At 44.6% G+C, this 60,241-nt stretch overlaps 5 protein-coding genes and 1 non-coding gene across 6 annotated transcripts; 3 read left to right on the top strand and 3 right to left on the bottom strand.

Moving 5' to 3' along the window:
- Window positions 1–4,148: 4,148 nt before the first annotated feature.
- On the bottom strand, window positions 4,149–20,118 carry LOC128708021 (venom dipeptidyl peptidase 4). The gene is made up of 5 exons (XM_053802977.1): window positions 19,882–20,118; window positions 6,279–6,767; window positions 5,180–6,206; window positions 4,337–5,100; window positions 4,149–4,244 (listed from the first exon to the last, which is right to left on the bottom strand). The coding sequence occupies exons 1-5, from the start codon at window positions 20,116–20,118 to the stop codon at window positions 4,149–4,151; spliced, it is 2,613 nt and encodes an 870-aa protein (XP_053658952.1).
- A 2,662-nt stretch (window positions 20,119–22,780) lies between these two features.
- On the bottom strand, window positions 22,781–22,853 carry Trnar-acg (transfer RNA arginine (anticodon ACG)). Its single transcript has one exon. It is a non-coding gene; the product is annotated as a tRNA-Arg (tRNA).
- Window positions 22,854–23,820: 967 nt separating this feature from the next.
- LOC128707171 (tyrosine-protein phosphatase non-receptor type 23) lies at window positions 23,821–29,966 on the bottom strand. Its single transcript, XM_053802119.1, has 8 exons — window positions 29,883–29,966; window positions 25,477–29,760; window positions 25,244–25,387; window positions 24,991–25,011; window positions 24,653–24,781; window positions 24,205–24,577; window positions 24,014–24,133; window positions 23,821–23,936 (listed from the first exon to the last, which is right to left on the bottom strand). Exons 1-8 carry the CDS (start codon window positions 29,964–29,966, stop codon window positions 23,821–23,823), a joined length of 5,271 nt encoding a protein of 1,756 aa, XP_053658094.1.
- Window positions 29,967–32,249: 2,283 nt separating this feature from the next.
- On the top strand, window positions 32,250–35,220 carry LOC128707006 (kelch-like protein diablo). The gene is made up of 4 exons (XM_053801950.1): window positions 32,250–32,293; window positions 32,383–33,895; window positions 33,962–34,149; window positions 35,196–35,220. The coding sequence occupies exons 1-4, from the start codon at window positions 32,250–32,252 to the stop codon at window positions 35,218–35,220; spliced, it is 1,770 nt and encodes a 589-aa protein (XP_053657925.1).
- Window positions 35,221–38,080: 2,860 nt separating this feature from the next.
- LOC128718779 (uncharacterized) lies at window positions 38,081–40,260 on the top strand. The gene is made up of 2 exons (XM_053812396.1): window positions 38,081–38,695; window positions 40,042–40,260. The coding sequence occupies exons 1-2, from the start codon at window positions 38,081–38,083 to the stop codon at window positions 40,258–40,260; spliced, it is 834 nt and encodes a 277-aa protein (XP_053668371.1).
- Window positions 40,261–41,551: 1,291 nt separating this feature from the next.
- Window positions 41,552–41,996, top strand: LOC128709049 (uncharacterized). Its single transcript, XM_053804034.1, has 2 exons — window positions 41,552–41,761; window positions 41,847–41,996. Exons 1-2 carry the CDS (start codon window positions 41,552–41,554, stop codon window positions 41,994–41,996), a joined length of 360 nt encoding a protein of 119 aa, XP_053660009.1.
- The last annotated feature ends 18,245 nt before the right edge of the window (window positions 41,997–60,241 follow it).

Genomic DNA, 60,241 nt, shown 5'->3' with positions numbered 1-60,241 from the left:
ACAGTCCAGAAGGGTTTGTGTTCTTACATTTCAAATTTTTTTTTTTTACTTTGTTTTACCCGTAGCAGAATCTGTAGCCGTATGTGCCAGCGAATGGTTCGGATGTTTGTCTTACTTCCGACACAATTTGAATTATAAATTCTTAGAGATTGTGGAATTGCACTGGATCCTTTTACATATTGATAGCACACAAACGTGTCAGGATAAGATGAATGGGGACTCTCTTCTTCTTTATCGTCAGAACAACCTTAAGGGGTCTAGGCATGTCATTACTGGCTTTCTTTGACTTTATTTACCCCGTAGTTGGATAATAGTCAGTCCTGTGTACGGGGGATCAGTCCGGATGGGATTGTGGACCGGCGCTGCTACCAATACACCACCGAGTCTCGAAACAGTTTCACTTACTTTTAATTTCAGTTGTTGGTAGAAGAACTGGCACTCGTGTTTCAATCAGTGCCATTTTTCTTATGCTTTTATTTCTCACCTTGTGCGGTTCGTTGGTGGTCGATGATGCTTAAAACATTTATTTAAAGCTTTTTTTTTATCCCATACCTACCACCGTTCTGGTAGGTGTGGCACGGGTTTCAAATAATTGCATGTGTTCTCGTTAAATGAAATGTTACACAGTGAGTTTAACACGTTCCGAATTTGAGTGATGTCAATGGTTAAAAATGGGTAATGTGCTACACACAAAGCCAAATAAGATACAACAGCGGCCCCAAGGCAACTATTGCGATTTCTGACACGGGGTTGAAACGTGTTAAATGGATTCTATTCTACCCCGAACAATATTCAAACATCGAGCATGATATGGTGCGAACAATATATACTTCAGAAGGCAAAACAAACCATACACTACCCCCCCCACTTCACATCGGGAAGAGGAGCTGTGCGCGCGAAAGGCGATTTAATTTATTATTCACTTCCCGATCGATTTGTTTCATCCGACATATACGGCAGTAGTATGCTGTACGCGCAGCCAAGTCTTCACAATATTTGCCGTGAAAGATCGTTTAAACAAATGTAAAACAAAATAATTAAATCTCGACGAGCCAGCAGCTACATGGTGTAGTGCAAAGAATCACACATTGAAAACGAAGCGCGCGGATGATTTGGAATGGAAATAAATGGTACTTTAAAGTTTGTCGTAATGTAATGTAAACCACAGACACACAAACATAAGAAAACACTAAACGAATAGTAGCTATTATATATGTTTGGTGTCATTTTATCGCGTTTAATGCAAAAAACAAACAAAAAACATACATACTAATACTGTGTAGGCTACATAAAACTTCTTCCTTCAAGAAAATCCCCGCTGTCCCGCCCCATAAAAAAAGAAAAACAGTAGAAGGTGAAGAGACTAACCATGTGAGCATAAAACAAAGTAATGTGTGAGTGAAACGAGTGTGTTTTGTCCAAAATTTTACAATTAGATGAAGAAAATGGCAACAAAAAATATACAAAAGAGTACAACATTAGCGAATAGTGAAACCCAATGATGATGACGGTGTGTGCCCCAGGAGCAGTGTAGTAAGCGACAACGATCGAAACATGGTCCCCTCTAACTCCACCATACAATATCCTTCCCTGTCCACGTGTACCACAACCCACCCACTTCGGGGCACGAAGTTATGTTGATGGGAAAGCGAAAGGAACTCATTTTCCCACATCATACCTTAAGATTTTACGCAAAACAACCTTCCAGCCAACCGTTCTATGCCCCTATTACCTACCCAATGATGAGCGCCGCCAAATATGCATGAAGCGTGACGCGGGAGTTCGCGATCACACATTGTTGTACTAATAGAACGTCTTTAAAGCAAACTTATTAAAATGGTACTCTAATAACAGTGAGAAGATGCACACAACAGCAACCCAACATATAGTGCAGTGTTTTACAGATCAAAATTAAGTGCTAACTAACAAACGCTAAGAGTAAATCTGGAGGTTTAAAGCGCGTTTGGTACAGATGTTTAATTTTGATCTGCAAAAAATACTGTACCGACAAAACCACACACATTTAGCACTTGTACTTTCTTGTAATGCATTATTGTAAGTCATAACAGAAGACATAGCTGTATAAAACAAAAACGTAAATAGCAAAGCATTATAACGATAAATGACTTTTTCATAAAAAAAATTCAAACACACTCACAAAATTTTAAACGAAACAATGCGTAACCGTATGTGTGTGCGTTGAAGTGAAAAGGGAAGACAAAACAGATAAGAAATAAGAACATCCACCCGGTAAAAGGTCGAATCAAATTTTTACAAAAAGACCCCAAAAAAAAAGCTAAATTATATGTCGATTGTTTGTTTGCTTTCTGTTGACCGCACACGACACATTGGCAAATTGTATGCTGTAAAATATTATACCCCAATTCAAAAGCACACACAAGAATGCGCAAGCGAAACGCTGGATAGAAAAGGACAAACTTGCTCTCAAACTTATTCGATTTAATAAGAAAGTTTCCTTTTTTTATATATAAATATAAACAACACAAAAAATAATTGTAAAGCATAGAAAAGCGAACAATTCCTAGTGAAAATTTCAACCAAAATTAAAAAGAATCACACTAAATTGCGGGTATTGGCAAACGAGGGGAGAAGTACAAGGCAAACAAAAAACACGAAACGAGTGTTCGGAAGGTAGCCGGAAAGGTGTAAACCAACTGAAAAGGGTAGATAAATTTCACACTTTTACTCCTCTTTCATAGTAAAATACGGAAGGAAAACGGAAGAGAGAGCGAGAGAGAGATGCTACAAACGATACGTGGGATGTGGGCAAAATAATATGAACGAAATACATCTATAAAACTACAAAACAACTATAAATAAATAATGTGACGCAAATGCAAGTGAAAAGAGATGAAAAAATGCGCAAATATCAACGCTACTAACGAGAATCAGAATCCTAAATTATGAACAATTTATTAAGTAAGCTAAATTGAAAACTATCGTTAGATGAAGAAGGCAGTAAACCAAGCAACAACCACAACAACAAGAGCAAATCGCAAATACACGAACACGATAAAGAACGCGAGAAGATGAGGGGTTAAATCGTGTGTTTGTCGTGCTGCGCAAACAACGAGCATGAATGATGGTAAACCAATATAGATGTGTGTGTAAATAAAGAGAATAATGAAGAATAAACCATGTGAAGTCCCTCGCGATGACGAAACCCGAAAGGCCATCCGTTGGCGGTAGAGTAATAAGACCCCAGAGACCGACGGAATAGTAGCCGAACTCTGTTACAACGTGGAGATGCAGCACTAGTAAACGGCGGAAAACCTCGGGATAAAGATTAACGAGACAAAAAACCAAACCCGACGAAACGTTCTTCGTCGCATTTGATAGGAGGATGCTTAGCAGGTTATTCGCCAGGATGGACAAAGGAGGAGCCGCTATATTGAGGAACTCTTCGAAATGTACGATGAAAGCGGTTGTAGCAGTCTACGTGAGACCGCGAATACAATTTTCTCAATGCGTTCCTCATTCCCTTTTGGACATTGGAATTGATACAATACCCAGCACGTGTCGAGTAAAACAAAACATTTATATTCTATTTCTTTAATACCCCCATTTTATCGTTCTAATAAATGTTCACTGCTTCGTAGAGGAGGAGTGTGTGGAATATCGTATTTCCTTTCCCCGTAGACACTTTACGTGATGCGGTGTGACGTACGTGTGAAATGTACGTTCTTTGACTAGTGTTTTACAAACACGTTGTACTTGCTACTGCACCGGCCTGCTCTGCTCTGTGTGTGTGTGTGTTTATGTTGAATTTGCCTTTCCTAACACTGCACATGTCCGCCATCCTTAACGTCATACATCCTCTCTATATATGTACACAGTTTTGAAACTTGTTTCCACAATCATCCAGCAACGCAAATGCTTCCCCTGGCGGGACCGACGACCACTAACAACTTTCTGTTTTGTTTTGCTAGCCTTAACTATTATGTACAGGCATACGTTTTTTTTTCTATGCATGTAGCATCCCCATTAGAAACACTATAAAAATAAAATCACTGCAAAGGAAGCGATTATCCACGCGTGTGTGGAACGGAACCGTCGAGACGAAAAGTTAAGACTGCACCCGGAGCAGGTTGTGGAATGCGTACGCAAATACTGTCTCTTCTTCCTCATTAGTCTAACTTTAAGCACTCGCTGAAGAATTTACCAAGCGTGTGGTAAAGATGGGGCCGGACACCCGCCAGACTGTGATCTTCGTCGGGGTAACTCTGCAAAATGGAAGAATTGGAATTCGGTTTAATGAGAGAGTCCGTCACGTTTTCCAAGGGGTCTACCCGCAAACCACACACACACTACTTACCACTTGTTTGAACATGATGTCGTGCGTTTCGAGTGCGCGGGAAAGTTGCATTGCTTGCTGGAAGTGTACGTTGTCATCGTACGTACCGTGCACCAGCAGGTACGTCCGATTTCGGAATCTTTCGTGCAGTGCGGTCAGTCGGGATGTTTCGTAACCGTTCCGGTTGTCCGTTGCCGCCGGCAGTCCCATGTAACGCTCCGTGTAGATGGAATCGTAAAACAGCCAATCGGTAACGGGTGCCACCGAGACGGCACACTGGAACACGTGGTTGGTGTCCTGCGCGAGTGCCATTGCCGATGCGTAACCACCGTAGCTCCAGCCCCAGATGGCAACCCGGCCCGGATCGATGAAGGGAAGCCGTTCCGCAAGCTTCCGAGCACCGGCAATCTGATCCTGTACCTCCACCGTACCAAGCTTGCGGTAGATCTGGTACATCAGCCGATCACCACGCAGTCCACTGCCGCGACCATCAATCTTAGCGTACACGACCGAACGGTTCGAGGCCAGATGGGTACCCCAACCGATCGACCAACTGCCGACGACGTTGGCCGAGTTCGGTCCACCGTACACATCCACCAGCATCGGATGTTTGACCGCTGCGCTGGAAGTGTTCGTGCCGGGTGGAATCAGTAGCATTGCCTTCGCCGTGAATCCATTGTCGAGATCGATCTCGTGTATTTCCACACGCGGAATCGCTTTCCCCTTGAGCGCACGATTAAGGAAATCGTTCGCTTCCCACACCTTAATCTGCTTCAGCTGCACGGCTGTAGGTGAGCACAAAAAAAAAAGAATAAAATACAAAACTGCAGACCAATTCCTCAAACGGAACACGCTGGAACTTACCATTGTCGACCACACTCCAGTGGAATACATGCGTCCAGGGTACATTGGGACCGCGCGCTTCCAGCACCATATAGTTGCCATCGTTCGGACCCATCTGCGCGTTAAAGAAGCTCTGCTTGGCGCCCACCTCCACGTCACACGTCAGACACTGAGCAGCCGGTGCATCCTGTCGACCTTGCAGCGCGTACACATGCAACACGTGCGACTCGGTTTCGGTGTTGGCCGTGTAGAAGATCATGTTACTCTTCGCATCCCATCGGAGAATTTCCTGCACAACGAACGTGCCCTTGGTCAGCGGTACGGCCGAACGTTGCGTGGTGGAGATCATGGTGACGTGCTTAAACCCACCGGCCGTACCCTGCATCGAGGAGGAAATGACGAGGAAGTGTGTTCCGTCACCGTTAAATACGGGTGCGCTGAACAGATCCAACCAACCGGCCGATTCGTTTATCTCATGCACCGTCATACACTGGGGCGTACCGGGCACTAGTACGGGTGTGCATGACCGTATAATCGCATGGTTCTGGACCCGGTTCATCCAGATCGTGACGAGCCGTTCGCGTGTCCAGCCAACGCTCGTAATGATGTGATCACGGTTCTGATTAACCAACTCGGCCGGTGGCTCAATCTCCTGCAGTGTTCGAGCGCCCAGATCGTACTGGAACAGATGCACTTCGGGGTTTTTGGTGCCAACTTTCGGGTAGTGTAGCGTAAGCTCGCGAGGATACTGATAGTCCGGATTGCCCGGTGGTCCATAGATTGGAATCTTCATCAGCGGTGTTTCCGTGTCGTTGAAGCGAATGAACGCGATACGGTTCCCGTCCGGCGAGAACCAGGTGGCAATGTTGGTGGAGAACACCTCCTCCTCGTACACCCAGTCGGGGATGCCGTTGTAAACGCTGGGGCTACCATCGGTTGTGATCTGCACCTCCACCGAGTTCGGAGTTTCCCGGTAGTACAGATTGTTCTGATACACGAACACAAACGAGTGGTTCACAGGGCTCCACTCGACGAGATTTAGAGCACGCTAAAACGGATAACAACAACGATATTTAGCACCGGGAAAACGACACCCTGAAATCCCAAAACAACACCTTACCCGTTGTCCACCGACATTCACCGGAATGATTTGCTTGGTCGCCATGTCCACAATGTCATAGATCGCAAGGTAACTGTGCCGGAAGATCTTACTGTAACCGCGCGCGACCAGCAGATACTTTCCATCCGGCGAGAGATCAAACTTGAAGCCCTGCAGCTGCTCCTCGTTCGCGACTCCGAGCAGCGTCTTGGTGTCGTTCTGTTCCGGATCGTACACCATAACCGTGCCGAAGTCATCGCGGAAGATGATCTTTCCATTCGAGGTCCAGGTACCGGTAAACCCACTGGCGGACAGACGACCCTGCAGAATGTCTTCCAGTGTGATCGGTTCGCCCTCCCGTACGATGGGTGCGGTTTCTGGACCATTTTCATCGTCGTTGCTGGCAGTGAGGATGACGACGAGTGCGACGGCCACTACGGTAAGTATTACAGCGACCGTACCCAACAGCAGGTACCGCCGGAGGTTTCGTTTACCAGAAAAGACGAGTTCCTGCAGAGGAAGAAAAGAAAGCAAAGCAGCGTATTTTAGTTTCACACGGAGTCTGAGTTATGTGACAGGTGCGATAAAGGAACAGAGAAACATATGGCAGAAACCTGCTCGAAAGGATTACTACGGTAGTTCCGCTTAACCTCCTGGACGAGTAGGTTGTAGACCGATCTTTGAGTTGCTATTCCACAGGCTAGTAGAGATAGCTGCCAAGGCTTCCAGTACTATTGTCCTTTTGCACGGAGAATTTCTATCTGACAATCAACTATAAAACTTCGAATATCTCAATGCCTGATGCATGCAATGCTAACTAGATCATTGTAACTTCTGAGCACAAACTCTCTGGGCTCTTTGCTATCACCAAGGGTTTGCTTGTCTACTCTTCAACCTAGCGCCCCAGAGGGGGTCATCAGCGACTCGGAGGTGTAAACTTCGGGGACCATCTTCTATAAGTCAATCCAAATCCTGACAAACGCCGCTGAGACATGGACTTTGTCCAAAACGGACGAAACCCTCTCTTGAGGAAGATGCTCAGAAGAAATTCGTTAAGAACACTAAGAATATTCTTTAAGCGACTCAAAAGCGGTTACCACCAATTCTACCACCTTTCAGTACGACCCACATAATGCCGTTCCGTCCATTAGGGAACTCATGATGAGTAGCACAAATAAAGCACATATCAATCATTATCTTCCCATCAGTAGAATTGCCGTTTTGTTGCAACTTTCCGAAGTGGTTTTTTTTTGTGCCACCTTATCGGAATCCCATTGTGGGGTTATTGATCGTGTAAAGAAAGGAACATGTTTTCTTGCCCATCTTATCGACATCGATATGGGCAATTGGACAGTGTTGTTAACAATGTTATCTTCAATAGCTAATAGCACCCAAAAGGCCTGTTAGGGACTAGACGAGTGACGAGTCACTCCAAGTACGTGTACTGCTAACCAAAAACGATAATCTTTGAACGATCAAACTACCCCTTAGTTAAGGTGATTCCGATAGCGAAAAGCCGCCACCCGGTGATGATGGTCACACATTCCAGCAAGTATGTCTTGATGTAAAATTCTTCCTAAAGTAGACAAATCACTAGGAAAACACTTCCCCTTCAACGCTACTTTAAAGGAAAGGGGCCTTCTGTAATGTCGCTCGGTTTCTCTACCGGAGACGGCGTTACCCGGCGTCGAGTGTGGTAACGATACTCTGCGCGTTTGCAGACAACCGGTCACGAAAAACCTGTTCGGAGTTCGGACTTTCGTAACGGATTCCGACGGAACTTCCGACCCTGCCAGTATGGACCGACCGGGGAAGGGAAAGTGAATCCGATCCGGAAGGCGGACGGCTGACTGGTGATGAGGTTAGGTTGGCACGCAGTACCAATCGCTAATTGCCTGCCACCATCAAAGTGCGGCCCAAATTCGGTGATTTGTGTTTCATTTTCATGCCAGTCACACCGGGGCCACACAAAATGGGGCCATTCCTTCCAACCGTGGGCAGTTGTGGGTGGGGGGCGATGTTACTCTGGTCAGTGCACGTATTATGGCACACGGTGCTTGCACGTGCCTTGCACTTACAATCTGGAACGAAAGCACAAGGAACAATATTTGTTCATGAAATCGGTGCTGTGCTAAGATCGTTGACCACCTGGTGCGGCAAGTGGAATAATGTCCCGAAGGGTATTACGATCGTACGGTTTGCTCTACTGCGTGTTCGACGCGCGACTCGGGCCATTTATCGGTATTTACAATTTCGCACACTACGCAACACACGCGACCGTTGTGAGTGAGAGTGTGAGAGACGGAGCAATGTTTACCGTATTACGCAATCGATGAGGTATGGCGCAATCAAGGGAAATGGCGGCAAGAAGCGTCTACCTGATCGTGGTTAGTTGGAGTAGTGCAGTTGGAGTGAACTTCGATTGGCTTTACTCTACAACACGATACATTTAACGAGCATTATTATAAGTGATCTGGTGCAAACGTTCATTTACCTGATCCGAATGTCCGATCTCGATGGAATTGCCACTGGATGCTGCCATGTTTGAAGAATTCGTTTGCTGTCGCTTTCGCCCAACACCTTCAGTCACACCAGCTCGTTTAGTGTCCCAGCACTAAGCTACTAAACCGTGCCTTTTCACACCAGTTCACGTTTGACGCTGTATACTAAATAAATATGTGTTAGTTGTGCAAAAATTTCCCTCACTCAAAACACACCAATAGAATCACGCTGACACGTCAGACATTCAGTGACTGATTCCCATCGCTAGAAGGTACGGATTGGAAGAAGTTTTTAGTCGTAAGCAGACCACTTCCAACCCACGCAAAGGGTAGAAGCTTTTCCATGTCACAATAATGTTGTTGCTCGATCTCGCAATACGCCTTCGTCAGCGTAAATCCAACTGTACAAACAACTGCTTCCACTCGGGTGGCGTGCGTGCGTGTGATACCAGAACTAAACCAACCTCCCTCCCTCCGGGAGAAAAAGGTTCAAGATGAATTCTTCCACTCCTTTGGGATATGAAATACGCGAACGGAAATACTGTACATCGATATCAAAATGTGCGCAAAGGCGCACTTTTTAGAGGTACTTTGAATTTCGTATAAGAGAGATTGCTCAAGTTGGGCAAATAAACCGTTCGCCGGAGGTTGACTTTTTTGTTGGTTCATCCGGCTGTACTATTGTTCCTAGAACACTTCGTTGGGTGTCGATGGATGGAGGGTATTTGCTCTTATTTTTTATCAGCAACGGATGCAGACCATCCATTCTCACCCGTTGTATCTGAATGTACGTTCAATTACGACCGGCATGTTTTACCTGCGCCGCGAACATGTCGATAAGCGCTAGCAGAGATACTACCGAGCATCACTATCAGCATCGGTAATTAGTAAACATTACCATAGTCTCTGGGTTATGGATATAGAACATTGATAAGAATGATGCACGCTTTGTACTGTCGAAGGACAGTTAATTAACAGAAGATAAGTGCAAACGAAGCAAAACGGTTAATTGACAGAAGCAAAGGATGCCACGATTACAGGGCTACTCGATAGATTGCTGGGTGTCTCAATAGACTAAAAGTTTGTAGAGAGCTTCCCCAAAGCGATTAGGAACCTGTCATATGGATGCGTTGCAACATGTTCGGGACCACTACAAGACAGTTGCCTGCGATCGCTGGATCTTGTGGCCACCCAACAATGCCCGGAGTCATACTTTAAGTCAGTTTTTATGTTGTATGCGTTTTGACGTTTCCAAGCTTACCGGCTTACAGCTTGCTGTACAAATGACAAGCCAAGTTAAGCCTAACTATAACATAACTCTTCCCGTGGTGCATGCTCAGTGAAAGATTTCCCCTTAATTTACCTTTAAATTACCCGTTAAAGTAGGGGTGATTTAAGGGTAATTTAACGAAATTTGTTTTACGGGGTATCTCGGGTATCGCCTGTACATAATGATACAGGCCGGTACATGGATTTTTTTTACCGATACAGGCCCAAAGCTTAGGCTTTCTAACTTATAGTATGATCTGTCCCAACAATGGCAATGTTCATAAAATAAAAGCATGTTGTTTGGCTGAAAAACAAGAATTTTTTGTTTCAGCAACACTTTTAGAAGTAAACGCGTCAACACAATTCTCCGCAATTGACGCTATGAAGTTTAATATTGTTGTTTATTAATACCCAATCCATTCATCGGTTATTAATCGATAATGAGATGAATCAAACCATCGATAGTACAGTTCCCAACATCCCCCCAAACGGAATTCGTTACAGTATTGATTTCCTGCTGGTGCTTCGATTAATATATAACGAATTAAATCGATCAATTTAACGCTTTGCCAACATGGTTTCCGATTTCCCTTTCCCGGGTAGATGATCATAGCAGAGGAAAAAATGCCGGAACGCTTCCTGCAAACCAACGGACCGAACGTTCAGCGCATCAGCGCTGATGGTGTAATCATACTGTTTTCCTTCCTGTGGCCAGCGTTAGACGTTGTGTGTTGTTGCTGGGCTGTTGTACTAAAATTACCGTCTGACAGCACCTTTGACAGCACCGTGATGAGGTGTCCAGTTTCTGGACTCGGTTCCGGCTTGGGTGGCAAAAAACCATCTGACGACTGCAAATTACCACCCAATTCGCCACAATTGCAGCGATTATTCACAACAATGTCGGTAAATGGTTAAAAACTTGTGCTTCTTACACCTACTACCATAAATCACTTGTTTGAGTAGCATGTGGTTCTAAATGAAAGAATTAACTATCTTTCGTTCCAGCGTGTCGTACCGGAAAAATGAAACTCAATTTTACAACTGATAAGCAGTAGATTAACAATGTAACAATTTTGTGTAGTCATTTTAGCATTACTAGTACTGGTTTCTTGATGATAATTATGGGCATCTGATATTAATCACTTACGATACGATACGCCACAAATATCTCCAGCCAATTGCCCTATGAACATGAAACGATCAGCCTATAGCGTTGGCACACTTGGCATAGTATTTGTAGCTAGCGATTGCAAAAGAATTGGCCACGTGCACCACATTCCTACTGTTGCCCTGTCGTGGAAGGATACAATCTTGCAGCCGAACTCGCACCAGGCAGCCGAACACCCGCGAGCACTCCCTTTTTTTCACCAACGGTTCGTTCGTAACGATTCGCTCTAATTAAGGTTCATCTAAAACTTATCCAATTTGATTGACCGATTTGTCACCCGAGACGATGAAGAACCGTCACGGCGATGCACGTCACGGACCAGTTACGCATCAGGGGCCAACTCATCTGCTTCGCGGAAATCACACGCTGATATGAGTGACTGGCGTTCTGAGGGCACGTACCGATTGATGTTTGTTGGGAGTTTTATTTCTCAAACTTCGCCCAACTTCACTAATCCATCATCCGTTGTAGTGTGTGTGTTCTCAGTTCGATTAATGTTAATTAATTCTCTGCTCAGCCTCAGTCTCGTACTTTTGGTTTACGTTTGAAGACGCGAACTGGAAGATGCTTTCATTGAAAGAAACTGTTCTCCATCCTTTAAGAATGTTGGATAGCAATGGGCAAAGTGCAATTGGTACTCAACCATTAGCGAATGTAAGCAAATATTCTCTCTGTACTCGAGATTACACAGTACAACGCAGGTCACACCGGCATGAGTCGGCATGCCGAGTAAGACAAGAAGGTACAATCAGGCTATGCTGCAGTGTCGTGTAAGTGGCCCGTTTCTACCTTCAGGAAGGAAAGATATAGAGGAGACCGAGCCGGAGACGGGCAATAAAGTGGGGCCCCCAACACACTCTGGGCGAAGGAATTGCACCGTCAGGATGCACTCAGGATGCACGTATGCATTTTTCATGAGGATGTCGTCTTCAGGACCGAGCCAAACTCGTGGTATGGTGCGAGGCACCAAAAAAAAAAAAACGAAAAAGAAACAGTAAAGCACCTCTTGTAAGCGTATGAGCATCATCATCTTCCGCTCTCTAAAGGACCTCACGTAAACGGTTTCCTGCCATGTGTCGTGTTACCTTCCTGACCTTTAAGGCCCACCGGCAACGGTAAGTACTTCATCCCGGGCATCCAGTGTCGTTAAGCTGTCACTTATCACACGCTCGTGTCGACGTTTGACATCGGTGTGGCGCGTTTTCTGTCCTGCTCGCTATGCTCCAAGATGTACATTATTTATCAAGCTTGACGTTTGCTTATTTCTTTCTTGTTGTAAGCCTTGGGAACGCAGACACCTACCAAAGCTTACCTCATGTAACTCTTCATTATCCGGTTTTTTGTGTGTGTGTGTGCGCTGGACGGATGGATTAACCAATGTTTACCATCGATAAATGATTTATCCACAAGGATAGTGGACATCCTCACATCTCCTTGCTTGACAGCGTTCAAAAGCTATTCGCATTGGGAAATGGCGCAATTGGAACACCTCGATCCCAGTCAAGCGTTTAGTTGCGAGGACCGTAATAAGACATTCCATACGATTCCCTTTTATCTTTGGGGACGTTTTGCAATGTGTTCTCCAAAAATAGCGGCAGCGGGGTGATGGAATTTTGGAGGTTATCGCTGATTGAACCAATCCTGAGAATCGATCTCGCCTGACCATGGAATGCACAAGTTAGAAGAAACCTTACATTACGTTCCATGATAAGGCTTCTTGTGGAAGAATTTAATGATGTTTCATTGGGAGATGGCTTTACGATGATGTCCTCGTTTTCATCCTATTTGTCGAACAGTTCGTGATTTGAATTGCTAAAATGTTAAGCTATAAATCATGGTTTTGATTAGCCGAATGAATAAAGTTACGGCGGTACGTGTCGCGAATAGTCCATCGGATGCAAATTTCACTCCTGTTTTAGAGATACACAAGACTGCAACATACTAAACTCAGCCAGTAGATGCACAATTTAGATGCAATACCGTAAGCAACCGATACCTAGGACAATATCTGTGACGTATTGGGTAACATCACGCTTGTGCGTTTCAGTTTTCACTGTTGAACCCCCTACTTTCCATTGGATATTTGTTTGCTGGAGGTTGGAAAGGCCATTTCTTCTCGATCGCTGTCACTGCGCTCCAATACTTTCGATACGATCGGAGTACAACTGTCACCAGCCAATGTTTGGCTAGTGGGTAGATCTATCACTTAACGTCTGACCCCACTTCCACTAGGGGTCAATTTGTGAGGGAGACAAAAGAGAGCTTCCAATGGGAATGACGTACGAGCTGATTGACACTTGCAGTGACGTGTCTAGTGTAAGATTCCACGAAACTGGCCACGATAAGTGCGGAGGGGAAGAACCAGAGCTAGCTACACCGGTGTAAAGCAGCGTGTTGAGATGCAAAGATAACGATAATGATGGCATCAACCGTACACAGGGTGGATGGTATGAAGTGTTGCAAAAATTAAACCTGTTGTATCTGGGTGAGGGCGAAGACAGTTATTCGAGTTAATCTCCATTTTCTTGTATTCAAAATTCGCCAATGTGCCAATTTGACTGTAGATCTGGTGATCGCAATACGTCTTAAACGGCAATCCCTTATCTTGCAGAGCAGTCCTGCCGATTGGACCACATTTATATTCAACGATTCAAATGGATGAGAATTTCACATCTTGTGCATTGTGACATTCCCCGATGATCTTTCAACTGTTGTGAGCTAGAAAGCACCCTGCAGACCCACTGCTGTACGAACTGGTAAACCTTGAGCAGCAAATACCAATGCCCCAACCGAAGCACTCCTACCCGATTAAGTCGGAAACCTCCACAAGATCTCGCAGCTATTCCGATCGGAGAGCTTGTGCCAACTCAGTGGACCCATACAGCCACAAACGGCAGCCTCCAAACGAGATGGTTTTTCTCATCAACAACAAACAACAAAAAATCGGCATTGATCGCAGTTCCGAAAACCGGTTTTGATCGGTAAGATTCATTTGGAAGGAGAGAGAAAAAAAATAGCGTCACGATTCCACACCGCCACCACTGCCACGAAAGGGCATAATCTTTCGAGAAGAAGTTCTTACACGGGACGTTACACATTGATTTGCCTCAGCCACCAAGCCAAAAGCTTCCCTTTCGATCGCTTCACATCCGCAAACGGTGGATGACGTAAAGGAATCAGATAACTCTTACGAAATGGCACATCCGTCCGGTGGTTACCGTGTAAGACTTCAATAGATTTTTGCGAGACGATAACAATTACCTGTCATTTTGATGTAATGACACTTTGAAAACATTCCTCCGACATTTTGCAGTAATGTGGAGTGGATACGAATGGTTTTGCTATGCGAGAGTACTTCCAATGGGTACATTCGCGGAGTTAGCTGCCAAGGTGTCAAGGGGAATGCTCGTACACTTCAACACACATTATCAACGATTAGGCGTAGATTAAGTCTTGAAAGGTGATCATAACAGGTGTTTTATGAGGGATCCCGTGATGAACATAACGACCGTGTTGTGTGTTATCAGCAATTGAAGCATTCTTGATGAGCTATCAAACAGTTACGGTGACTTGAAGGAAATAAAAAGGGAAATAAACTAAAAACATCTATTAATCATTAAAAGAGTTACAGAGTGTGTGCATGGCTATAATTCAACAAAATCCGCACAAAAACCCCATACACAACCGCCCATTTCGACTGTGAGGGAAACCTGCCTTCATTGCGCCTCATCCCGTTGGAATGCAGTTTGTATGCAGATTCTTCTGCGTAAATCATATCCGCGTCCACGTTCACTGCCACGTGCCCCCGTGTAGAAGAACACATACGAATTCACAAGAGCGCAACAGAACAGAACGGAGGTGGTGGTTGGTAATAAAATAACACAGAAGAAACACGATGATACATTGCCATTTTGACATGCCGGTAGGGTTTTGGGTGGAAGGTAACCCAAACAACGATCGTGGTGATGCACCGTCTAGCAAAACCAACAGCGTTAAAGCAGCCGTTATTTAATTTGCTTTTCCCTTTCATTCCCTCGCAGGCCCATTCGCTTGTGGGCTCTTGCACAAGGTGCATTGGAGCTAGCAAAAAAAAAAGGGTCCAGCAAGCAATTTAACGGTGCTGCGCTTGTGTGTTGGCTGTCCGTGGGCCATCGTGTCACGCCAGTGGACGTGTTTGGTTTGGAGAAAGCTTACGAGTATGGAATCTGCTTGGTTGCACAAATTAGATAACAAAACAGATTGACACTACACGAGCTCGTTAATGGGTGCTTTGGGGTTTTGCAATCAATTTGAATGCATTTTAATGCCTCACATAAACGTTTCCTTATTTAGAGGAGTTTCTTCTTCTTCTTCTTCTTCTTAAAAATAAAAGAAAATCAGCTCATATCTGACATTAGTGTTACCGGGACACTTTGCAAAAGCCACTGATGCAACTATACAGCTATCGTTTGTTCGTTTCCATAGCAACCGATATCGAACTGTGATCTGTCAACCACCAACACAGACACCCGACCGTAACTTATTATGTTCACCACACTCTGCTTCACTCGCACACAAGGTTATATGACACTCCTTTTATTATGGTCACGATCCGTGATCACAAATCGGATCACCAAATTTACGGTGCAGATCGCATCACATTTACATACGAAAGAGCTGAGAACGTATGTGCACATTAATGGGTCTGACCGGCTCAAACGTTCCAAACAAAAAAAACACCCTAACAATCACTTAGTACAATGGGGTATCTTTTGTTTGGTTCTTGACTGCACACTTTCGCCACTTTTCGGCGTACCAACTTTAAACCAATACACGCGTACCATCGGTACGCACCTTCACGCAACACTTAAACACATACCGCACACAGACGACCCGCCAAAAATGTGGGCGCGCACCGAACCGGACCGCACGCAACGAACACCACGCGGAAATTGGGAGCGTTCCGTTCGAGCATCGCCGTAGCAGCGCAAACATACGATCACGCACCATTCCGATTCGAGCACTACTAGCGAGAAAGGCGGCAGAGAGAACGGGAGATTGCGAGAGCATTCTCTGCTAAGTATTAAACGTTACACCGAAAAAGGGGAGCTTGGCAAAGTAATTTCTCTCCATCGGTCTCTCACAGTAACACACTCCTGCATTGGAGGGAAAAACTGCTCGAATCGCGGCTCACACTTTAGGGAAGCAGATCTCAACCGTACGAAGATTTGGGAAGCTGTGTTGAAAAATCAAACATCCATTAAGATGATAACTTTTTTTTTCTACCGGCAACCATCCGATATTTGATTGGTGTGGCCGAAAATGAAGGAAAATTGTAACTCACTTTCTCCCCCCGTTCCGAAATTCTCGTATATACGGGTGTTGGATTTGTTGTCGGAGTGTGTTGCTTTACTTGAAATCAAACCGCCACAATCAGCAGCATGGTTCATAATACGCACTGTGCAATGGGTGCAACGGTGGGAAATGGCATCAATCATCCTGCAGTAGAAGAGCTTTAATTTGGTGGTTTACTTTCACCAAAAATGAAGTCGAATTATCTTCGCGGAAATTTTTTCTCTCCATCATAATTAGCTAATTTTGGTTTTTTGTTTTGATTCCATTTTTTTTAAACGTTATAATGGTTTTATGTCCAAAAATTGTTATATTTTGTTTACATTAACTGACAAAGGTCAACTACGGTTTGGTACAAGTTTATGAAATCAGAAATGGTAGATCAACGCTAATGAATCTAAAAGATCTACTGTAGTTTTTGAATGTGATCCTAAAAGATTGTGAAGGCTGTTTTAATGCGCCTATATACAGGCAATTCATTGTACTGCTGTCTGGGCACACGGAGTCTCCTGTGCGATGAAAACTACTAACAACTCACTATTTCTATTCTACTGACTGTTTCTATGTTTGTAGTCCTTTACCCTCCATCCGTACACGAGTTGGTTTCTTTTCGTAATTAACGGATGAACGGATTATTCAATGGACTTGTAACTTTTTATGGCAAAAATCCCTACCTAGTGATATTTTTATTAATACTAACGAGATAACGAGACAACTCTTTAACTTCGAATCATCGTAGAAAGTTGCTTTTCCATCACTTTTACAAAGGATGTGAGAGACGAACCGAGTCATGTCTCGTTGGAGAACTTTGTTACTGGATCTTGTGTTGTGTGCCACTGACATCGGGTACGTCCCTATTTGATTACAGTCTTAGATAAAATCTGTAACGACTAGTAAAAACAAGTCTTAAAGCTAGCATTTTTTTCCCCATAAGTAGTCTTATTTTATAATTTCTATACTTATAGCAAGTGTGCCTACATAGAGTATTGTTGTATTATTGTAAAGGATTGTGTTGATGTACCTAAAATAATACTTAATGATAATATTGCTTAAAGAATCTCCAATTAAAATGTTGCCCAGCATGAATCTTTTAATCGCCAACTGTGTACAACTGCTCGATTTTGCTGGCGAGTAACAAACGACCTGAGGAACGCTCTCCCAATTGAGCATCGTACTCGCACCCATCGACAAGCCCCAAAGGGTGAGCATCAACCGGCATTTAACTTCTCGCAGCTGGACGCCGTACAGTGTAAACACAACAAACGACGACTTGTTGCCCTGTGGCCGCGTGCTTCACACCGTTCGCTATGCCAAGGAGGAAATACAAGCCGTGCTAGGCGCTGGGTAGAAAGTGGTTGAACAAAGTGGATAAGCATTGCGGTTTCGGTATCGCTTCCAACATCGTCTCGTATCTCTTTCGCTCTGTCGCACCAGTGGCGTCCATTTCCTTTCACTTTCCCAGTCAAGGTTAAGCTGGTAGTCAACTTGCTGGCTAGATCGAAGAAACGTGAGCTCCACCGAACCGTAACCGTTCGGGTTGCATTTGACTGCAGTCTTCCTGTTCCCCGGGCTGGTGGATGTCTTTCCCTGCCAAATGCAATTAAATGCTATTACACCGCGGTCTCATGCTGCACAGCAGTACAACGTGGTCACACGCCACGAAATCTGCTGGGTGTGCTGAGGGATAAATGACGGCTCGTAGTTCAAATCAGCCCACATGCCGCGGGACTTCGGATGATTCTCCGTTCGGTCTAATCAGGATGAAGTCAATTGAGGCGCAAACGAACGATTAAAACCGTTCACCGACAGTGCGCTGGCATTAATTGCCCAACAAACCACACCGCTGAGTACTGGGCCGGGCCAGAAAGGCCAGCAGCGAGTGATTCGAACGCCAGATAGACGGTGCCTTTTGTCCGTTTGTGCGTGACGCGTTAATGAATGTTAAATTGTCCCGCTTGCAACCAAAGGAAGATGATTGTTCTAGGCCAGCAAACATGGTGCTTTGCCTGTTGTACTGCGTGAAATGAGCTGTTGTTAAAGATGTACCGAGACGACCCAGCAGAGATTCCCACGTGGAAAATGGAGAAGAAAAGATTTGCCCAACAGGGTTCAGAAAACAATCAATCTTCATTCGCTTTTAAGTGCACAAAACAGTGCGATATCACACATGTTCGCCAAGTTCGACCCACATTTGCTGCTATCCTATCAGCTGCTGGTGGTTGTTCTTTGACTTGTAATGCGCCGTTGTTAACAATGCAAGGTTGTGGTTCGCTTTTGCATATACACCAAAGACTGTGTTGTGTAGAGCCAGCAGAGAAAAAAAAAACAAGTGTGCACAACATAATGGGTGTGAAACTCGGCTAAGGGAGGAACTAATTACTTGCATTGTCTACCATTTCCCCTAATCGGAACTGGGCATATGCGAAATATGAATGCATTTAAAATGCACACGGGGCTACTGGTTTGTGGGCTGTGCGTGCAGTAGTTTACTATATAATTCAGTGGCGCAATTACCCACCTTTTAGTGGCTAATGATTGTGTTTGAAGTTATTCACGTGTGTAAATTCGTTGTGAAGATCACCCGACATTGGGCAGGGAAAGAAAATTGGTTCCGATGCAAGACTTTGTTTGTATTTGAGGAGAACAATTTATTATTTTAATATGCTCCTGTGAAGGCTTCATAGGGAGAAGAACTTTATAGTTTGTCGCTATTATTTCCAAGAGTTAAAAATACGCATAAAAATAAGAATATAAGTTGTGCAACATAATTCAATCCAATTAAACACTTAGGCAGGAACACGAAGTTTAAAACTTCCAAAATTTAGATAAAACATCCATTTGAAAGAGTTTAAGGCCAAAGAATAGTACAAAAAACCATAAATTATGCATGGCAATCGATCGATCGAAAAATATGGTTACCGAACCGAACACTAGATGGCGCTTGTATGTGGAGCAGTCGAACATGTTTTACCGGAATACTTTTGGCACAAAGTAATCAGATGATAGAATAAGACTGCAAATGTTTCAGTGAGGACAAATTTAAATCGTCAAACATACTTTGAATATCACTTTTTTACTTCTCAACAACTGTTTATCCCTATTCACCGGACAATCGGAGCCTGTCGATCAAGAAATCCCTGGGTTCTCATCCGGATTCTAACATTCTAGACATTGAAGATCACAGAAATCGAAAACTGATGTAACACATATCTAAAAGTACGAATAGATCGTTCGTCCTTGAACAATTGTAGACACAACCTTCATTGAAGAATCTCTTCAGATAAAATACTTTTCCTGTCCTACTCTCTCTCCTACTTCATTCCCAGGTGTAACATTCCAAACATACCTCACCTACCTTATACATTTCCGATTTCTTGTTCGCCTCAAGACCAGCTCCCAGCGGATCGATGACACCTTGCGCCGACCGCAACCATTTGCGGCCTGGCGTTAGTGCTGCCTCGGGATCGTCACCTTCACCGTACTCGTCCGGCTCCGAATCGCTGCTTCCACCGGTCACCTGATACTGAGCGTCTTCGAAGTCGTTTTGGGCCAACGGTTGGTATGTCCGTTTGTGAGTTCTAGCGATGTTCATAGTTTCTGCTCCAGTCGGTAGGTGCAGGAGAAGTTTTTGTGCGTGGGAAATCTACAAGGACACTTGAGGGGAAATGCATGAAAGAAAGAATTAATTATCGGCTTAATTCACCACTCTGTGTATTACTTTAAGGGTTTATGGTTTATAATGAATAATTTACAACCAAGTGTTGTACTTTTTATTAGTGAAGATAACAATCCTACATGAAACGACACTTGAAATAGAACGCAATAATGGTTGCGGAAGATAAGACACTGCACAATATAAAAATAATTAATTTAAAACTCTCAAACCAAAGGTCACGTTCGTTCGATCTGAAAGTAGCAGCACAGACAAAATCCATCTGTTTTCAATATCGCATTTTTAAAAACTCCAAGGGCATGCCCAGGTCAAATGGCGTCGGTACTCGACACCGCATCCCGTAATGCTCGCTTTATCATCCACTGTGTCTCACTGGCTGTTCGCGCTTCATTCTTTTCCCTCCGCGCCCGTTTTGCTGGCACAGTTTGTGACTTATCGCAAATCCGCGAACTCAATCTGGGCCAGTTGCAGGCTGGAAGTTCATCCGCCCTGCCCAATCTGCACGTTTCCATCAATCAAAGTAAACCACCAACAACAGAACAGGGTTGGTCGACAACCAACAGCACAACAGCACGGCCACCTATAGGGAGTCTCAACGTGACCGAAAATCCCCGGCACAACTGATGAACCTCCGGGCACTTGTTGACAAAGTGCATGTTTACAATTCTACGCCGTTGTGGATGGGAGAGATCTCGAAGTTACATAAAACGCTGCCAAACGTAGTTTACCTTTTGCAAGTGCTATTTAATGTCGTTCTTCTCCGTAAGGTGCGCAATATGAGAGCGTAGTTTCGCAGTTGGTGTGAAAATAAATGATGCATTAATAATGGTGGAAACGGAAAGTGGAGCTTGTTGTAGGGATCGTGTTGTTTGGAAACATAAGGTAATTGCCGGTAGGTAGGTAGGGTTCACTTGGATAATAGCGTATGATGGTTAGGTAAACTTAAAAGTTTCCATTGCGTTCGTGTGTAACGCTCAATATTACATATTTCGAAGTCACTTTCTTTCAAAATCAAAATCGCTCATCACTTCTGGGAAAGCTAACAAATTCCTTTTTAAAAAAGATAAACACAAACTACAGGCAAGAGAAAATGTTGTTGATCATCAATCACTGGACTTTCGATTAACGATCGTTTCGAACATTATGAGCTGAGGAAATATCGAAGTTGTGTAAGTTCCACCACGTATTCTTGGGAACTTCATCTGAGTAAACAAAAACTTTTGTCCCAGTCGATATCGAACACGCTGTGCGATAAGATATAGCGGTATGGTGACAATTTTGTTCGAATCAGCAAGATATCATCACTTTGAGGTGTATTTTAATTGCCTTGGGAACACCGTTTTTATTCACCGCACATTCGCCTTGCGTTGGAAGAATTGAAATTTCGATGCAGTAGACCTCAACTCTGCAGATCATCATTATCATCACCAACCGATGTGTGGTATGGCGTCTCTTTGCTGCGATGATTCGTTGTCCTTCACATTTTCCTCACGGCATTGTCTGACCGACCGGTGTGGTGCAATAAACAAACAGAACACAACACAGCTGTTGCGTGCCACTGACATACACTAACACGGGCGCATCAACGCGATCGCGCTTGTTTTGCTTTGTGGCAGATGAAGATGCTCTCAATCTTGACCTCAAAATGTTCGCATACACACACACACACACGCTTCGCGACGTGGATGATGGAGGCAAGATCAGTTCCCTTCTGCTCTCCTGCTTCTTCTTCACTCACACGTGTGTAAACACACTGTATTCGCGATGGTGTGTACGTAAAACGGACGTCGCTTACTAAGATGCCCCAGACGTAAAACTCACCTTATTGCATTATGCAAAGTGTAATCGAAATTTTCGTTCGCGCACTCCTTGTAATCATTGACTCGTTTCTGAAAAGGGCGTAAAGGGAACAAAAGCACTCGCTTGGAAGGTTTTCTTTGCACACGATATCACGTAACCAATCGGTTGTTCGTCACGAGCGTAAGCACTTGTGACATTTCATCTGCGCGAGTGAAGCGATCACAGTGCTGCTGTTTCCACACTTACACTGCTTTTTTTTTTGGGAATCAAAATTCCATAATTTTTAAATGGGAAACACACAAATACACCACACTTTCCCTTAGCTGCACGGAAGAAATCTGGTCATCCAGCGACGAGATCGAAAGTGTGCAAGATACGGGTATGGTTTATCTCGCGTGCCGAGCGAAACAGCCGCGTGTTCGCAAAACGTAGCGAGAAATAAAAACCCCGCGATTCGATTCCAAGCACCAAGCTTCCGTTGCAATGCTTGTGCTGGCCTACGTACAATGGGAGACGCGAGAATGAAATGTGTGCCGTCGGTAAGAAAGAAGGAGCGAGAGTGAGAGATAGTATAGGAAATGAGAGAGAAAGGAAGATAGAGCGAGCTGCTCGTTGGGTGGAAAGGAAAGTATCTCTACTTTATGATTGTCAGGTTGAAAGCAATAAATAATGACTACCTTGCTTTGGGTATTGTATTTCAAAGGGTCGAAATGTTTTAAAAAGTGTAAATAAATATTACAAGAAAGCAGAAAAAAGATATTGAAAAAAAAAACTCTGCTAGCGATCCTGCCAGGAGTCGAACCTGGAATCTTCTGATCCGTAGTCAGACGCGTTATCCATTGCGCCACAGGACCCTTCTTGAAAAGAGGGGGTTAACTACAGATCAGAATGACAAACAGGAACTTATCAAGTTCCCTTTTCTGCGCCTCTTGCAATGAAAATAGAAATTGTTTAAGTCAACTAAAATCAACCTAAATAAAAATATTATCTTTTACTTCCTAGTCATTCGATTCGTTGACTTCTTTAGCAAGAATCACCATGCTTGAGTGTAGTTCGGATCATCCTTTTCTAGTAATTCCAGTAATTTATGCCATTCTGTCCACATTCATATTCATCGATGTGCAGTGCGTTGGTGAAGAATCCGTTACCGTTTTTCAACGGTCAACGGATGCTCTACGCCTGTCAGGGTAGATTATTAACGGTCCGTTTACTTCACAATCCTTCCCAACAGAACAGCCGTGGCCGGCATGATTTTCTTCATTATTATTGAAAGATGCATAAAAGCGAAAGGATTATAAATTGTTTTGTGACGTACACTTCTTTAAACGAAGGACATCGGGACGTTTTCTTTCGTGCAGCGTTCCAGCGTCCCAGGTTTGTTTCGAAAGAAATAATAGATACTTTATTGCAACAGAAAACATAAGGTTTCATGTACCTCATGTTTCTCCCAATATCATGAGAAATTAAATTATTCTCGCAATTTTCTAACCGAGACTGTGTTTTGTTTTTACTAGCAATACAAATAAATATACTTTTATAATATTATACCATACATGGTCAACGATTTTGGAATAGTCGAAATAGTGTTAATTGAATAAAAAATGGAATAATAATGCTGTCGATGACTATATAGAGTGACGTGTGTAACCAACCGTCCTACCGAGGGATGACGTTGAACTGACACTCCATCGAACAGGAAATGCTCAAACACAGACGAGCGGAAAGAGTAACAAAGCGATAAAGCGTTTCACGATCCGCCTCTGCCGAACAGTGTGTATCAACAATATCGGTCCAGTAATAATATTTCACCGCACTTCGTCGCTACTTCAGTTTCCACAGTGGATCAAGATCTTTAAATGGATCATTATTCGCTTCCTCCTTCACAGTGCTGCTTGCCACCTGGGCTGATTTCATCTGGTAGGATGTCAGTATGCCACCTACAAAAACAAACAGAAAGACACGATTGGGACGCGTTCGAACTGCAGGGTACAATTACCAGCGTCACATTGCTTACGTTTGTTTAGTATGCCGTGCCCATTGTTCAGCACAATCTGATAGGAGAGCTGAATCAGATTCGGATCGCGAAGTGCTCCCTTCCGTTGGCAACAGATCCGGTACCATATATCGATCACATCTACAAAGATAAAACACGGCAAATTAGATTTATCGAAACATCTGCTACGATTTTCGTTCGTCACCACTTACTAATCAGCAAAGGTTTCCGGGTTTGTGTCGCCAGTATGGTTACAATCGCAACCGTTACCAAACTCGATCGATCGGTCCCATTCAGACAGTTGAGCACGAGCGGACGCAGTTGGGGTAGCTTTTGCTCGTGATTGTACTGACGGTACGAATCGATCAGGTTCTGCGCTACACCGAGAATTTGTTCCGGCGAATTTTTGGGCCACAGTTTCGGCTGCAGCAGGGCAACGGTTAGGGAATAGTCCGAACCAAGCATGCTGATACGCAACGTGCGTTCGGTGCAGTGGGTAAGATCGAACTGTTTCATTAGATTCACCGAAACATCGCCATAGCTGAGCTCTTGCCCTAGTTCCGTTGGCCAAAAGGGATCCAAAAGCTGGCGGTATACAATGTTGAATATATATTAATATCTGTACCAGGCGTAACTTTAACAACTCCAAGCACTCGTTACCTCGTTAGCGGTATGCAAACAAACGATCACGTTTGACTTCTGGGACCAGATCATGTTCCAAAAATCGTTCACCGTGTTTGGGAGCGGTGTCTGTGCCAGAATGAAGTGCGGGCATCCAAATCCGAGATCCTGTGAAGATGTAAATTGGGTTACTCTTTTAGTAAAACCACGTCCAGTACAAAAGCATGTAAGATATTGAAGGTTGCATATTGAAACTATACACAGAAATAAAAGAAAATATCCTTGTTTAGTTTTCTGAATGGTATGATTCTCGGGTGGGTCAAATTTGCCATCAACAGCAGGGCAGGATTGTTGAGGGAGCAAAAGCATAAACTTACCAATTTTGTATCCTTTTGGAACTTTTGAGTATTTTTTTTCAAAATGTGAAAAAAGTTTGAAAAAAAAACGGAAGATAAATTAAAAAACCAGGAACAGAGAATGATTTTTCAAGCGTGCACAAAAAAGCCTTTTTCTTTTCATTCCTTCCATTTCCAGCTACACGAGGATTACGCCTTTCGGTATCGCTTCTACCTTAAACCCTTTCACAGATCCCATGTTGGGGGATATGTTTCAGTGGGATATGAAACGTACCTTTATGTAAACAGCGTTGATGTAGTTATCCGTATCGGTGGACAGTTGTACCCGTGCGTGATCGTACGGGACGCAATCGATCGAGCGATTCTTTTCCGGAAACAGGCGAGCCACGCTTACTTGACGCTTCGATTCTTCCTTTACCTGAAATTGAAATAATTAATTATATAAAACAGTAAACAGCAAAAAAATATTCAAGAAATCACTACCTCAACCCCAACATCTTAACTTACCAGCAAATCCTGTAACTCTTTCCACTTGCTGTCCAACGGCGTTGTTCCGTTCAGCGTCTTCACACCGCTTGTTTCAACAAATTTTTCCAACCGTTCCACCTCCTTATGGAACCACTTCAGTGTGGCCGCATCCTCGAAAGGATCCGGTTTGGCAGGGCGTAAAAATACATTGTCCGCCGGGTTGGCAGCAGCCCCTGATACCGACGCCGTAGCACCACAAACCGATGCACTTTCCCAATCAAAGCTGGAGCTCAAATCCGAACAAAGGGACAAATTGTCAAGGCTGGGCTTGCGTTCTCCAATCGTCATTGAACTCGGTGTGGCGGGAGCATTCAGTGCAGGTTCCGGTACGTTCGTGACCTTTTCTATTTGTGGCTCGGCCGTTGCTTTTGTGGGCGTTAGTATGACGCTACCCACTACACTGCCCTCGACCGTACTGCCAACAATCGATCCGACCGTGGATGACTGCGGTTGTAAAATCGGCACAGAAATCGGTGGAACAACGGCGGGTGAAAAATCGATCCCCGATAGAAGATCGATATTCTTCGATTGGGTGGTTGTTTGCGGTGTAACGACGGATTGTTGTTGCGATGTAGTAGATGCCGATGCGGTGGTTGTAGCGCTCTGAGATCCAGTGCTATTTACGTACGAGTTCGTGTGATGCGAATAGTGGGCAATGCTAGCCGGATCGTTTGTTACATTGCTGGGGGTGTTAGTAGGGAGAGGATTCGGCGGCGTGACAGTTGCTGGATCCATAGTTTGCGATGAAATGTATTGGTTCGATTGTACGGTGGAGTAGGTGGATGTTTGATGATAGTAACCGGTGCTGGCACTTGCGTTAGGTGCGTAATAGGATGTATTGGCCGGTTGTCCTTGCGGGTACGATTGAGCCGCAGTAGATCCAGTGGATATTTGATACGGCTGGGAAGCGGATGAATCCACCGATGCAGGAGCCGTTTGACCAGATGCCGCGTATGATGCTGCGTTGCCTCCCAGCTGAGGATTTATCACGTTCTGGTTCTGGTAGGAACCCACGTTGGAATTGCTTGAATCGTACTGGAAGCCACTGGTGTAGTCGTATGCTCCAGTTTGAGGATTGTACGAATAGCCCGGATGCGATCCGTAAGATGCAGTCTGTTCCGTTTGATAAGGCGCTTGTTGGTAGTATTGGGATGATGAAGAATATCCTTGCTGCACCTGCGACCCGGGCTGTTGATATTGCGGCTGAGCATTCGATGTTTGGCTGTAGCTCCCATACGCCGCTACATCCTGAGTCGAAGAAACCGAAGACATTGACTCACTCGAGGATGTTGGGTACGGTGAAGGATAGGAATGCGGGGTTTGGGACACTGTCGGATATTGATGTTGTTGATTCATTCCAGCAAAATTCTGGTAACCAGAACTCTGTGCATATGAAGCACTAGTGCGCTGTCCAGCTTGATGGTTCCCGTAGCTCATATCAGCAGCCGGCTGCTGGAGATTCATGGTGGAAAATTGTTGATTCAACTGGGTCCAGGACGCTTGCTGCTGACTGACGTCGGTCGAAGAAGATGACGTCGAGGGAGCTGGAGATGGCTGTTGCTGTGGGACCTGCTGCTGACCATACTGTTGTCCATAATCGTAACCGGTCGCAGTGGGATTAGATGCCGGAATTTGGTTCTGATTATAGTAGTAATTTGTAGCACCGGTGTTTTGGTACATGGGATTGACATATCCAGTAGCAGCCGTTGGAGCTGGAGAAACAGCAGGTTGTGATTGTGATTGTTGTGGCGTTGTGGAGTACTGGTTGTAATCGTACCCTGTACTTGCGCCACTCACGTTCGATCCGCCTCCATATTGCATTTGCTGATGCTGCTGCTGTTGTTGTTGTTGGTGGTGATGATACTGCTGATGGTAATTTGTGTACGAATCCTGATAGTAACCACCGTTGGCTCCCATTCCTGCTGCACCACTACCTCCCACAATCGGTGCCGTGCTTTCCGAACCAACGGGGGCAGGTCGAACAGAGGGTAAATGATTTGCCGGATTCTTATCCACTCCTGCAGCTTTAATAGACCCTAACGTGATGGTGCCCGCTTTAAGATAGTCTTTAAGCTTCGGTCCACCACTTCCACCGCTGGTTCCGGTTGCCGTAGCACCACCGCCCACACTTGAAATCGTTCCCACAGCAGCACTATCGATCGACGAACGTTTAAGCACGTTGCTCGACTTTAGCTTCTGATTGCGTTCCTCTTCCTGTACGTCGCAGGCTGCCTTAACCCGGGAGTACAGTTTCTGTACATTGCTTTGCAATTTCCTATAGAATTCCAACCCTTTAGCACTTTTTGAAAGCAAATCTTCATACACATCGAATGACGCCGAAAGCGAGGAGAAGAATTGATCCCGTTTCGTTTTTACGTCAGATAGACTCTTTAGCGTCGGTGCACACTTTGCGTACACCTCTGTCAGTGCCTTCAGAATGTTTCCCTGTGCTTTCATGTTTTGCTCCAGCAGTCCCACCAGCTGATCATGCTTGGAAAGTTCCTTCCGAAACAAGTCGTCCATCTTCTGCTTTTGCTCCGAACCATTACCCTCCAGTGCGATCAGTTGTGACGTAATGTCATCCTCGGTGACGTTATGTCGCAGGTCTTGATACAGCTTAATGCGCTGCATCTTCATTTCTTTGACCTTCTGGACGATCGTGTTCAATTCCTGGAACACACCATCGTCGATCTTCTCCGAACAGACCGGAATCTGGGCTTTTATATCTGGAAGCGGTTGTGACAGGATCTTCAAGTTATGTACGTGTAGTCCCATTGCCTTCCGCAGCGTGTCATTGCTTTCGCCTGCTTTGTTATGGGCTTCCTGGTATTTGGCTAACTCTCGCCCGAGTTCTACCATGTGTGCACCACCATTCGATCGTTGGCCGATTTTTGCTTGATATTGTTCCTCCCGGATTTCATCTTGACGAAGCAAGTTTTTTATCTCCTTCAAAGTCAATTCCACATCCGAGCAAGTGTCGGCAAGGGTTGACATCGATTGAACAAGATCAGAGATGGCGTTCGGTTTGGCTTGCAGTTCAGCGCATCGATCAACCAAACCCTGCGGCAGACGCTTGTCATCCGCTGCTTTGGGTGCCTCGATCGCGTCTAAATTGAGCGAATCGATGAACGTTTGCAGTTCCGCTTCCTTGTCGTCCAGCTTTGATCCAATCGTGCGCAACAGGTTGGCCTTCTCTTCACTGTACATGGAGCTGCTTTCGTGTGCCTTCATCGGTACGAGCCGATGGAATATGTCCTCTCCCATCGCATCTGGATCGATCACGTTAAAGGCGATCCCATTTACGAGATTCGCACCCTGCACGGCGGTAATGGCGCTCAGATCCGGTACCTCCTCGTGGTAGATGAATTCATTTTCATTTTTAGCAGATTTTCGCTTCGCTTCCACCACGTCCATGGTAAATTGGAGCGCCTCGTTCACTTGCTCGATCTGCGCCAGCCCTTTGGATTCTTTGCGAGCTTCCTCCAGCTTATCGAACGACGCCTGGTACAGTGCGACTCGTTCGCCCATCTTCTGCTGTTCCTCGGACTGTTGTCCCTGATACAACAGCAGTATGCACGACAGATAGGAAATCTTAAAACGTACATAACGACGCCATTCCTTAAACTGCTTGCTTCCGACAATGTCCTGAATGCGCCCATCGTCTCCATTCTGCGTAAGCAACGCGGCCAACGCCGAATTGTAGTAGCTCACGATCTGTGCCGTCACCTTCGCGATAATGCCTGACTTCCGATTATCGCACAAACTTTTCTCCATGATACATTCCTGCGCCTGGGCAAGGCAAAGTGCCTGCATAAAGATAAGCAATTCCGTGGAAAGATCACCCTGCAGTAACAGCGCATAATTATCTTTCACATAGCCATACGCCCAGGCCGCACACTGGAAGTGTGTGCAAGCTTTCTTCATGCTTTCCGGATCGGATCGACTCTCGGCGGCACCGAGCTGGGTGTGCAGGGCGGCAAAGTTGTGCAGCACCACGGCCATCTCGTACTTGATGTTCCATCGCATCAGCACACACCCGGAGTACAAATCTTTCCAGTGGAACGATAGCATTTGCTGCCCTTCGCTAACCGTTCCCAGCAGAAAGCGATTCTGGATCGAGTGCAGCTGACAGTAGTAGCGACGGATAGTGGCCGTGCCTTCGACATCGCGCGTTGGCCTTACGGCATTTCCGCGGAGTTGCTCAAGCTGGTAGCATTCCTTCGAGTAGGATGCCGGATCTTCCTGATAGTACTCCGCTATGTACTGTGAAGACACGAAAGCAACACACATTATCGAGGTCATCGGGAAGACATGGAACTTGCTTAATTCAATTTAACCAGTGACGTCCACATAAAGCGATGAATCATGTTCACCACAAAACATACCTGCTTGAGGGCAGAGAAGTTGGTCTGTTCGGGGCTCGTTTTCAGCTCGAAGCTAACCATCGGCATCCGCGGTACTGCCTCCATGGTGGAGTGAACCGATAGACTTTCAACTGAACGAATTTAGATCTTTTCTATCTGAAATTTTCAAACACAGGAACACTCTTTTCTTTCTTCTCCAAAGTGCCAAATCTATTTGTTGTTTTTTTCCTTGCTTGACAAAACAACTGCCGATTTACACTGTGGGACGTTCGATGGCCAAGAATAGTATATTTCCTCAGAACAATTTACGTAATATTCGCAATTTTTAGATAATATTGCAATGGCATAAAATAGAAATAACATAAATACAATTTGTGTTATATTCAAATGACCCATACCGTGTCTTAAATCGAGAAATAAAATAAAATTTAAAAATGATTCCTTCCACACGTTTATGAGGGTTCGAGTTGAATGCTTCGGCGAACGCAAACTCGGCTGAGCTTTTTCCACAGCTGTCAAATAAAACATCATCATCATTTTCGCGGACGACGGACGGAAGCAAAACCCTGATTTGCTGCGTGAAATAATCGAAAAAGTGCGTTGTCTGCGGTGCAATAGTGCAAAATTTATTGCACATCGGCAGGCAACCGTCCGGGCGAATCGAATCGAACGAAACGAATGTGTACAGTACACCACGGGAAACGGTACGAATCGTGCGAAATTGTTGGTGCTCGAGTGTGCAGTGTGAAAAGCAGTGAAAAAAAAGAGAAAAGCAACCCCCACTCGGTTGCGCATAATTGCGTCTGGAAAAATGGTTCCCCTATCGTCGCGTACAGTGTGCTGCACTGCTACCCGTTGGTCAATTTTTTGAACCAAATTCCGGAATCGTAGGAATCGTCGGGTTTCCTTGCGGAAGTGAAGAAAATTTTGTCTCAAAGAAGCAGTGGCTAGTGGTGGGCAACTGGGCGGAACGAACATCGCTCTACACACACCCTGGTGGTTGGTGTGCGTGCTCGTGCGTAGTGTGTTCTTTTCGCATAAAGGTGTAGTAGCCGAGCGCGGTACAGGGTGTTGACGGCGAACGGAAAAGGAACAGAGTGTGAGAGAGAAAGAGGGCAGCCAACTTCCGCTCGCCGCCGGGGTGTGAATAAAAGTTACAAAGGTAAGGGTCGGGGTAGATATCAGGCTGTCGTGAAACGAAGGGATTGAAATTGTGCAACCAGCGGCTTAAATTCGTGCAAACCTCTTACCTCTCTTGGCCCTTTTCTAGCTCTCATATCAAGGATCAACGAATCAGGGTGTGCGCAAAGTTGTGTGCAAAAAATACCCTTTAGAATGAGCTAAATTAAGTCGATGATAGAAGATGTACAGCTGAAGATTCTAACGCATTACTGGCAGGCAAGTGAAGCTAATGTACGATGCTTCAAATACGCTCTAACTCCTTCCTTACCTTGTTTGCTGTTTAAAACAATCAATACTCTCATCACCGGCTTCTACGATACATTTTTTTAATCGTTCGCAGCAGTTGTAGCTCTTCAAAATTCCTTGCAAATGGCATTGCTCTAATGTACAGTAAGCTGCCAAAAAGGTGTACATCTTGGTACAATTGTTTATTTTAATAAGGACTGCCTGGCGGTATTGACACTGACAAACAATACGAAAGACACAATTTAGAAATCGTTTTGAAGTATGATATCGTGAAATTCGACCCAGTGAAGTCGATCATTTCTATAAGCTAAAGATGATCTTCAGAGATGTCTGAGAACCAAGACAGAACTCCGGTCAATTATATAAGAATTGTTATGCTAAGTAAGTTTGAAATCAATATCCAAAAATATCTCGACTTTTTTGTCCCTCTCTGTATAAACGGTACAGTCTACAATGCAACGCTGTTGTGCAGCATCCAGCGCAGAAGATCACCGTTATCGGTGGACCGGGTCATGGTCCGAGTACTGCATCTGACCGAAACCGGGCGAGAAACGAATCGCGGGAACTCGTTTAGACTAGCCGTTCTTTTATCGCATATATTCTACCCGTACGGTTTGGGCTAACGAATTAACCTGTTTGCACGGGAAACGTTAGAAGTTCCGCTAGGCGTTAAGGGACTGGTTCTTTAGTTCCCATTACGACTCGTCGTTCGCGGACGTACACATTTTTACTCCCGAACATCACTCGAAGCAGTTGAGTCTTCAATGGTTCACGTAACATTCGTGCAGCTTATGGCAGACAGTTTACATCCCAAAAAGAAGAAGGTTCTTTGGTTTTGTGTTCTTTGGCTTATTGAATGTGGTTAATCATTAAATTGATTTTGTTTATGTTTTGTTCTGCTTACAGATAGATACCGTGTGGGGTTGGGCCTCTGCCCCGCTGCGTCTAGCGGCCAACAGAATGGGTGACGTACTAATATCGGATCGCCCACCGTCACCGGCGAGGTTAGTTACCCTTGGCGTTGTTTATCGTAATACTCTTAAAAATCTGATTCTCTATCTTTTTCTGTGTGCGTTTTATCACTTATCAGCAGACTATCACACACCTCGGAAAAGCATCCCCGGGTGACACTGCAGGAGCTGAACGTGTTGCGCCGTCACCGGGAGCTCTGTGACGTGGTAATCAATGTGAAGGGACGCAAAATATTCGCCCACCGGGTTATCCTGTCCGCCTGCAGTCCGTACTTTCGTGCGATGTTTACTGGCGAGTTGGAAGAATCGCGCCAGACTGAGGTTACCATCTGTGACATCGACGAAAACGCGATGGAACTGTTAATTGACTTTTGCTACACGTCCCACATCGTGGTGGAGGAATCGAATGTGCAACCGTTGCTACCGGCCGCCTGTCTGCTGCAGCTGGCCGAAATACAGGACATTTGCTGCGAGTTTCTGAAGCGCCAGCTCGATCCGGAAAACTGTCTCGGCATAAGGGCGTTCGCGGATACACACTCCTGCCGCGAGCTGTTGCGAATTGCAGACAAATTCACCCAGCACAACTTCCAGGAGGTGATGGAGAGTGAGGAGTTTCTGCTGCTTCCAGTTGGCCAGCTGGTGGACATAATATGCAGCGACGAGTTGAACGTACGATCGGAGGAGCAGGTTTTCAATGCCGTTATGGCGTGGCTCAAATATAATGTTGCCGATCGAAGACAACATCTGGCACAGGTACTGCAGCACGTACGGATGCCACTGCTCAGTCCAAAGTTTCTGGTCGGCACGGTTGGTTCGGATTTGCTGGTACGATCCGACGAAGCCTGCCGGGATTTGGTGGACGAGGCGAAGAACTATCTGTTGCTACCACAGGAACGACCGCTAATGCAAGGACCCCGTACGCGACCGCGGAAGCCAACTCGCCGCGGTGAGGTACTGTTTGCGGTTGGTGGCTGGTGTTCGGGTGATGCGATTGCTTCGGTGGAACGATTCGATCCAGAAACGGCCGACTGGAAGATGGTGGCTCCGATGAGTAAGCGACGGTGTGGAGTTGGTGTGGCGGTGTTAAACGACCTGCTGTATGCGGTCGGTGGACACGATGGTCAAAGCTACCTGAACAGCATCGAACGGTACGATCCACAGACGAACCAGTGGTCGTGTGATGTGGCTCCAACCACCAGCTGCCGCACGAGTGTTGGTGTGGCCGTGCTGGATGGTTTTCTGTACGCTGTCGGTGGTCAGGACGGTGTGCAGTGCTTGAATCACGTCGAACGGTACGATCCGAAGGAGAACAAATGGGCGAAGGTGGCCCCGATGACAACACGAAGGCTCGGCGTTGCTGTGGCTGTGCTCGGGGGTTATCTGTATGCGATCGGCGGTTCCGATGGACAGTGTCCGCTGAACACGGTCGAGCGGTACGATCCGCGACAGAACAAATGGTGCGCCGTCAGTCCGATGTCGACGCGAAGGAAACATCTCGGCTGCGCGGTGTTTAACAACTTCATTTACGCCGTGGGTGGACGCGACGACTGTATGGAGCTGTCGTCGGCGGAACGATACAACCCACACTCCAACTCCTGGAGCCCGATCGTCGCGATGACGTCCAGGCGCAGTGGGGTATGATTCGAGTGTTATAATTGCACCAGAGAGGGATTATGTCTTTTATTCAATTCCTTGTTGTAGGTTGGACTAGCGGTGGTAAATGGTCAATTGTATGCTGTTGGTGGCTTTGACGGCACTGCCTATCTGAAGACGATCGAGGTGTACGATCCCGAAACGAACCAGTGGCGCCTTTGTGGCTGTATGAACTATCGCCGGCTAGGCGGTGGTGTTGGTGTGATGCGTGCTCCCCAGACCGAAAACTACATGTGGTAAATAGTTGTTTTTGTCTTTACCCTTAAACCCCCCCTCTGCCTGCGCCCGTCCGTTGTGCCCCTTCCGCTAGGCACTCGCTCCAGACTCTACTTTCCCGCCTTCCGATTGCGCCCCTTTCCATGTTGAATCCAAAAGCTCTAAGCCCCAAGCCAAAGTCCGTCTATTTCATGGCTTTGTTTGTGATAGGATGAACGGTGAAAATGAGAACAGGCCACCACACGCAGTACGACGTCTAGAGATTTCGTAACATAAAACATAGTAAACGTGAACGTGTTGTAAAGAACATACGCAATTGATTTGGTTGTTGCTCGGTTTACGCACTAGTGAAGGGCAGTGAGTTATTTCGTGAGTTCTTGTTGGCATCCATCTGTCCATTTCAGTTTTATCCATGTACAGAGAATCGGGTGCGTGTGTGTTGTCATTCTAGATCGATCGATCTTTAACTCAGTTCGGGTATTTGAAGAAAGTTAAACATGTACTTAAGCCAACTAAAGCTATGTTAATTGCTCTATTTTATCTGTGCTTGGAACTGGAGATTTTGACCCTAGAGAACACCTTTACCAGGAATTCCAAAGTGGAGTAACCAGGATATTGGAGGAGTTTAGATTTTTTCTTTTGATCTATATTTTGTTATTGTAAGTGGTAACCAGTTACCAACTTCAACTTGAAAAGTCATTCAATTCTTATAAAACATTAACATCAACTTAAAAATTTCACCAAAAGTGCCACGAACTGAGTTAAGGATCTAATTATTGTAGGCTTTTGTTTAGTTTCCACGTCCGCTGCTAAACGCTTAATGTTCATCCCATCTCACCATTTTCACCTAGCCGCATCCCTCACATCACCACTTTCTCTAGTACGTTTTCATCCCTCACCAAAACCGTTGAACCGTTTAACCCACGCTCAGCTCAGCACACGCACACCCATATGCTGTGAATGAACGTGCATGCTTTGCTTATTCCAATTTGGTTTTGTTTTTATTTTGTTGTGTTGATTTGCTCATTTAACATCATATCTTTCTTTTACTTACCTTTACTTTTAGGATTCGCAAAGATTCCGTTGTTTAACATTCACACAAAACACATTCGGCCAGCTTCTGTTCTTCGCTTTCGAACGGCACGAGACGGGATTATTCGGTGCGGCAATTCGATGGTGTGTCGTGGAACAGAAGTGGTCCGTAAAAGTAAAGCGCCGTACGAATCATATAGCGTGGTAACATTGCGATCATCTTAGTTTTGCACCGGCAAAGGATAGCGAAAGCAAAATTGCTGCAGCTGTGCATGGTCTTTCCTATGGGGCACACATGTGTAAGCGGCTTACTGCCGCTGGTGTAAATTAGCCGGTTTTTTAAATTAAAAGTTCAATTAAGACCCTTGATTTCAACACTCACACACATACACTGCCAGGTTATGGTTTATCAGCATGTGCGGTACGATTTCAAATTACATACAAAAGAAACCGAAATAGACAAGAAAACATAAGACCAGACAGTAAATAGAGAACGCACAGAGAACAGAATGCATCAATGTTTGAGGGATAAAAAGAAATTAAAAGCATACCCATACACACGCACCCAACAGAAAGCATTAGTGTTTAGGAATAAGTTCCCAGTATAGTTTAAACGAAGAAAGGAGAAAAAAAACACATTAACGTTTATTGTTGGATGAGCGATCCTTTTTTTTCGAATTCGAACTTAGCATATTTGTTTACTTCCGTTTTCGGAAGTGTGTTTATGGAAGTAAGGAAAATGACCAGCATGTATGTGTTATTGTTGCCTAGCAACAGATGAAACATAATTTGATAAAGCAATCTTTTTTTTTATAATATTATTTATACAAAGTTCATCTTTTTATGTGCACTTTTGCTCTATTTGTCTATTTCGATTGTGTACAATTATCAATTAGTTCAATCAATTAATATCAAGTTTTTTTAAAATCTATTTTGCGTGTGTTTCCAAATTTTATCATCCTGCGAAACGTTTCCCGATAAGTCAGGAACGTGAAGAATTAGCGTTCTTGCAACGTTTATAAAATCAAGTGACCTCGGTTATCGAATGGTTGCTATTTACTCCCGATCTAATCGAACAACCGTTCAATGGATGATTTGTTTCCCTTTCCTATGCTTAGTGTGTGCACGATTGCACATCAAGCTTTGTACATAGGCCCTTCACTCGATGGCATATAGATCTCAATCCCCAAACCTTATCGGACTAGCCTTCGCGGAACTTTATAGCACGCGCAATAATTCATCAGAAACAAAAAACAAAAAAACGTTACATAAAGAAAACAGTGTCGTTATTTAGGTAGAAATTAGTAGTTTCATGCACACGCTACTCATGTGCTCACCACCGCATGTGCTTTTAATGTATCAATTGTGTTGCACACATACGGTCACGATGCATTCTTTCGATGTTCGGTTCTACAGCAAACACACATTATCATGCAATTTACACAGAACAACTCATGTTTCGGCATATGTACAGAGCATAATGCGATTTGTGTACAGTTCGTTTCCGCTCTCGTATTGCGTTGCGGTGCGCTTAAATTAAAACGAAATGCTTAACTCTAAACATGCGTTGACGGGCGTCTTGGAAGTGATCAATAGTATTAGCGGAAAACCACAACGCAGACATGTTCTTCTCCTTTCAGAGTAAGCCTTATCGTTTAGAATTTATGCTTAGCGGCGCATAGACAATTGTAAATGGTTTCTCAGCATCTAAACAGAAGACACAAGTCACCAGTTATGTCGAACTAGCGATAGTAGCGGTAGCGATTAGTGTTAGCTGGTGGAGCGAACTTTTAAGCGCTGGCGTAACTCGATCAAAAAGAGAATGCTTCCACAGGTTCCACAATTTCCCGTTTCGACCCTCCTCCCTCTGGTATTTAGTTGATAAGCATTCGAAACGATAAGATATGTTGATAAACGACCGATTTCTCCGAATTTGAAAGGATGGTGGCGTTACTTTGTCTATCGCCCGGGAAAAACGGCACCCAAACATGGTCGTTATATTAGATTGCTAAGTAAACTATAAAAAAGCAACAACAAAAAAAAAACTGATCGAGATACATAAAAAAAGTCAAAAGAAAGTCAAGAGTCTACAGATTGAAGAGAATTAAGATTTGGTTTGGGATTTGGCCGTTTGATTCTTGGCTTGTGATTGGTCAGAAATCAGACTAAATGACAAACCCGAACAAGTTAAACCACTTTCGTCAGTAAGTGCTTCTTATAACTCTTGTGGCTTTAAAACAGAAACCTTCCCCACTTTTGTATAAAGCAATGTTTCCTCGCCTAGTGAATGATTCGTTACTTTTCGTGTATTTTCGAGCGCGCTCCGTTTCGTTTAAGAATTGCGCATTAGGTTTGGTTGGAAAATCGCTCATCGGTCTGCCTGTAAGTTACGTGCTAATTTATTAGATTTGGTTCAAACGGAGAAAGAGATTTAATTGTTGCTGCTGCTAAAGAACTGTAAGAATGTGATTAAGAAGGTAAAATTAAAATTATATATAACAAAACAAAATGCAACAAGACGACACACCGGTGGCCCAAAACCGTTCGAGTACTTTAAATCTTGATGACATAATTTAATCCCAGGACGGGGACATTAGAACGTGTTGTAAAGGTGCTAATCACATTAATGTTTATGATTGGTTCGCATTAGACCCAGATATTGTTTGGTTGAAGCTATTCGAAATATGTTATTGTTTAATTGATTTTTTAAACACTTAGATTAGATAAAATAAATCGTAACACACAAAAATGGTATATTGTAAATTTGCTTGTTATCACGCTACACATGATATCACTGTAACCGCCACGGGTTACCGTCGGCATGATCTTGGTGCTGGAACAAGCTACGTTTAGTAGGTGAAACATCGACACGGCGAACGGTTCAGTGTCGTGTCTTCGCGGGTCAATAGACCGAGCATCATGTCCAAAGTGCCCGCTGGAAGACTGCGGCAACCTGCGTCGAACGTTATAAGCGAACAACCACACGCATTGGTCGATAGTTTATCGACGATAGCACCGTCTCTTGGAAGTTTATCGGCCCTAAAGCTTGGTGGTTCTTCGGCACCGGCACCCGCAGGGATTGATATACCATTTGCTGGACGCGGTTTGGATACGCTCACTTCCAATCAGTATGGGCAGCTCGGTGTCAGTGCCGTCACCGAAGGCGTTTTCACGAACGATGGTCACTTTAATAAGGCGCTCAGTGAGGCGGTGACCGAGAGCGCTGGCCACCTCGTGTCGGATATGATCGGCGAGGAAACGGTGACAAAAATGGAGCAACGATACGCGAAGGCGGTGGATAAAATCACCGATGTCGAGATGTCGGCGGGACAGATAGCGATGGCCGGTCGATCGCTGGCCTATCTGGATGGGGATGAAGCGACCGATATACCGGACGCAGGTGAAATGCCGGATGCCTTTTCCACGGAGTTGCTCGAACCGGAAGCGGATGCGGTAGCGACGGACCTGTACGAACTGGATGCCGAACAGCTGGGGCAGATAGCAGTGACTGCGGGATATATACCACAGATGGAGGTAAGTCGAGTGGTGGCGGATCTACACCTATGGGGACCTTAGGCCCCCTGTGAAACGTTTGTATTGTGATGAGAGTTGATGCCATGGCCGCTTAATCTGCTTACCGTTAAAATAGGCGCTGGGTAATCCAGTGACGCAAGAAAAATCATACATCATATCTACAGACGGCAAGGATATTCTATGGCTCGACCAGACGAAATGTGTTTACTAGGCCTTATCAGTACCAGTGGCGTTACAATGCGTTGCATATTCCAGTAACTGATAAGAGCTACTGTGAATGTTGTCCCACGTTTATGCGTGGGATATAAACACCTTGATAATCCTTACGAAACGTGACATTCCGTGGCGTTCCGGTGCTATCAGGCAATCGAAGTTCAGGAAGAATTGGGACGAGATGCGAATGTGTCCATAAATACATTAAACCTTCAAAGACACAGTGAGGAAGAAGTGTGCTGCACTCCACAGATTCAGCTTGTGCACATTTGATTCCCAGTGATGAGATAATAACGCTTAGCGATTAACGAATGGAATTATCTGTGCCTACTTTTTGAAAATGAACCTTTGCAAACAGCAAAGATTGGCGAGCAGCAATTCTTCGCTAAATGTAGACGCTTCCCCGAATCTGCACCATTTGTCATCCTTTTGCTTACACTACCGGCGGGATGTACGCTGGGGAAATTTTCGTTGTTATTTTTGCCCTAGAGCGCTAATGTATGGCCGGCGTGCTCATTCAAAACGCGTGATGTCATTGGCGTACTCGGTCGAAAACATACGCACACGGGGCAACGGGTTGTTACCTTTTTGGGCGTATGCGTTTCTGCCGCTTGTTTGGATGCGGTTTTGCGCTAGTATTGGTTGCAATGTCGCGTAAAGAGGAAGCAAGACCCTCGAACGGGTTTTTAGCGTTGGATGCGGGCTGTTGTGCTGTAGGGTCACTAGAATTAGAATCGAGTTCGACGTCAACCGGCGCGGTTGTGTCGTGCAGTAAATGTGTCTCTCTCGTCGTAATAAACACACGGACGTGTGATGTGAGTGTTTCGTTGTGATCAAAATAAACTGGATTAGCAGTATGAATTTCAAGTGTCCACTGTGCGAGTCGTTGTTCGACGCACAGGATGACCTTGGAGAGCACGTGAAAGAGGAACACACGACGTACTACTACGACACCTATCTGCTGGTGCCGATGGTGCTGAATGACCTCGCGACGATTGGTGCGACCACCACCACCGTGTTCACGAGTCCACCAACCGTGTCGGTACGCAGTTTGTTTAACCTGTCGTATTTTGACCCCCATCCTCATATGCGCGAGAGTTCTAACCTGTGTGTCGTATTGCCCTTTTTTTTAGGTACCCGATGGAGCTGCTGATGCTGCTGAGGCGGATGGGTGCTGCGGTTGCTGTGGAGACGACGCCGGCGGTGATGATGATCTGTGCGGCTGTGGAGAGATGTGCGTCATGTGCGGCTGTGGTGGTTGCTGTGACTGTGGCGATTGTTTCGGGTGCGGCGATTGCATCGGCTGCGGTGACTGTCCGAGTTGCTGTTCGTTCGATTGCTCCATAATGTGAATCAAGGTTAGGTTCCTTTTCGGAACTAACGATCACTGTCCGCGTTAGCCACCGGCCGACTCAACCACTGTTTACAAGTGCACCGTAAAACTGTGCCGAGTGTTGCTGTTAGAATTCAACGCCGCAAAACGAATGTGCCAAGAGATCGCGTGACCTTAAGTCGTTCGATCTGTGTGTTAGCAATAGGACTAGTTGGACTACCAGGAGAAGAGGGATTATAGTTGGTTTTTAACGAAGATTCTTTATTTGTTTTGTGTACAGTAAGCAAAAAAGTGAAAAGTTGCTCGACGGAGATGGATTCAAGGGAATTGCCACTCACCCGATCCGTCCTCCCAACTGTGTTCAGTATTTTAGGTGTATTTTATACGCCAAAATGGCGTGAGATAACTTTTTTTTACAATCGTATATAGATAAGATTAACTTTGAACGTGGTTTGAGTACATATGAGGGATTATCTTTGTTATATTGGCTGGTTGGTAATGAAGTGAAATTATCGTTTCGATAGACACGAATGACAAAGAGATAATAATAAGAAAAAAACTTCCTAGAAAAAAGTGCTTCTGTTTTTTTTGATAACTTTTGCATGGATATGAACGTTGAGATTGTGAGTATTGTTGGTAAATATTCAATTCCAACCTCTTAAAAGTCTTCATCAGTCTATTATCACCCCGAGCCACCTTGGTGGTAAGGTATGAGCATCCATAATTCTGGGTCTTATTCTACTAAATTAACAGTATCGGATAAATGCATCCCGAATTGCAAAATTCTTCCTTTAAATCACCACCATTGCTTACGAAAACGATTCAAAATAATGTGGGATTGACCATTGTGCATTCTCCATAGCGCCCTCTATGAGTGAGAGTTGGTACTACACGTGTCACAGATAACAGCTCCAATGTCTGCTGGCAGCTGAATCCGACGCACCGGACCACCGGACCGAATACTGTCAGTGCACAGGATTGTCTACCTTCAGGCGCACACCGCACAGTCGAAACGATGTTAACACATTTTTGAACCGTTTATATTTATCCTCCACCAAAAAGGACATTGCACCGGGATTCACACGGAACAGGGCGCACGTTAAGAAGACTGAACGTAACGCAATTGGTGGTTCGTATTGGTGCAACACACACAGCACAGCTGCAATCATGCCACTCGATAAACAGCCACCAAGTGGTGCGGGCGTATGGTGAAGTTTTGGGCCGGATCTGAAACGGAACGGAAGTGGAGGTGTTGATTCTACGGGCGCTTACTTCCAACTTCAACAAACGAGTGCAGTGGCGGGATCGGGATGGAACCCGACCATGGTATAGCCGTAATGAGCTTCAAGTGTCCGCTCTGTAGTATGCCCATCGAGTCGCAGGAGAAGCTGAAGCAACACATCAAGGTCACGCACAGCCATTACTACTACGATACGTATCTGTTTCCACCGGAAATGTTGTTCCCGGGTGCATCCTCCAGTGCAACGGCGAACGTGGAGGGTGTGATCAGTAACGAACCGGTAAGGGAGGGGTGGACGAGATGGACAGGAGGGTGGGGGGTGTGGTAGCGATTGCTAAAACTGTTGTTTTATCATCTCATTTTAGATCTCCACGCAGGATGTGACAATTGAGCAGGCGGAAGAGGAATGCTGTACCTGCTGTGCATACGACGAGTCCGGACAGGGTGGTGACTGTGGCTTTTGCGACTGTGAGGACGATGCTCAGGGCGAGTGTGATGACTGTCTGGTGATGTGAATCTGGCATGCCCACCTCCGCTTTACTTCCGTTTCAATTTACTTCGTTCGACATGAATGCAAAAGCTACATCAGCATAGGAGTGTCTGATACTAAGAGCGGAAACACGCTACTCCATAAGCGCCAACTTATTAAATCAATACGAAACGACAGCACGTACCACCATCGCCACCACCCCACACCAAGATTTGAGTTGCCCACCGACAAAGGACGTTTCATTCGCTCGAAAGTGCCTACACACAATCTGTTTTTTTGTTTTCTATGTCAGCGTGCACACGGCGAGTAAATGGAAATTTTGCAACAAAAACAGAGAAGAAAACAACGAGGACCTTATAAAAAAGGGGTACAGAAAAAAAGGGCGGAAATCCGCAGCACACCAGAATCCAGGGCTGGAAGCGATGGAGACAATTGCATTACAGGATAATCTCTACCAAGCTGCACACACCGCAGAGCCCCCTGGGAAAAAAAGAGTGAATACAAACGGATATGCCAAAACGCTTGCCAGTGTTACGTGGGAGTAACCGCCCCCATATGGCCAAGGACACAATGCTTCCTTCTTAACGGATAAACCCTCCACGAAAGACTGTAAACGTCCTCTTTTTGTCCACCGGTCCCACATTGTCACGACCATCCAGACATCCATAACAAACCACCGATTAAGTGTTAAGATTAGGAACGATACACGAGCTTTCTCTCATTCTGTCCCAAGCTGCTTCCCGGCGGTGCCTGTTGGAGTTGTTGGAACCCATCGAAGGGACGCGTTTTCAGTAGCTTTAAAGAAACAGTAAAAAGATTTCATTTACCGATTTCTCTGTCACGCTAGGATCTAGGCTGAATGTTAGGATGTTTAACCGTAGCGGGAGGTTTAGGTTTAGTAAGCAAGCAACAAAACGTTTTACTCATCGTTAACAGGCGTAGAGGCGGAAGTTAGGTGTAGTGCTCGGTGTACGTGTGTACTGTATGTGTGCTTATGGTTATAGTTGATAGATGGCAAGAATGGCAATACTTAGGCAGTAGTACGATACACGATGCACTCCAATACGGCATGATTATTAACCAACTCGATTTACCTACCAACTAGGAGTCTGATAGTGATAAACGGACAGCAAGCGATATGTACATTTGAAGAGGGTTGACTGGAGGGAATTAGTGCCAGCGTTCGTTCAACATGATGCTGCATACGGGGAACGATGTCTGTGGCTTAAGAATTCTTACTTTCCATTGCCAAAACCGCGCAGTAAAACGTAGAGTACAAGACTGTAGTTAAAACCACCTGCAGTGCAGGCCATTGGCACCAAGTGCTGCCACACTAAAAATGCAAAACAAATCACCCCTTTTCCTTCCCCTTTTGAGCCGTGTACCCACGTAGGTCTTCTGATATTAGCGTAGAATATATAACAGCAACACTAGGCATTAGGCATCCCATCCACGATGATCCTTTTGTGTTAGGATACGAAATGCAACTGCTGTGTGTGTGTGTGTGTGATATGTTTCATGCTGTTAAATTCCAGTTGTGAAAATTTTATACCAACATTATACTCCACTCATACCCATTTCTTCCCCATGATTTGAAGTAGACCTTCAAGCTGACCTCAGTTAACGCGATAGAAGACGAGGTTTTTAGATCGTAAGCGCGATTGTTTGGTCAATAATTTAAGTAAGTTACAGCGTAAGCGACGGGAGCTACTATTCGGTGTAATTATCTGTTTTATATATTGGTAGTTGCACTAGGACTAACAAATCAAGCTCACCAAAGACACGTACAATGTGTAAGGATATACATGATATTGCTCTTACCTGTTACACGTACTTTTAGCGATTGAACGCACCCGTAAGTGGACTTTGGAATTTTCTGGGGAGGTTAGGGAGAAGCTATCAATCGGATACGAACAAGCAATCGATGTGCCCATCTGGAATGGTGCACGCTGTCAGTGGAAAACGAATCGTTTGATGAAGATGAATAAAGTACAATATTAACAAAACTGGGAAGACCGGGTGAGTAGTGTAACAATGTAGGTGTAGTTGTTTGATGTCGTTCCCATGACACACGTTGTCTAAAGGTAAGCCTATCATCCTATCCACAACAAAACTAATAGACGCCTAAAAGTATGCAATTTCAATACTGGGGATCGTTTTTTGTTTTTTGTTGTTTTTTGTTGTTTTTTTTTGTTACGTAGATTTTTATATTATGAAATAGGGGATCTACTTTTGGTCCTTATTGGTTTACGTAAGCCACATTCTGAGTATGGAGATCGCTAAGATCCACGACAACATTCGAAGTTTTAATTTTTATTGCTCTTTGCTATCATTTGCTAGCAATTGTATCGGTACATCATCGCGAGAATCACCTCTAACGAACTCTCGAGTGCCTCACCCTTGAATGGATTTGACTCTGAACCTTTGAGGGAGTAGAGTATCCCATAGTGTGCTCTAACCGCCTAAAAGTATGCAATTCGTATAGCGAGATAGGCATCATACGGATTTTCTTTCCAAGCTGTGCCAAGTTTGAGGTGTAATTGTCATTGAAGCACACATGTCTCTCTGACGAACACCAGCAATTTCAATACCCTCCGCAAATATTGCTTTCTGGCATCGTAATTGTGCAATTCTAGGCCCACGATCAACATGAATACTTCTCACCCTATCGCCTCTATGAATCGTCCTTACGCTCAGGCAAAGTTTGCGTGATCTCAATAGGAAAAGTTTCTCCCCACTACAGCCGAATCAGATCGTCAAGCGTGAGTGAATTTTTAGAGGCTTTCTTTTGTCAAAGATATTAAGCACGTGAACGTAAGCAGTGGAGAAAGGAAAAACAATGCCAAAAACCACTCTCCCTTATCCGTCGCCGGAATCCACTTTTACAGACAAAGAGCGAAGCGAGAACGGTGATGATGAAACCACTTCAATATGGTAACCCGTTGCCCACAACTGTGCTGTTTAGCGGGCAAAGTTTCCTAGCCTGGTGGTATTTTACTGGGGAAAAGTGTCTCTCCGGAGGGGATATATCTGTTGTCCCTGTGCACGATTACATCAGTCATTTGGGTTTTTTTTCTCCCTCCTCTACCCATGTAGAACGTATGCAATCGGTGGAAAGTTTTGCCCTGCTCTCGCACCGTATTCGTTTCCGGTTCGCTAGAGAATGATCGTACAACGTAAGCGATGGGATAGCATGTGTGTGTGTTGAGGGAGAGACATCCAAAAGTGACAAAGTTTGAATTGCCAGTTGTTCTAGCTGTACGGTGTACAGCACGTGTGCCACACTGTCTGTATGTGGTCAGAAAGTGCTGTAATATTCATACTATTCCCGCTCTGCATGAATAGTTTCGATACCGATCGGGAAAGTTTTCGGTCCCACGATGGACACCGTTCTTCCCATCGCACGTGAACTTTTGTCTAATTTTTCCACTCACGGACATGGACACATCTTACGCCCCGGGATAAGAAATGCACCCCAGCCAAGCAATCCTAACCCCAACCAACAAAATGCAAAAGAAAGGCAAGTACTAAAAAAGTACCATAAAACGCCAAATGTCAACCATATTCCCGGTAGCGTCCATTGTTATTTATGTTTGTTGGGTGAGTTTGGCTTTTTGTTTTGTTTTCCCTTGCTTCCCAATCGCTCCATATTTGCCTACTGACCACACCAATCTAATCTCGTCACAAAGAGTCGGGCGAAACTCCCGAAGACAAAGAAATCTTTCTCTGAATGTGCATTCTTTTGTACTCTCGCGCTCGAAATACGACGCATACGCATAAAATGTGGCATGTGACAAATAAATCTCGTTTCGAACAGTGAAACCCCAGCAAAAAAAAAACGCTATCCAAACGTTGAGGGACAAATTACACCGCTGCCGGTTTTGTTATGCTCGCGTTATCGCACGCAGAAATTGCGCAGAAAGACGCAGAAAGTGCCGGCGTTTTTTTTGTCGCTCTCCTTGTGCCCGTTTGTCAGCCAGTGTAAGGGCAGATCGGTGTGGGTTTGCAATAAAATGTAACAAACTTTCCGATCATGATAATGTTCGACGTTTGTGATGCTTATGGGAGTTGTTTGGGGATAAAGTTCGTTTTGTGTCTGTGCCGCAAGCGTACCAGGTTACATTGTGCGGTATTTATTGCGTACACGTGAACGTTTTCCTCATTGTACTATTTTCTAAGGACACTTTTTAAGAAGCAATGTTTTAGTCAAACCAAATGCGTGATGAAAAGGAGCGTTGAACCGATTAATGGATCAAATGGCAGCACAACAACCTTGTCTTGCTATGCAAGTTGCATACCTTTAGGCGCAATTTGATTTTTAAACCTTTCTCATCTATGGGAAATTATGTGCGAAATAATTGTATAAATAGCATATGAACAACATTAAACCTTCTTATGAATGAAAAAATAATACATGAAACTTGACACACAAATTGCGATTGCAGATAAATAGATCATTCGAAATCAAACAACACAAACACAACAGAACTGAACGGAGTAAAGAGACAGTACGACGAGAAAAAAAAAGAAAAGACAATGTTCCTTCAAGCGAGATGTAGTTATTTTTGTAATACAAAACAAATAACAATCAAACCAAACGCTAAAGAGTTTTCGGTTGGTGCACAAACTTTTCATTTCGCTACCTCTATAAAATCTGAAGAAGCTTTGCAGAAAATACACACAGAAAACGACAAGAGGATAGAACTTTGCAAAAACGGCAAAAGTCAGCAAAGCCCGGCCGGTCAAACCGTGGCAAACCGAGCATGAATCGTTGCTTTATTGCCGCTATTTAAATGCAAATTTTGTAATTTACAACTTTCATCCGTTCCGTGCTGGTGAGTGCCGGGTGCTGACTCTTGCGAAAATGATATTCTCCCTTCCGAACGGTTAACGCTTCGGGTTGTTGTTGGTGTGGCCTGGCGTTTTCTTGCTTGCTTTTTTACGATTGTCGCCCTTTGTGTGCGGCTTTCTTGCTTTCCACCGTTGGTGGACGCTGCCGATCCACCCAATGTGAGGCTGCACTTCCCAAATTGCACTGGCAGCAAATTAAGCTGCCAAAGAAAATGGACCGGAGTGGATAATCGTAAAAAAGGGGAAGCGTCTGCCGATCTTGCGTCCGGATCTTGTGGTACTTTACGATCGGGTACGGGTTTTCGTTTGTGTTCCTGTTTTGGCCGCTGTTCTTCGCCCGGTTCGAAGGAATCAGCCTTAACGCCTTTGCATTTTAGTTTCTCGTATAGTTTATGGAAAATCCTGTGGGGTTTATGGTGCCACCAATTTGTTTTTCTTTCCCAGCATAGCTTTCTCACGGTGAAAAGAGGCCGGTTTTTGGCTGGGGAAGGAAAATTACCAATTAGTGTCGCTTCTCTTACCCAATCGTACCAAGGGAAAGGAAGCCAAAAGATGCAGTCAATGAATAAATTAAACCATCTTAATTTGTGGCACACACGCAAACACACAAACACACAAAATAGTAGAGAAAATTTGGCTGAAAAATTGTTTCCATTTCGTAATTGCTGAGGGTGCATCGCTGGATGCAACTGCACCGAAGTGCAAAAATTGCTTCGGGCAATTGATGTAAAAGCAGGACCAGTTTAAAGAGTGGCAAGACATCTCATATTTTTTTTTTGAAAACATGCTCCTTTGGCATTAAGAAATATCGTTTCGATACTCAAAGCTTGATTTGTGTCATGCGGGTTGCATACTTTCATTTTTCTCTTTCTTTTCCCTGAAAGTATGCAATCGTAAGTTTGGCGGTAAAAATTAGCTGATCGAAAAAATGCTGATCAGAACAACAAAAATGACTGCAAATGGATTGTTTGTAACGCTTTTGATGTTCATTTCAATGGGGCTCTTTTTAATCACACCATTACCGTAAAGGCAGTGAATGCCATACACTTTTATGTGTGATTTGAAAAGGGAATAAAACCTCATTTCCTTCTTTTTTGCGAGCTAATGAATGTGTTTTGTTTCGTGGAAAACCGTCATGTCGACTTTTACACATCGATGGGTTGATTGAAAATTGTTACAATTGTTGGTTTGTAGGTTTTCCCGTTTCCGTCTCCGCTTTCGAGAGTATAATTAGCAGTGGGAAGGGTCTTCGTAGAATTCTTTGAAAGTTGAATTGAATGCCCGGCGCATTGCGGAATGGTTTTGTCAAGGCACATTCAGCTTGTTCATTTTCCGGCGAGCGCACCATTTGATTAGACTTGTTGCGATGCGTTGCGTTCGCAGGTTTGAGGATCGTGCCGCTCATAAGGCTGGTGCTATGCTGTACCACTATCAGTGTAAAGATTGTTAGGTTTAGTGGAAAGTTACGCTTATTTAACATGTACAAGTTAAAATGATTTATTGAGCGAAGCTTAACAAATGTTGGCTGATTGAATAATAGCTACAAGTTTGAACGTAAGCAATCACACCTAAATAGAGAAGAGGGACTCTGCTGATCACAACTTTCACTTGGAGGGAGAGAAGTGAAAAAATAAAATATGAAAACATTTTATGTCACATTGCCTACATTTAGGCGCAGTTGAACATTCAGCCTATTTTGATTTTGATTACTTTTAATTTCTTATTGCTTTTTGTTGAAATTTGTTGTTAAAACAGGAAGACTTCCTCAATAACCCTATCGTATGCGTCAAAATAGCAGTTACACGTACCAGATTAGATACACCCTTCGTGTTTCATGGTAGAAAATTCATAATTCCCCATACTCTAAGCCAGGCGCTAGCAGTTCCCGCGCTGGGATTTGTTGCGAGAACTGTTGGATGGGCCAACGTCAAAACTGAAGTGCGCTCTATAGAACGTGCAACTAAAGCTCTCAATCTGGAACGTTCGACAGTAAACTACAGTAAATCTCATTTACTTTGCATTCGTTCGGTTCAGCGCGTATGCGGCGAAATCCAACGGTGAAGCCGCTACAGCTTTAAAGCCGCGTGGAAAAAACAGTGAACAGATCCAGGGTTTTCCCCATCGAGAAGAGAGAGTTCTTTCTTCGTGTTTTTATTCCACCACGAGCAATATTCGCTTTTTCGCACATTCCTGTAACTGATATACAGAGAGACGGTGTGTATTGTGCGGTAGTTTTGGTTCGCTTTGTGGTGGGAAATTGCTTGAGTTGAAATATAACTCTGCATTCGAACCACATTAGTCGATGCTGTTCCTGGGGGAAAATCGGGTAAAATGTGAAAGATGATGAAGTTCTTGTTTGTTTTTTTTTTCAGTCGTACTCGTACGGTGAGATAGTGCTGGAAGAGTTGATAGTGCGCTTCACAAGTTAAAACACTTTTTCTATTAAACAAGCGCATGGTTTGAAAGTTTGCACACACTGGAAAGGTAAACTGAAATGAAATGATTGAAGTGGGATGAAGCGTTTCATAAGAACACTTTATCGTGAAGTGAGCATCTTCTGAAGCCGATGTATTCTATTCTGAAACTGTCGCATCTCCAGGATGCATAAGAACATCAGTTTACCCATGTTAAGCGCCTAACGTTATGCAATGATGTGTACTAGACACTAATGATTAAATTGGTTGCAATCGGTTTTTTCCCTTTTGTTAAAGGGAATATATTCTTAACAACCGTAAGCAACCGATCCCCTATACCTGATTTAGTTTCGCTTCCCGAACCGAATTCATTGTTTGTTGAACTGCTCATTTGTGGCCATCGATCAATTTTGCCCTTGCACTATGAATGGTTGTCGGGTAGCAAGAAGCTCCAGTTTGCAATTATCATCAGCTCCCATTAACGGAAATATATCTTGTGTATGTGAGAGAGTGAGAGATTATTTATAAAAAAGAAACCTTTCAACATTCGTGACAGGAAGGGCAAAGTTTGGGGAGTACCGTTTGTGGAGCTAATCATCCAATTCGGTGTCGCCGAGCAGGTTGACTTAGTTTCACCAAGTCAATACCAATCCAACAATCAATCTTACTCAATCGGTTGCGAGTGTTAGCGGTGTGGTTGTAGGAACATACTTCTCCATTACCACGCTTTCCTTCCTGAAAAAAAAAAAAAACGAGTGTGGTAAATGCATTTTATTGCTGTAAGAGAAAGTTTTTATTTCACAAGCGGTCAAAGTTTGGTGACTTCATCTATTGCTAGTAGTCGGCAGTTGGATCACACCCAACAGAGCCAAACAAAACATGCCGGTGGAGTGATGCGTTCGCTGGAAGGGAAGTAATCCACTGGTAAAAGTATGCCATGTTGTGGCTAAATTAAGCAGCTAATGTGCGTGTGGGTGGAAGGCCAAATTTCCACCATGAGCGAAGGTGGAAGTGCACGAGCAGTTTCGAGTTTCGGCAGATAATTCCGGGTGGCTTATTGCTTTCCCCCCCCCCCCCCCCCCCCCCCTTGCAATGAATTAAAGTTTTTGACGTACAGCAGGGTGAAAGCTTGGTGGAGACGCCTGGTCATTCACGGATCATTCGATGGAGGCGCCCAGTCGGCCTCAAGAAGTGTTCGACCCTCCGACACGACGTACAGGCAAAGTGAAGCAAAGTTTCGTTTCGTATCACTCACGTCAAAATGATTGATGAAAGTGTATGTGTGTGTGTGTGAGTGCGGACGTGCGGTGTCGAGATTATGGTTCTTAACTTTTTTGTTGTTGTTGTTGTGCGTCCCCTGCTTTGGCGTGGCTGCTTCATTTATTTAAGGTGTGTGACATTCGCACCGTACGTAGCAGATAGCCGGGTGTGTTGTTTTTTGCTGGCGGGGAGACGGATTGACACGGACGGGGTTTAACGGTAAACGCAATTTATCACTTTATGTGAGTGTGTCGGTGCGAGATGGCGGCTGATGGCGTTTTGCAATCAAATTAAACTTTATAGCCCTGATCGAACGGGAGCGGGTAATCAATGATGTTTGCCTAATGCTCCGTCACTTCCCGGGTTGTTTTGCTTTCATGTTGTTAGGGTAGTAGATAAAAAGAGGAAAATTAAAATATACAGCCGCTTGTTCCTTGGAAGAGAGTATTTACGGGAAATAGAAGAAGACTTCAAAATATACAGCAGCTTTTATATTCCAGCGCGTTAAATGATATTGTGGTTATAGAGAATGGTACAACACCCAAGAAGACAATCATATTAGCACGTAATACTCTATTCCAACCGTATATGTATATTTCCCAACCATGCCGTTTCTATTTAAAGCAATACTTGGGACACCACAATCAACTGTTACGTACGGCATCCGTGCAGTGTGACGGTTGTTTAAATTTCCCAAAACCCGCTCGTGCACCATTCCCATAGTTCAGCAGCTTCTTCTACGATGGGACGCTCCGTTGATGCTGGGAAATGTAATTTCGGTACTGGCTGGAGCGAATGATTCGATAACGCATTCATCGTATTCGGTGCACCCGGAAATGCCCGGGCACGTAAGTGTTCCCCGCAAGCGGGTGCGAGTAATCGGTTTAAGAGATTCACTTTTATTGCATCGAGAGTGCTCACCATGAGGAAGATCTTTTTATTTTTTTTTTGCAGTTTAGTTAATAGCCTTAGGAATATTTCCTGCAGGGTAAAACGATGGCAATGGATGGAAGATTTGAGATTTGATTTTACTGTACGGTAGAATGGAGTTTAATCGTGTTTAAATATATTTATGGTTGCCTGACACGCACTGTGTACATGTAACTGTTCCACGTAGACTTACTACGAACAATTTGACTGATAATGTAAGTTGTAAAAAAGTTTGTTCATTATCTTGTGAAGTATATGAATTGCTTTAACTTATCATTTTCAGATAACAGCATTTGATTTGATTAAGAAGCACGTCCCAACAATGGAGAAGATGTTTTAATTGAACGTTCCGATACTTGCAACTAGCACCAGCAAAGCGGAAGATTTATATTTATACACAACATATACGAAAACGTTCCGGCCCGCTGAGCTGAAAACGTTCAACAAAGCCCATCTCAATTAACCTTCGCAACATTGCTATTCATCCAAACTACACTTGCACTCGGGTGAGGTGATAAATTGTTGCGGTTGTTACAGCAGTACAGAGGGGTTGGGGGTACGATCTTTTTCGGGTTCAGTTTTAATTAACGCAAAACCCCCGAATCTCCCTACGCTGCTCGGCGTCCTTCGCCGGTACACCGGTGAACAAAAGCACCAAAAGCAGGTGTTAACGAAATCAGTTTGATTATGCTGGAGAGAGAGAGAGCCAGAGGAACATTCCAATCAATTTTTTGTACCAGGGAAGGGGTTTACCGTTGATAAATTCAGCCTTTCTGAGGAATTCTCTAGATACCGGCACAAGGATCGGTGTGGGGGGAGGTGCGAGAGGCTGGAAACTTCAACAACACCGTCAACAAGAATCCATTTTTCTTTGTCATCGGTCCGGTCCCGTCACAGTCCATCCGGTTGTGTCCGGCAGAACACGACCGCAAGGATAATATTTTTCATGCATACACACATTCATTCATGTAACCATATATATATATTGTAACATTGTACTGCACACATTTGCAACATTTCCATCGAACCGTTCGATTTCATTCGACCGACGCACCCCTTCCGAAAGGGGTCTTTCTCCGAAAAATATTAACAGAAACGTGTCAAAAGGGGTGGATCACACGTTTACGAAAAACGTCAGCTGACGGGTGACAGGAAATAGGTTGAAGGTTGCAATGCAGGGTGTAAAATTCATTTTCTCTTCCTTCCCTCCGTTCCCGCTCGCTCCATTCCGAAAGCGAGGGTTGAGGAATAAAGTTACCCGGCATGACGACTGGGTGCTGGAAACAACAAGGAAATGAGTTATTGGATGCTGAATTTTCCTGACGTGCTACAGCAGGTCAAGCACCTGTTTGCATCCGAGTGCGGGTGATGTAGTTCGACTTCGTCTTTTTTTGTATAGCTATTACACACACACACACGGACGAGAGCCTTTTTTGAAAGGAAGGAAGAAGTGATGGAAATATTTTGCCAATTTTTCTCACCCTTTTTACGGGGATGTGAAGTAGGGTACGGTTTCCCTTTTTTTTCCAGTGGACATCAACATGGGATTGAGTGAAAGTTGAGTTAATTATTTTCAATAATTTTAAATTTCTCAGGTACTCCAACGTTCTTTGTAGTTAATTTGTTATTATATTAATTAATAAGTTATTGAACTATTGTTCAAAAATAGCTCTTACCTACTTATCGGGTGCTTCGCATACCGCTTGGGCTTAAAAAAACAACCTGTGTCCATGTGGATTACCTAAAAGCACTTTACGGGTTGGGTTGTCCGGTGTCATCCTAATGACATCACCAGCCCACTCAAATCTGGCGAGTCTAACTCATTGTGTGATATCGTGTTCATCGTACAACTCGAATAGCTCATCATTGTAGTGCCTTCTTCAATGTCCATCCACATATATGGGGTTTTAACATCCTTCTGAGCATCTTCCTTTGCGGTTACGAGGGTTTCTTCTGTTCTGGATAAAGTCTATCTCTAAGCTGGGGCCACGTTTTGTAATTTATTCAGTCTTTAGAAAAAAACTCCAACACAGGTACAGATGTTTAAAATATAATAGTTTAACTTTAAATTATGTTTCCCACAAATTATACATTCGATTGCCGAACCCTGCTTTTGTAGTATGTTCCTAAAAATACATCAAAACCTGAAGCGACCTGTACCCGTGTGCTAAATGCGAAGCAAGCCCCGGTGTTCCCAAGCGCTAGGGTGGCCAATAAATTGAGCCGAGAATCTCTACGGTGAGCTATCCTGGAACGCTATTTGGTTTCGGTTCGAACGGAACAAAACGCCAACGTCCAATGCTCATCAACCCTGAGCACCAAAACAACCACGTGAAAGGATTGTTGCGTAGCAACCAACCGACCCGCAGTCCTGCTACGATGGTGCGGAAGGAACGATGGGACGCGCATTTATTGATGGAAAACTTGCGAGCAATACACACCCGCACCTTGCTTGACCAGCGTCCGGTGTGTCCTGCAAAGTGATGCTGCGTATAACACGATTGTATGCATATTCGTGTCCAGTGTAGTGCGTGTGTGGGTGTGTGTCGACGTTGGGATGGAAAAGGCGGATGCGCTCCGGCGCCCTGTCGAAACCTTCCGAATGATAGATACGGAATTTATTCATGGTGTTTTCTATATTTCATGGATGAAATATATGCGCATATAAATTGTTGATAAGCGGGGGTTATAAATTCGTGCACCGGTACCCACGGGTCGCCTTTTTCCCATGCTCGATCGGGTGTGAGTTATATTCACATTCGGTTGCCCGATTTTCCCATTTCACTTTTTTTTTCTCTCTCCCTTTTCTTCCATAGCTTAGTTTGGAAACCTTTTTGTTTTTTGTTGAGTTCGATGAAAAACGCTACCGAAGCATGGTGACGTCTGGGGGTAATGAGGGAGAAGATCGTTTCGGGCGAGATTATCGGGCGGGGTAAGGATGTGGGGCACATATATATATGCGAGACGGTTGATGGATTGGGTGATCCGTTTTCTTTCGCCCAAACGACATTAGAAACAATAACCGAAGAAGAACCCAAACACTGTCCTCCTCCGATCCTTGCCAAGTGGACACGTTTGATGCAAAGGAGATAAGGAGCACAATAAAAGATTGCTGCACAAAGGCACATTACCACGGGTTCCCTATGGAATAGCATGATTCTGCACGAATCGTTTAGAGCAAGAGAGAGAGAGAGTGAGGAAGAGAGCGAAAAAAGGCTGCAAAATGAGCCAATATTTCATATCTAATCTTTTTAAAATGTAGGCAAAATTTAATGTACCAGAAATGGGCAAAAGAATGCCACGATAAGGCATGATTTAGGTACGGCGACCAAACACGGCCCGCTTCGCAAGCTCCATTTGCGTGAAACGAATTAATCGACGCGCAGTTATGCTTATGTGCTGTGCGGTAGCGGCGGCCGCGGCGAACACACGCTGCACCAGATAGCAGGCAACCCGGGTGTTAAAAACATGTTTAGAATCGATGATGAGATAATTGTACACCATTCTGCCAGCCATTAACAGATTTTCGCTGTATCTCTTTCGGTTTCCTTTCGCCGTGCCTGGAACGGTAGCTACCGAAAACCCCAACAAACGCCACCACCATGGCCAGTGAGCGTTTAGGAACCGGTTTGTTTGTGTGCGAACTTTGCTACCGGTTTCGATTTCTGGCTGGCCATTTTTACGGGAACCGGTTTCGGTTCTTACACGCAGTGTGGTAACGTTAAGTTGGGACAGAGGAGAATTAAATTTCATCGTTTTGAAGTGAAAAAGCAGGGTTAGAAGAAAGTGTTGACACCGATTTTGAAGGTAATTTGGTGAAGGATTTTTTTTCGAATTGAGAAGAAGCACAGCGGTAGTATCATTAATTTGAAGCTTGTTCCAATAATATAACAGTCTTTCGGAGAAATGATATCCAAAAGATCGCTTAGATCTTCAACTTATTTATAATATTTTTTTAATGTTCAAGCATCCAGCTTGACTACTCTTCAACTTAGCGCTAGACAGGGCCTTCCGCGAGTCGGAGGTGAAAACTTCGGGGACCATCTTCCATAAGTCAATCCAGATCCTGGAATACGCTGATGATATAGACATCATTGGTTTACGGCTCTCCTATGTAGCGGATGCTTTAGATGCTTTTTGCGTTTGAGAATACCAACCTCGGCAAAAACCAAGTTGATGGTGGCACTACCAGCGGCCTTGCTAGCAAATCCTAACATAGATGAGCGCTCTTTCGAAGTCGTCCAAAATTTCACTTATCTTGGGTCAAAAGTCAGTACAGAGAATAACATTGATGTTGAAATGAGTGCCAAGGTGCTGGCTGCCAACCGGTTTTTCTATGGTCTGAGGAAAAGAACTGAGGGAAGCAGGCACTATATAGAATCTATATAGTTCCAGTACTCACATACGTCTGAGACATGGACTTTATCCAATACTGACGAAATTCTCTTAACCACGTTCGAAAGGAAGATGCTCAGAAGGATTTTTGGCCCCGTATATGTGGAAGGACAAAGGAGGAGCCGCTACAATGACGAAGCTCAATGAGCGGATTAGGCTTGCCAGTCTCCGGTGGGCTGGTCACGTCATGAAAAAAGATACCGGACGACCCAGGTCGTAAAGTTCTTTTAGGTCGTCCACATGGACAAAGGAGGCGTGATGGGCCAAAATTGAGATGGAGTGATGGCGTTGTCAACCAAAAAGACCAAAAAACCTTGAGTTCCTGTTGACAACCAAACCTAGGCCCTAAATGTAGCTAGTTAATCAAATTCTTTTCATCTAAACTGTTCCAATTCCAGTTAGTATTACTGTAACCCTGTTACTGTACTGTAACCTGGAAACCTAAACGTGCCTCCCAAAGTTGCCCCACTGCAAGTTGACATGATTTACGGGGTATGAATTGGGAACACAACACACAAAACCAAAAAAAAAACCCAAATCGGACATCCTTCAGCTCAGAATGGCCGAGTGTCCCGCATTGGTTGAAGTCATGAAATATGCATACGCCTTGCGGTTCGGCCATCATAGATCATTCATTACTGGTGCATATTAAATAATCACAGCTGCAGCGCGAGCACTGGCAGCACTGGGACATTGTAGTCGTCATTTGGTTCTGGCCGGATTGTGCGGCATAGAATTTCCAACATGGTGAAACACAGTAGGAATTACCGAATGGTATGTCTTGCTCGTGCCGTGCACGATGTGTCCAATGGCGGTCCTGGTGGAAACTGCTGGATGCTTATAAATCTCAGCAGTAGTTCCGTAGCAGAATTCGGAATGGCCGTGTGCACCAAAATCGGTTGCAATGCAAGCTGTAATCCAATTCCTACCGTTTGCAACGCCTACGTGGGATATCTAATCTCACGCACACAAACGCAACTCACCCGTGTCCGTAATGTGATGGTATAATTTATGAAGTACAGTTTGGCTGTGGTGCTTGACTGTTTGGAAGTAGGCTTTGGAATGTTTGGTGTTTCTGCACTCGAATGCACTCGATCTCGTACGTTGGATCGTGCAATTTTCGGATGAACGTACGCTGGATTGGAGGATGCGCTATCGGTGTCACGCCGAGTCACAAGATCCGGGTGGGATTTGATAATTGAATCCCCAAAAATCTACACAACGCAATGGAAAGCTTGCCGTCCGTCGCTATGGTTTCCAGCCCAGGCGTGAGTACGTACGGACAAGCTTCCACTGCAACGCCTACTGCGGGGTCCATTTTCTAGCCAGCGCTACACGCACTGATACGCAGAGCCTTTACCGCATTTAAAGCGTATTGATTGTGGAACGCTTCCTAGTAGCTGTTGGTCGTATTTTGAGCCCCGTTCCAGCGTGCACATAGGTACCCGGTCCTCATTAATTCCGATGCAAGCACACTGATATGGAAAACTAATAATGAAGTGCGTCATTTTTCACGATCTCTCCCACCCCTTTCGGGGGGGATGTTTCATGGGGGTGGCTATCACTGCTGGTGGGATTTTCGGGATAGATAACTTCCCGTCAGCGAACCGACGCCCCTCGGCGTGAATGGATGGAAATGCCGTACACACATGCCCGGGAAAACGTGCCGGAAAGTTTTCGGAACGGTTTTGGTGATGGTTATGAATATTTTAAGACACCAGGGAGCTTCAGGGGGGCGCATTAGGGAGCACGAGCGAGGCTGTAGATAAACGAGGATATTTCGGTTTCTAATGTGAACTTTTAATGCGTTCCTGATAAGTAAGGGGTTCCACGCTTATCCGAATCCGTAGTTCCCATTTTGGATGACTCTCTTTCCCTCTCGGGTATTTTTGGTGCCGTGTTGCAGGCGACCTGAGCGGAGGTTCTTTGTTTGGGAGTTTGGATATTTCCAATGGCACACCTGGCATCGTCACCTTGTCACCTGCTCCCGAACGGGCACCCTGGTGTTGGCGTTGTGTCGTACATCATGTTCTATTTCATTTATCGAGCCATTTTTATTTTGCTCCACACGGTGTACATGCGGTCGAGCCCGAACAGTGGGAGTGGTGACAGAAGACCCACTACCAAACCAAGTACCGGGGAGTGTATCATATGGTGCAATTGGACGACAACTTCCAACACATCCCGACAAACTTATCCCTACAACCTCGCACCCGCACGCATGCACGCGACAACCAAACACGTACGCGATTAATTATTCACACTAACGCACATGCACATCGTACCCCGGGGCCGTTTCGCCTGAGTTTCGGGTGCTTTTTTCCCTCACAACCGGCGGAAGCGAACCTATCAGGACCTTTCCGGTTGAAGGTTGGTTTCTCATCGTTTGATCGGCTTCCGGGATGCGTAAAGCGGTTTGATATCTTTATCGTTCCCCTGGGTAAGCCGTTGAGGGTGGAGTGATGGTGAAAAGGGAGAGCGAGGCGGTGAAATTCCTGGTTGCGTTACGGGAACGGCACGCCAACGAACGTGTCCCTTTCAGGTACGGACAAACAAACTTTCGGAAAATTCGGGGAACTGGCACAAAGACGGTAATTTTCGGTGACACGTGTGTCACCCCGAGGTGTCGAGGTCGGGAAGGCGCATGGGGGAAAAACCTTTTGCCCCCGCTCTCCCCGATGACTAGGCACACACATCGCCACGTGGTAAATGCAGGAGCTATACAAATTGAAAAAATACCCAACTGTTTCGACGTGTGTGTGTGCGTATAGGCAAAGTATCTATTTAGAATAGTGTTTACATTTGCTGCTAATTGTTATACGTTGTGCGAGACCCCCATTTTTCCCCGGCAGGATTTATTTGTATGTCGCATCTGGAGCGTTAATTTCTAATCAACCACCTCCATTGAGAAACGCCATTTTGGACGGTGTCACATCTAGGAGGCCTGTTTGATATTTGAATAGTTTTTGATTGGATGGCACATATGGTATCCATTTTAGTATCATCCCAAAACTACATGCTGCAAAACAAAAGTACAGCCTGTTGGTATGCAATCCGCACAACAAAGTTTTCCATTTACAGCTAAGATTGCAATATTGTGTGTGGATTAAAGTCCAAAATATCTAATGTACTTGGTTTTTATTATAAAAAGGCCTTAAATTAATCAAATCGTTAAGGGCCGCGATTACGAGCTGTGTTAACTAAAAAAATATCCAAGAAAGATTATTTTGTTTATCAAACTCTTTTACTTAATATCGACTAACTAGCTGCGCCATTGAAGAATGCTAATAAAAGACACTTTAAAAAGAAAGTAAAGTAAATTAAAGGAGAAATTAGACACAAATCTAAGTAAAAAAATGAACTACAATTATAGGTACAGACTCCTCCTCAGATACTTTATTTGTTATATGTTCCACGATGCCATACTGGCAATGTGGTGCACTCAATAAATTCCTGTCATAACTGTCATATTCCTTTGGTGCAGTGGCCTCCTTGTCCCTGTTTTGCTTCCTCCAGTACCAGTGACACGGGAAAGTGCCAGAAAGCAAGCAAGGTTTTGTTTACTTGGCAACAAATTTGTGTTACGTGTGTTACGCGTTGGAAGGAATGGAAGGAGACTAATCTGCCCTGAAATGTGACAATGTTTGAATAATCATAGAATTGGAACGGAATTGTTACCGTCGGTGTCATGATGGTTTCCCCGGTCGGGCAGTGTCATTAGTTTTATTTACCGACCGGGAACACGGGTTCAACACCATTAGGCGAATACGCCCGGTTCCGGGACGTGAAATGCGTCAAACCCCTTTTTTCCTGAGGGCGACACCAGGAATCCCAACGGAAGGGTAAGCCTTGTTTTGTTTACTGCCGGTGAGGCGGCGCATGTTGATGCGTAGTTTAGTTAATTAAATATTTCCACCACCGAAAGGCCAATCCATTTGCTGGCGTTATTCCGCAGGATGGTAGGTTATCGGTTGGGGAACGAAAAGCAATGAATTGGCAAATCTCCCGATGGTACGCTCACTTCGTTGTCAACTTGTTCGATTATTTGATAAACATGTTCCACGCACCGTAACTCCGTGGTGTACGATGTCTAATCCAGTACCAGTTCGAAGTGGTTGGGCTATCTGTGTGCTTACGAGTATCGTACCACCCCCCGGTACGACATGGACCGTCATTTTGTGTGTGATGACACTGGTTCTTCCTTATGCTCAACGGGGCCTGATCAACGATTCCCGCGGAGCACATCGGTGGTACGTGATGTCGTACCAACGAAAAAAAACGTGACAAACTACGCTCAAACTGACCACTTTTGGTGGATTATCGTGCGGATGTTTCTACCCGCGTGGACGTGGCCTTCATTTCTGCTGACGTTTGTTGCAATGTCGAATCGATCACCGAGGGTATGGTGAAGAGTTAATTT

Source organism: Anopheles marshallii, chromosome 2, assembly GCF_943734725.1.
Source record: "Anopheles marshallii chromosome 2, idAnoMarsDA_429_01, whole genome shotgun sequence".
NCBI lineage: Eukaryota > Metazoa > Arthropoda > Insecta > Diptera > Culicidae > Anopheles > Anopheles marshallii.
Note: the sequence above shows the minus strand (reverse complement) of the source record. Positions and strands in the feature narration are given on the sequence as shown.

Excerpts from the sequence above, each read along its gene's own strand:
- LOC128708021 (XM_053802977.1), bottom strand. The coding sequence starts at position 20,118 with ATGAACATCGCTAGAACTCACAAACGGACATACCAACCGTTGGCCCAA. Across the intron at positions 5,101-5,179 it reads CTGGAGTGTGGTCGACAATG|CCGTGCAGCTGAAGCAGATT; the intron begins GTAAGTTCCAGC and ends GCTCACCTACAG. Across the intron at positions 4,245-4,336 it reads ACATCATGTTCAAACAAGTG|AGTTACCCCGACGAAGATCA; the intron begins GTAAGTAGTGTG and ends TCCATTTTGCAG.
- LOC128707171 (XM_053802119.1), bottom strand. The coding sequence starts at position 29,966 with ATGGAGGCAGTACCGCGGATGCCGATGGTTAGCTTCGAGCTGAAAACG. Across the intron at positions 25,012-25,243 it reads TCAACGCTGTTTACATAAAG|TTCCAAAAGGATACAAAATT; the intron begins GTACGTTTCATA and ends AATACTCAAAAG. Across the intron at positions 24,134-24,204 it reads CCGGAAACCTTTGCTGATTA|ATGTGATCGATATATGGTAC; the intron begins GTAAGTGGTGAC and ends TTATCTTTGTAG.
- LOC128707006 (XM_053801950.1), top strand. The coding sequence starts at position 32,250 with ATGGGTGACGTACTAATATCGGATCGCCCACCGTCACCGGCGAG. Across the intron at positions 32,294-32,382 it reads CGCCCACCGTCACCGGCGAG|ACTATCACACACCTCGGAAA; the intron begins GTTAGTTACCCT and ends ACTTATCAGCAG. Across the intron at positions 33,896-33,961 it reads TGACGTCCAGGCGCAGTGGG|GTTGGACTAGCGGTGGTAAA; the intron begins GTATGATTCGAG and ends TCCTTGTTGTAG.
- LOC128718779 (XM_053812396.1), top strand. The coding sequence starts at position 38,081 with ATGTCCAAAGTGCCCGCTGGAAGACTGCGGCAACCTGCGTCGAACGTT. Across the intron at positions 38,696-40,041 it reads GATATATACCACAGATGGAG|GTACCCGATGGAGCTGCTGA; the intron begins GTAAGTCGAGTG and ends CCTTTTTTTTAG.
- LOC128709049 (XM_053804034.1), top strand. The coding sequence starts at position 41,552 with ATGGAACCCGACCATGGTATAGCCGTAATGAGCTTCAAGTGTCCGCTC. Across the intron at positions 41,762-41,846 it reads GTGTGATCAGTAACGAACCG|ATCTCCACGCAGGATGTGAC; the intron begins GTAAGGGAGGGG and ends ATCTCATTTTAG.